This window comes from Thamnophis elegans, chromosome 13 (assembly GCF_009769535.1).
Source record: "Thamnophis elegans isolate rThaEle1 chromosome 13, rThaEle1.pri, whole genome shotgun sequence".
NCBI lineage: Eukaryota > Metazoa > Chordata > Lepidosauria > Squamata > Colubridae > Thamnophis > Thamnophis elegans.
The window spans coordinates 450,574-516,719 of record NC_045553.1 but is presented as its reverse complement, the minus strand read 5'-3'; the positions used below and the strand labels follow the sequence as shown (position 1 = coordinate 516,719).

Here is a 66,146-nt window from a genome sequence, read left to right as displayed (position 1 = left end):
CAAAGAGGACGAGCCAGCGAGGAGCTTCCTACCTACTCCGGGTTTGCTAGGGATTTGCTCCAGGGACTTTCCTAGGTGCCCCAACCATTTAGACCAAGATTGGACGAGGGCCTTGGCTGTGAAATGGATCTGCGTGGCGGCACCACTGAAAACATCCTTGCTTGCCAGCAGGGGGAGCCGCTGCTCTTCTGAGGGACCTCTGGTGCCCTCTCTGGTTAGCGGCGGAATTACCCTCTTGTCCCATGATGGGGACGACCAAACTGGGGCAGCCTAGAGGGGAGTTGGTGACGGGGCCCAGGAGGCGGGATGGCTGCACTCCCGTCCCAGAGCCCTGCTGGTTGGGAATGCTGAGAGTTGTAGTCCTGCTGTCTTGGAGGCCCCCCCTGGTTCCCGCCTCCTTTTTTTTAGCGTGTGGATCCTCTAAATTTGGTTGGCATGGCAACGCTGCAGGTGAGTCTCATTAAGCCCCAGCCTGATTGCTCCCCCCTTCAATCCTGGGTAATTACCTGGGGATCGGATCCCCCTCCTCAGAAGCCACTTCCTGACTTGGGGGTCTGCCTCCCCCTCCTTCCCCCCTCCCCCCCCCCACTGCCACTTGTGTGCCCCCGCAGGGCTGGCTTTTGTCTTCTGCCGCGACTCATCCCCATCATTAAGCCGAAGGTTGGTTGCCATGGCAATTAATCACTCAATCCTTCATCAGCAACTTTTGCCAAATGTCACCCTGTTCTTGATCAAATGAGGAGAACAAATTAAGCCCGGCGCCCGCCCCGCACCCTCCTTCCCAGGTGCCTCCCCCAACCTCTTGCAAAGGGGCTGCAGATGGCGGCAGGGGAGGGGGTGGGTCCTGCAGGATGGTGTTTGGGGAGGGGGTTCCCAGAGGTTTGACCCCTTCGCGACCTTCAGGCTCCCTTCCCTGCCCCAGTCCTGCCCCAGGGCCACTTGGGCTCCCAGGCTGGCTCCAGGGAGCAGGGCAGGGCTGGGGTGAGTTGCCCAAGGCTGAACCCTGGATGGGCTCCTGGCCTTGGAGGCGAATCCCACCCCTGACGGGCGCTGAGCAGCCCCAGGAGTTAATGGCAGCAGGTGCTGTGCTGAACGGAAGCCTTCCCCCCCCCTTGCAAACAATTCTACCTAAAACTCATTTCCCTCTTCAACCTGCAATTAGCGGAGTCCTGTGCCGCATGCAAATGCCGGCCTTTAATTGTCAGCTCTAACCTTGAGAAAAGCTGCCCCACCCCTCACCACCCACCCACCCCGCGAGCCTCTTGCCTCCCGCCAACCTTGGCCAAGGACGGCAGGGCCCACAGGGCCCATCTGTCTCCTGGCACAAGGGAGCCACGCCTGGACAGGGGCTTCGGGCTGGGAGGCCCCCCCAGGGCACCTCCAAGGAAGGTTGCTTTGCTGGAGAACCCCCCCCCCAAAACCAGAACTGGGATGTCTCCTCAACGTCACTTAAGTTGATCCAAACCTCCGTCACGTTTATTCGCCCTGGACTGAATCGTTTCTCCGTTGCTCAATTTGGCCTCCTTGCTCCATCGCCGGCCATCCGCTCTTCCCAGGAAGGAACAGTCGGACCCCGAGAGCAAAGGCTGGTCCTGGGGAGCCGAGCAAGAAGGGAGCCGGGAGAAGGGTCTTCGGTTAGGGGACCCCAGGTGACCCCAAGTCCGTAGGTTACACTGGACGTCCAGCAACGCCTGGCCTCTCTTCGGCCGCCAGAAACCTCCCGAGCAGAATTTGCCCCCTTTTCTCTCTCTTTGGCTGCCTGGAATCAGCCACTGGGACAACCAGGGGGAAGGAGGGATCCTGCCCCCCACTTGGGAGCCGATTCTGATCTCTTTAGCCAGCCCAGCAGGAAGATCTCCTGCCTTCAGGGGCTGCCATGGTTCCTCTGTGGGCCACGGTGTGCCTGGACGAGCCAGTCGCAAGGGGGAGCGATCCCCAGGGCGGGGGCTTTGAGAGGCTGGAACAGCCCCCCACCCCCATGGGCAGCTGGGGGAGAGGGAAGACCTCGCCCCTTTCTCTCCCTGGAGACCCTCAACCCAGTTCAGGTAATAAGGAGGCTGAAAGTGAGGAAAGTTATGCAGCGCTTCAATTAGAGGAAATTGAAAAATTGCATTAGGGAAGGTGGCGTTTAAGGGTTGATGCCTTCGGACAATTCGCCCCTTTCTGACTGGGGGAAATTGATTATCCAGCCTGGGGATTTCCTCCTCTCCCAGGCGCTTTCGTTCCCCCCCCCTCCGTGGTCTCTCTGGGAAGGCGGGAATCGGCCCCCACTGGCGCCGAGTTGAGATTTCTCCCTCCCCCCCCGGACATGGGTGGGCCGACTCCTGGCGGCTCCCTTCGGGCGTATCGATCCGGCCTCGGACTCCCGGCAGAGCTCTGCCAGTCAGCCGACACCCCCCCACCCCCCCAGGCAAAGTTCAGGGATGTGGGTTGTGTGTTAACCAGCTCAACAACTCACAGAAGTTGCCTTCGGCTTACAGACGCCCTGATGTTAACAAGAGTCCAGCTGCAGTTTTGGGGACTGGGTGATCCCTTGACGTTTCCCTGGATCCACCATAAGAAACGGCTCCTGTGGGTTTGCCCTGGGCCTCCCCCCCCCCCCAAGGAAGGGGCACCCTGGAGGTTGGCAGGCTTCTTCTGCCGCCTGATCGCAGGGGCAGGCGGGTGTCATGGTGGAATTGACCTCTGCTGTGGTGGCTGAGGATTAATGTCGCTCAGAGTGGGGGGTGCCCCCTTTGCTAGAGCCCAAGCGGGAGGGGGTGTGGCAGGGCTGTGGGAGGGAGGAGCCTTCCCCGGGCCTTTCTGCCCTCCATGCCTGGAGCATCTCCCCACCCCCCTTGTCCAGGTGATGGACAGCTCTCTCTGCTGTCCAGGACTGGGACCAGAGGAGGGTCTCCCGCCTCCCCTCCCCTGAGAAGGGCAGTTCGCATCAGGGGAGCCCTCCACCCATTAGCCATTGGGGGGACAGCCCAACCATGGATGACCCTCACTTGCTGAGAGGAGACAAGGAACCATCTATCAGCTCAGACTAATTGAGGAGTTGCAGGCTGACACTGTGATTTACAGGAGTGATTGACAGACGGTGTCTCTCCATCCCCACCGGGGACCCTGGGAAGACTCCAGGCCTTCTGGTTGGGGACTTGGGATTGGCCAACTTAGAGCTTGTGGGCTGGGGGCCTTCATGTAAGCTCAGCGAGGGGGGTGGGCTGTTAGAAACCTACCCACAGGTGCTGTGCATGTAGAGGAGAGGGGGGGTCCTGTCTTGGGGATGAAAAGTGGGCAGAGCCTGCAGGCCCAGGTTGCTCACCCTGGTTCCCTTTAGGGCCCAAGCCTGCCTCTGGGCCTGGATCCTCCCCACCCAGGGAGGGCGTTTTTTAATGGGCCACCCCCCCTCCCTCGTCCCACCTGCCCCTCCCTCGTCCCACCTGCCGCTCCCGTGCTTGCTCATCAATTCTTGATGTTGGGGCGGCCTTAATCGGTTTCCAGGGCCCACTTAATATTCCCAGGGACATAAAGTGGAGGCTACTCAACTCGTTTAAGCCAGAATGGCCCCCTCCCCATTCCGGCTGCCGTAAAACCCGCCCCGGTGCCTCTGTAATTAAGGCCTCCCTCCCGCGAATCCATTTATAAGGCGAGGTTCCCGCGCGGCCAGGCTTTTAGGCAGCTTCCACTCCAGCGCCAGCCCAGCTCCCCTCTTCAATTAAGCAGCTGTGGATAATGGAGGCTTCCGAGGAGGGGGAGAGAGAGAGAGGCCCACCACTTGCCGTTTCCCAGAAGGGACACGCACAAAAATAGATAGCTCTTTCCCCTTTTTGTGCAAAGCCTGTAAACACACATACACACACTCGGAGAGAGAGACAAATAAAGTTAATTGTACCTCTCGGTTTGCCCAGAATTTCTGCGCTGAAGCTAATAAGAACAGGGGGGGGGACACACTAAAATGGGAAGGGGGGAGGATTCCCACAATCCCCATTGATGCAAGCCAGAGATAAAAGGGGGAAATTGCCGGCCAAGTTAATGACCATAATCAAGCTAATCATAGGCTTGGGGAGGGGAGGGGGCTCCCAGCCCCCTTCCCTTCTCACCTGTAACCAGTCCCAGAGGTTCTCCGGTCAACGATGAGGAGGCCCAACGGGCAGAGAGGGAGAAAGGGGCTTCCCCCCCACCCCACCTTCATCCTGCTGAAAAAGGCAGGCTTTCAGGCAGAGGGGAGCCTTGAAGCCATGTGGGGGAACAGCTCCGAGCCGGGGGGGGGCACAGCGGGGATTGGGGGGGCAACAGAAGGCGGCCGATTGAAGGGACCCAGAGCCCAACCTTCAGCGCGGCCCTCCTGTCCCCCTGCCAGTGAATGGATGCCTACCGCTCTCTGCCAAAGGAATCTTGGAATTTGTGGCTCTGTTGATTTGGCCTCGTTATTCCTGCTCCCTAGAACCGTTTTCTAGAACTGCCAATATTTTTCCCGTTTCCATCTGGGATTTCTGCAGCAAAACACGCTTGTTTGAGAAATGGGCAAGGTCCCAGCGGGAACCCAGCCATGAAGGCTCCCTGCTTCTCTCTCTCTCTTCTCTCTCCTTCCCTCTCCCTCTCTTTCTTCGCTCTCTCTTTCTTTTCTCTCTCCCCCTCTCTCTTCTCTCTCCTTCCCTCTCCCTCTCTTCTCTTTTCTCTCTCTCCTTCTCTCTTCTCTCTCCTTCTCTCTCCCTGTTTCTCTTTTCTCTCTCTTCTCTCTCCTTCCCTCTCCCTCTCTTTCTTCTCTCTCTCTTTCTCTTTCTTTTCTCTCTCCCCCTCTCTCTTCTCTCTCCTTCCCTCTCCCTCTCTTTCTTCTCTTTCTCTCTCTTTCTTTTCTCTCTCTCCCTCTCTTGCCTGCCCTGGCTCTTCCTTTCCACGTCTCTGCAGAAGCCGCGATTCCCACAGCCACACTGTGGCCCTGGCGCGTCCGAAGAGACAGCCCTCCCCACAGTTCCCGATACCTGTTCAGTGGCAGAAGCAGGAGGGAGGATTTTGGGTCAACCAGCCCCGTGAGGAATTCTGCCTTGAGGTGGGCAACAGCCAGTGCATTACTGTAACGTGCTCTACATGGGGCTGCCCTTGAAGAGTGTTCGAAGACTTCAGCTAGTCCAGAACGCAGCCGCGCGAGCGATTGTGGGTGCACCCAGGTACACCCACGTCACACCTATCCTCCGCGAGCTGCACTGGCTACCCATTAGTCTCTGGACCCGCTTCAAGGTGCTGGTCGCTACCTATAAAGCGCTTCATGGCATCGGACCTGGGTACCTGAGAGACCGCCTCCTGCCGATCACCTCCCACAGACCGATCAGATTGCACAGACTAGGCCTTCTCCTGATTCCATCTGCCGGCCAATGTCGGCTGGTGACTCCCCGGGGCAGAGCCTTCTCTGTTGCTGCTCCAGCCCTCTGGAATGAGCTCCCCGTCGAGATCCGGACCCTTACGACCCTCCCGGCCTTCCGCAAAGCCACTAAGTCTTGGCTGCTCTGGCAGGCCGGGGGCTGTTGAAGTATCCAGCCCCACGGTAACTATGAATGTTGTGTATTTTAAATTGTTGTTTGGTCTATTTATCCCCTTCCCCTGTTATTGTAAGCCGCCCGGAGTCCTTCGGGAGAGGGCGGCATACAAGACCAATAAACTGAACTGAACTGGCTCCCTGTGCCTGGCACACCTGCTCGGCTGCTTCTCCCCGCTCTTCCATGGGGCAGCTGTTGGTCTTTCACCAAGGGGGCCTTTGGCTACACAACTGAAGGGTGACTGTTCCCCCATTCCCTTCCCCCCCCTTCTTGCCATGGGGGCCAGCCTGAAAAACTTTGTGCTTCTCTTTCTGTGAAAAGGCTCCAAGGGCATTTTTTACCTTCCCCATTCGGGACACTCTCTCCTTGGCGAGTGAACGGGGAGGGGGGGGGAGTGTGTCTCGAGGCATCCTTGTGTGAAGGTGGTGTGACTTTTGTGGGGCAAGCCTGGCACTTCCCTGCCCCCGCCCTTCTGAAAACACCATCAAAGACTGCAATTTCCCCTTCTTTATTGGCGGAGACTTCCAAAGCATCCCTCCCACCCCCACCGCCTCCCTTTGCAGTCAAAGAGCATGGGATGTCCTTGCAGGATGCCCCCCCCCCCACAATTAAAGATCAAAGTCTTTCAGGAGTCCCTGATTCCGGAGGTGCCAACCAGTTGCTGCAGGAAGCAATAAGCACAATGGGGGCCCTTTTCGCCCCTCTGCTGAATGGCTCTGCCTGTCAAATGGCCGCCCTTTGATTCCATCAGTCTGCAATGGGGGGGTGGGGGTGGGGGGGTGGGCTTGTCTTGCCAGAATGTTTTCTAACAATGTAGCCCTTCCGGATCTCCTGGGGGCTCCTGCCCGAGGCCAGTTTGGGCCTCTTTTAGCCAGGCTGCACCTCTGTCAGGTGAGAAGTTGGACCAGCAGCAGCCTTGCCTGGTGGAAGAGGCCAGCCAACCCAGTCTGCCCATCGCTGCCTAATTGCCCCCAGACTGGCCTAGTGGGAATTGGGGGGGGGTCCCTGGGGGATCAAGGCAGATGCTGCGCTCCAAAATGGAAACACTCGAATGGCGTTTAAAGTGTTTTTCAGGCAGAGTTTAACTGGGACCCTCCCCTGGGCCACTGAGCTTGTGTGGAAAGAATCCCACCGGCACTTCGGGCCCTCTTCCAGAGCTCACTTCCTCTCCCAAACCTTTCATCACTGCCGCCCTGCAGTCTTCGAGCCACAGAGAAAAGGTGGTACAAGAATCGGAGCAGGTGGGATGTTGGTGTCGGAAGACAGGATAGCAATAGCAGTTATATACCGCTTCATAGGGCTTTCAGCCCTCTCTAAGCGGTTTACAGAGTCAGCATATCGCCCTCAACAACAATCCGGGTCCTCATTTCACCCACCACGGAAGGATGGAAGGCTGAGTCAACCCTGAGCCGGTGAGATTTGAACCGCCGAACTGCAGCTAACAGTCAGCTGAAGTGGCCTGCAGTGCTGCACCCTAACCACTGCGTCATCTCTCTCCTCGCACTGGGCTTTGGGCCCACCTGGGATGGAGAGGAACCAGCGGGGTTTTCTCTCCCCCCCTCCAGAAGCTTCGGATGCGTGAAATTGCCCCTGAATCGGGAAATGGTCGGCCTCTTTCAGCAAACAGGAAATACACCCCCTTTATGGGCCCAATTGCAAAAAGTGCCCCCCCTCCCCGGAAAGGAGACTCGGGAGGGGGGCCCTTTAGTAGAGACCCCCCCCAGCCCTCTTTCACAAGGGAGATTACCTTTATGCTGCATTTCCCTTGCTGCCCCTTAGATCTCTCCTGGCTGCCCTGTCTGTGCTGAGCTCCCCGTTGCTCCTGTCTGCTCAAAGGCCGAGGGTTTGGAGCGGATGGCCTTCGGATCCTCTTCTCGGGTGAGCCTGGCTGAGATTTCAGGGGGCTTATTTGAAGTTTTGCCCCTTGGGGTGGGCGGGCTTGGACTCTCTAGCTTCTCTCCCATTCAGGCAGGTGGGAGGAATTGGTTCCTTCTTTGGGCTGGGAAGCGGCTGGTTTCCCACCTGAAGAAGAAAAAGCTTCCCCTGAAACCTTCCCAGGAGGCCAGAGAAACCCTTCTGATCCCAACTGGGCAGAGCGAAGAGACCCACAAAGAGGTCTCATTTTCCTGACCCAGACAAAGTGGCCGCCTCTCTAAATTCAGGGCTGGTTTGCCTTTGGTTGGTTGCAACTTTAAAGGTCTGAAATATTGGGTGGGATCGAGGGCTGCTGAAGAAAGGGCTTGGGGAGGACCCCTTCTCCAGGGGGGGGGGGGGATTGCTTTCAGCTTGCAAGTCTGGCACTGGTGGCTGGTGCAGAAAATGGTTATGAATTCAGCTGAGCTGCAGCAGAGAGAGAGAGAGGAAGGGGCAACTATTAATTAAACGCTGACATCTGGAAAGGCAGATTCTGAGGTGGTCTCCCTCTCTCTCTCTCTCTCTCTCTCCCACCCTCTTGTCTTTCCGCCCTCTCTTCCAGCCTGTCCTTCAGCCCTTCACCCGTGCCGGAAGGTTCCACAGAGGCCTAGAAGGCCGGATCCCCACCTATTGACGGCCCAGCCAATCAATGCTATCTCCTCTCCCCATGCCTGCGTGTCCATTGATTTTTGTTGTTGTTGTTACCTCTCTGTTTATGTAATGCCTGAACTTTGCACAACTCAACCGTTTAATGTGCAGGAAAGGAGGCCCGTTGCCATGAAAACACGGCTCCCGGTGACAGCGTAATGGGGAGGGAGCCCTCTTTGCTTGGACTGCGCCGAGCGCATTTTAACCTTGATAAGTCAATAACTTTGTGGGAAAGAAAGCCGGGCCTGATGCTGCTTCCAAGGCGTTGGAGACGGAGGAGGAGGAGGGGGAAAGGCCGGGCTTTTTAATTCCCAGGAAATCTCTCCTCCGGAGGCTGCCCTTGTCGTTGTGGCTGTGATGTGTGTGTTCTCTAAACCAGTGTTTCTCAACCTTGGCAACTTGAAGATGTCCGGACTTCAACTCCCAGAATTCCCCAGCCAGCATTCGCTGGCTGGGGAATTCTGGGAGTTGAAGTCCAGACATCTTCAAGTTGCCAAGGTTGAGAAACACTGCTCTAAACAGCCAAGCAGAGGGACCGGGATGTGTTTGTGTGTGAAGGTGGTTGGTGCCCCTTCCTTTGGGGCAGGGAAGCCGAGGGGGGCAGGGAGGGTTCTGGGGAGAGGCAGGGGGAAGAGAGGGGGGAAGCTGCCCAGTTCCCAAGAGCCAGAGCTGGTGCTGGCTGGCTGGTGCTGGCTGAGGAGGATGGGGCTTGTAGTGTGTGGACTGGGGAGGGGAGCAACTTGAAGTAGTGAACGGATCGCGTCAAAAAAGCTTCAGAGGTGATCAATACAAAGGGATTGGATCGGTGTTGAGCGGAGACCCTTCCTGGGGCAGGTGGAGTGGGCGGCTACCACGTCCCTTCCCCGGAGCCGGAGCCCGGCCCAACGCGTCGACCAGCCCAGCTGGGGACGATGGGATCCATTCCGCCCAAACCTCGCTCGCAGCCGCCCACTTGGAAAAAAGAGTTGCCCCTGTGCAGCCGCCGCATCCCGGGGCCTCGGTCGTTATTCCTGAGCATATACTGAGCCAAGGTGGCGCAGTGGTTAAATGCAGCACTGCAGGCTGACTGCTAGATCAGCAGTTCAGCGGTTCAAATCTCACCGGCTCAGGGTTGGCTCAGCCTTCCATCCTTCCGAGGTGGGTAAAATGAGGACCCAGATTGTTGGGGGGCAATTTGCTGACTCTGTAAACCGCTTAGAGAGGGCTGAAAGCCCTATGAAGCGGGATATAAGTCTACTGTTATTGCTATTGCTATTGCTATCCTCCGTTGGGGCCGCAGAGGGAACCGCGTGGACTCCCAGGGAACCGAGCGGGCCGAGCGAGGCCACTTTCGAAGCGGCCGCGTGGCTGCCGAGGCCCCGCCCCCTCCGGCGGGGGGGGGGAGGACGCTTCGTGGCGTCGCCCGGGCAACCCCGGCCCGGGGAGGGGGGAGGAGGGGGCGTGGCCCGGCCGCGTGCGCCGCCAGCCGGGAAGAGCGCAGGAGGGGCGCGCGCTCCGTGCCTCTCAGTCGCCGCCGTCGCCGAGGGAGGTCGGGGCCGAAGCTGCCGCTGCCTGGAGCCGGCCGGGCCACATCCAGCAGCAGCCGCCTCCCCCTCGCTAGCCTCGGCCGCCCCGCTCGACGAAAGAAGGCGGCGGAGCGGCGTCCCCGAGGCGGCTGGAGCCCGGCGCCCGCGAGACCCAGCCGCGCTCCGCATCGCTCACGGCCCGCTTCCTCCGCCGGGCTCTGCCGCGCGGCCCCCGGAGTCCCCGCAGCGCTGCCCCCGGCGGTCAGCGGCTGCTCGGGGCCGGCAGCTCGGCGCGGCGGCGGCGGCACACAAAGGGAGCAGCCCCGCCGCCCTCCCCCATGTCGTCTGGGCTGCTCCGGCAACGCCGCGCGCCGCCCCGGCAGGATGTGAGCCCCGCTGGCGGCTGGCCACCCCCGCGGAGCCTCGGCCGGGCCACGCCGCGCCCGCTCGGCCCCTGAGGATCGCGGAGGCGGCGGCGGCGGCGTCTCCTCCTCGGCGAGGCATCGGCGGCACTCCTGGCTCGGCTCCCTTCATGGCCGCGAGGACCCGGCGGCGGCGGCGGCGGTGGTGGAGGCGGAGGCGGCTGCTGCTCGCGCCCGAGGCGCCCTGAAGCCCAAGCGGGGCCGCAGCGAGATGGTAAAGCGGGCGGCCGGGGGGGGAGGGCTGGGCGGGCGGCGGGGGCCGGGGGCCTGGCCGGGGAGGATGGGCAGGGCGGGCTGGGCGTCTGGCTGGGACGGGCCGCCCCGTCCTCGCGCGTCCCTTCCCCGCCCGCCTCCCTCGGCGAGTTGCCCGATGGGCGCGGGTCTCTCGGGGGAGGAGAGCTTCGGGCGGCTGATCAGACACCCTCCGCCCATCAGGAGCGGCGGGACGGGACCCCCGGCCGGTGCTTTGCTCCTGAGGGCCTCTGGCTCCCGCTGGATCGGCGGCTGGTTGGAAGAGGCCCCCGGGGCTCCGCGAGGGGGCGAGGGCGGCCGGGTCCGGGGCTCCGCGTGCTCGGGCCAATCTCTGGCCTGGTGCCGGTGGGATGTCTCCCCTCCGAGCCAAGGGGCGAGTCTGGTCTGAGCCGAGCGGTTGTCTCTGGACTTCCGCGGGGGGCTTTCAAGGGAGGCCCCAACCTCCCCCACCTTTTCGGCCATGCCCTCTTCTCCCACCGGCGCCTCCTGGAGACCCCCACAAGCAGCAAAGCTGGAGAAGCAGCCTTGGAGACCCCGGAGGCCTTTGGGGGGGGGAGGGACCCTATGAGGCTGAGGAAGGGGAATCCCCACCCACTCTCTCAGAAACGGCCCCCTCCCCCCCAAATGGGGATGGGGGCTCCCTGCAAGGGGCTCCGCTCCCCTTCGGGGCACCTGGGTGGCTTTGCAAGGAAATCCGCTGGGTGGGGGAGGGGCTCGCCTTCCTCTTTGCAGCCTCATTGGGCACTTTGGCAGGTGCCCTTGTTTCTCTCCCGGCAGTGGCACCCCCCCCTCCTCGCCAGGCCTTCGCTGGCTGCTGCCCTTGAACGGCCCCGGAGCTCTCAGCTGCCCAGCCAGGCACAAGGCCTGCTTTCTTTCCCGAGCTGGGGGGGAGGGTGCTGCTCGGCCTGATGGATGGGGCTGGCGGGGGCCGGGAGAGGGGCCGGGAAGCCTCGGGGATGACTTATTTACTCCCCCCTGCTGCAAAAGCGGCCCCCTCCCCTCACTGCATCGAAGGGCCAAGTGGGGTCTGTGTTGAGAGGACTTTCAGGGGCCCTTGGAGGCTTTGTCCTTGGAGAAGGCGGTGCGGTGGGGTGTGTGGTGGGGGTGCTGCCCCCCTCCCCAAAGCCTGCTTGAGCGGCCTCCTCCTGTGCATGCATGGGGGGGGCTGTCTGGTTTGAGCCACCTCTGAGCCCAGAGGACAGCCGGACCTCCTCCCGCCCAACGGAAAACCCTGATGGTGAAGCCCTTGTGAAGCCCCTCCGCCCTTCAGACAAGTTGGACCAAAAATTAATCAGGGAGGTTAAATCTCCCCAGGCCACGGGAGTCTTTCTGCCAGCTGTCCCTGGCTCCATGGAAGGGGGCTTCTACTGATCCTGGGCTTTCCCCCCCCCCAACCATCAAATCTATCTGGAACTCCTGCAGGTGAAGTCAGTGCCCCCCCACCCCCTTTGGTTCCCCATCTGCTGTGAGGAGGAGAGTGGGTGGGGTGAAGCCAGAGGCCTTTTTACAATGGAAAAGACGACATTCGGGGTTGGCGTCTGGGCACCAGAGTCCAGGGGTCAAGTGTAGGCTGTTGCTTTGGGACGTCAACGCCTCATTGTGCAAAGTGTGTGAGGCGACGTGCACAGAATAATGCACAGCACTCTCCCCCACCCACCCACCCCCCCTTCTCTCTCTCTTTCACGGCTTGCTTGGGGAAAAAAGTTTTCAAGTTTCAGACTTCCGCGGGGAATTTTGTTGGAGAGAATGAAAAAGGCTCAGAATTTCAGCACCGGAGGAAGGGACCTGCTCTTCAGCCAGGCCTTTCAATTATGATTGGATCCTGTTTGATTTGGCATGGTTTTAATCCTGATGATGATTGTGAATTCCCTGAAATAGGCATTCTGGGCAGGAAGGTTGCCAGATCAGTTGAATAAACTAGCTGGTTTACCTGTTTAGTGCAAAGGTTTTTTTTCCGGGCGGACCAGGATAAAAAAATTATGCCAAATGTTAAAATCTGCACGCTTTTTAATGCCGGCCCACCCAAGTGAAACATTTGAGCTGCGGCACCGGGAGAAAATGCCTGGCTCGGATGCTCCTTTGACTCAAAATTGTGAAACCGGAGCATCATTGAGCCTGTGGGGGGTATAGGAAGAAGTCCTTTCTCTTCTCCCTTTCGGTCAGAGAGAATGGCTGGAATTTTATATTGTCTGCCAGCTGAAGAACTCCGCAGAAGAAGGAAGCTTGCCCAGGTGCTTTGCTGGATCACCTGTAGGTCCCTGGTGTTTTTATCTGGTGGGAGCCTCCTTTGATCTCCCTAGGGGCATTGGCTGGCCTTCATGGGGAGAAGGGGGTGCCGGGAGGGCTTTGTGTCCTTCCTGCCTTTCAAAGGCTCCCAGACGGCCTCTACACTCCCTCTCCTCCGCCTGCAGATCCGCCACTGGCTCGAACAGCTCAATAAATCTCCATTCTGCCGCCTTCCTCTCAGTTTCACGCTGCGAGATATTTCAAGTCTAAAGAGGGAGCCGCATTAAAAATTTAAGCCTCGAAGCCACTGAATCTTCCTCAGTTACCCAAGGCTGCACAGAGAGAGAGGGAGAGGGAGGGAGGGGGAGAGAGAAAGAGGGAGGGAGAAGAGACGAGAGAGAGAGAGAGTCATGCGGGTCCTTCAAATGGCTTCTCCTGGGATGGGGAGGGGGTTTCACTTGGCTTGTGAGAGAGTAGTAGAGGGGCCGGGCCTGTTTTCCTGAGGAGGGGACTCTGATCCCGCAACATTACTCACGCCGGGCAAGGGCCTTTATATTCTGGTCAGTATCTTCAGCCCTGCTCAATTGTTGGGATCCAGTGATGGATGGGATGCCCTTCCCCGCCCACCCCAAATTCCCAGGTCTGAAGCTGTCTGATGCATTTGGCTCAGGACCGTAGGGCGTGTATTATTGTCCATGCTCAGGTTGCTAGTCCATATTGTGGATGTGTGGGAAGATCCAGAGAGCAGCCCCAAAGGTCCACTTTCAAAGTTGTGGATTTCCCCCCTCCTTCCTCCTCCTGTTTCCTAGACCCAGAGGGAAGTCAGGAAAGGGTTTGGGGTCTCTCCTTGAAACTGGAAGCTCAGGGCCCCAGCTGCTTTCTGTGAAAGGCACTTGGGGGGGGGGGAGGGCAGAAGGAAAGGGGCACCCCCTCTCCCCAACAGAAAAAAGGTGACGCTTTAAGGGCGTGTGGCCGATGGCATGGGGGTCTCTTTGCCACAGCCAGGGGGGAGGAACCACTAGGCCTTGGAGAAATGCTGACATTCACGCAGGGTAATTCGATCGAAGGGCGATTCCTCTCTGGCTAATGCCGCACACAAGCCGAAGAGGCTTTATAGCTCCTGCTGGCCGGGGCGGATGCCGAATTCCCCGCCTGGAGTCAGCCGGCTAAAGCTGGCTTTATTACGCTAACCTATTTGCGTGTCAAGAGCTATTGTGCAGCCGCCTATCGCTGCTTGTGCTCGCCTGGCACCACCAGAGAAGGAAAATGGCTGGTCGCTCGGCCACACCAGGGGCACCCGCTCGGTTGCTAAGTGCCTCGCTCCCCTGCGCGCCTTCTCTCCGGAGGAGATGCCCTCCATAATTATCAGCCGGCTGACATTGCCGGTGAGCTGCCTCACACCCTCTCTCCCCTGCCTCCGGGAAAGGCACAGGCTGCAGATGGTGCGGCCTTGGCCAGAGGGAGAGAGATATCTATCCGGCCCACCTTGCTGAGCCCCCGCAGGAGGAGACCTTTCCTCCTTTTGAAAGCTGCCCCTGCTGGGGAGGATGGGACAGTTTGGGGGGGAAGGGCTCCCCCAGAGATGGGAATATGATCCCGGGAACTGGAATTCAAAGTCGGGCGGAGTGCACCTTTAGTAACTTATTGTGGTGGTGGTGGTGGTGATTTTTATTCCCCGTGCCCTCTTAGCAAGTGGGAAGGAAGGGAGGAAGGGTCTTGCACGGGCTGCCCTGTCTCCCCTCCGCCTCGCGCGTCTGCAGTGTGCTTTTGTGTGTTGCCAGAGATGGCAGCTGGCCCCGTGGGGGGGGAGGGGGGGCTGCGCAGAGCAACAGAAGATGCGTGCAGGTGTTTGCTTGGCTGATTCGGTTATTTATTGCCTTTGCAAAGGGCTCTCTGTTTTCTCCGACCAGCACAGCAGCTTCCGGTACTGGAAGGAGAGGAGCAGCATTCCTGCAATTAAAAATCAGAGTTTAAAATTAAACGTTGGAATACAATTAATCACTAAAAGATTTTCCCTATTCCGTATAATTATCTCTAGTATTTCTAGGCATCCTTCCCACATCGGCTCCTTGGTGCTCTCTTGTCAGTTCTGGATGATCAGCCAGCCTCCTTGGGGGGGGGGGGGGAATCTGGTTGGAATTCCCCCTTCTTTGTGGCCAGGCCTAGAATGTTTGAAAGCACCTTGTCCAAATTCCCCATGGACCACTGGAGGCGGCCTCCTTCGGCCTGTCCCATGGAGCCAGGAAGGGCAGCCGCGTCTCCTAACCGCTTCCAGTGCCGGATTTGATCCGAAGGGGAAGTCTTGAGTCCTGGGAGTGGAGGATGGGGTGGGGGCTGTGTGCTCCAGGATGCGGGGGGGAGGGGGGTGCGCAGGGCGTCTGAATTATGCACCGGCATTTCTGGATGCTCGTACTTGGAAAGGGGGGGGTGCCAGCTGCAACCCCTTCTGGTTTTCCCCCCGGCTTGGTTGACTGTGAGTGGTTTCAGCCCCCCCCCCCCGCCACGCTTGAGCCCCCCCCCTCCTTCTCACTCTGGGTTTGAACTTTGCAGAGTCCAGTTCCCCCCCCAGTCGAGTGGATGGATTTGAACAGGCTGGAGATGCTTTTCCTGGTGAGATCAGACCGTCTGAGCCACCGGCATCATCCAATCCAGAGCGACTTGCTGGGAATTGCAACTTGCACAGTTGGAGAGCCCCCTCCCCTTTCGGTGTCTCAGGGCTGCGGCTTTCTTCCCAGCTGCCGCCCGCCCCCCCCCTTTCCCGGGGGTCTCACGGCGGCTCTTTGCTGGAGAGGCACAGAAAGGAATCTATTTATGACTGCTGTAAACAACCTTTCAATAAAAACAGGTTAATGACCTGAAACCGACAAGAGCCTGCTGGGAATTTTTTATTGCCCGGGAAGACAATATTGGCGCTTTTAAGCCCCCTCCCAGGGCCGGCTGCACTTGGCCCCCAGCCTTTCAGCCTCCTGAACTCCACACGCCCCCACAGCCCCCTCCATACACACACACACACACCCGCTGCCCGGGCCAGTCAGCCGGCCAGATGCCGGAGGTCCCTGCAGGGCTGGGGTGAACTTCTGGACTCCCTGGGAGCCAAATGAATTTTGCTCCTCCTTCCTCCCAGGAGAAGCCTTGGGTCGCATGGAAGGAAGGAAGGAAGGGGGGAAAACGCTCCTCGCCCCAAGATTTTAATTGCTTTGCATTTCCCCTCCTGCAGATCAGCGAATTGGCATTTTAATTCCAGAGAAAGGATCCTGAGATGCACAGGTTTCTCCTGGAGTCCAGGCTGGGGAGGGGGAGGGGGCACTTCCTGATTAATCCCCTGCTTTGTGAATCCTCTCCTCCCCCCCCCCACTTCTGTCACCTGCTGGCTGAACTTTTGGGGTGTCAGCTTAAATGCAGCTGAGTAATGGCTTCTTTGTGGTTCCAGTGGAATTAAAAGCATGGCTTTGTATTGGGCACAACGGCTGGATTCCCCCCCCCCACCCCCTCTGGTTTGCATTTTCCCAGATGTAAAGAAAAGGTGAGCAGGTGAAGGGGGGAGATTTGGGACTCACAGGCAGCCTAATATTACTAATGGGGGGCTGTGCTCTGCTCCTTGTCCCTAATCCCAATTCCCCTGGCATTTCCTGCCCCTCGGGGGTCTTCAAGGACCCCTGGAACTCCCTGCCACCCAACAGCCATGGTTGCTGGCTCCCCTCAATGTAGAAAAGAAAGGGGAGAGATCGAAGTGGGATACACACACACACACCCAGCTCCTCACTCCTGCATTGTCTCTGTGAAACCTGGGTCTTGGTGGAAAGAGGGGCTTTGGGCTAGAGAGATGGGGCTTCTCCCTTGGAGGATGAGGGTGCGAAGGACTTGCACACCAACCTGTTTGGCCTGGGATGTGTGTCTCTTAAACTGGTTTTCTGGAGGGGGGGTGGGTTTCATCCCCCCAGCTGCCTGTTCATGATGGACACCTGTATTTTTATAGGCTGCTTTTGGATTGTGCTTGTGGGGGGAGAAGGCTCACCCTGGCCCACCACTCATCAGGCTGCAAGATTTGAGCTTTGGAGGAGGGGGCTTCACGCAGTTTCCATGCTGCAGCCGCCTCCTGTGGGGTCTTGAAACGGGTTGGAGTGGACAATGTCCCCTTTGTAAGAAGAGATCCAAGGTTGTAGTGTAAAGGAAGACTAAGGCATTTATTGATGAAATATCGTGATGCTCTCCGGCCCCTTTCTGAAAGTGGAAATCCTGTGGCTGAGGAATATGGGTGTTGTGGTCCAGCCCGTTTGGAAGACACAGGAGGGGCCTTTCTGAAAAGATGGGCTGGCCGACAGAGAGAAAAGCGGATCTTCTGTCTTTGCCCTGGAAAAGGATGCTGTTTGAGGTCAAAATGGGAGTAGATTTACTCCCATTTTACTCCCATGTAATTAAAGCATCAGCTTGGGATAGAAACTCTTCCGGGTCCTCTTGGCCTGAATGCCGGCAGCCGCTTTGAATCGGAATCTCTGCTGCACGAGGCTTTTGGGAAACGGGGAACGTCTAGCAGAAGTTTCAGGGTCCAGAATAACTTCCGAGGCATCTCCTGCCTTGAAGCTTTCCGTTTTCTCAAAGCGGTCTTGATTTGGGGAGAGTGAGTGGGGGGCTTAAAGGAAAAAAAGATTTCCAGAATGTTCATTCCGAAGGGGAAGGCCTCGTGCCCTTTGCACATGCTCTGCACCCGAAAGTGTCCAGCCAGGCCTGAGGCTCTGGGAAGCCTCAGGGTGCTCAGCTGGACCATTGCCCGATGGGGTCCTCCTGAAAACAGCAGTTGGAGGAGCCCCAACTCTCTGACTTTCCTTCTGCGGGATGGGGGGGTGGGATCGGTTTCAATGGTGCACACACGTGTGTGAATGTGTGTTGCACAGGCAGAAGGGCTGGCTCTCCTGTGCGGCTCTTCCCCCCCCCTCCCTCCCTGCCCGCCTCCCCAGCTGTTCCGGGAGTTATTAATGCGCAGAGCCGATGACGGGCTCCCATTGTAATCATTAAAACTATTAGAAGGGAAATGTTCGCTCGGAGCGAATGCCGGCCTCTCTCGGCGTTTCTGCTTTGCAAATGCTCACAATTAATGCCAATCAGGACTCGGGATGAAGCCAACTTGAAATCACGTCTGTTTGATCTCATTTGTCAGCTGCTGCCGATCCATGTTGTACATTTTCATACAATTGCTATAAACAGAGAAGGAAAGGAAGGAGGGATGGTGGCGGGGTGGGGGTGGGGGGGCGCTCCGTGTGCCTTCTCTCTTCCTCCCCGCCCTGACACCATTTCCCCCGTGTCACACTATTGTTTCATTCCGCTGGTGCATTTCAAGCGCTTGGCATTTCTCTGCCTGCCATCGGGGTCTCGCACAAGGAGGGGGGGGCTTTTTGCAGCCAGCTCCCTGCGTTTGAGAGGGGCCTGGTTTTCTGACCCGATGGCCAAGTGAGGGGGCTGCGCGGGGGGGTTTGCAGTGATCCTTCTGGTGGATTTTGGCTCCGTGACTTTCATTCCCTCCTAGATTCTGCTTAAAAGGCCGACAGAGGAAGCCTCCCTGTCCCAAATTGGCTCTAAATCCGGGGGGGGGGGGGGGGGGCACACAGGGGAAGTAAATACTAAGATTTTGGGAAATGCAAAGACAAACCTTGAATGCTGATTGGCTGGCCTGCATTGGCATCATATGAGGCCGGCTGGAAGGTGGGATGATCCCGGTAGCTGCAGAAGAAAGGAAGGGACTCTGGGAGGCCTCACGGGGCATTCAGAGCACATTGGAGGCATTGGGAGTGTGTGTGTGACCTTCTCCCCGCTTGCCCTTCCGAAGTGGTTCTCAAGGGCATCTTGGCTTAGCAGAGGGAGGAAAGCCTTTTGCACATGCTCAGGAGGTGTCCCGGCTTGGGCCAGCCTGTTTCTAACCCACAAAAGGAATGGCAGCCCCTCCTAATCACCCGCAGAGTTTTTTTAAAGTCATGCCCAGGTGCCCTCAGCATGGATGATGCCCATCCAAGAAGAGGCCGAGTGGGGGGTTTGTCCCAGGATGACCCCCCTCCCCCCAAAAGAGCAGAAAGCGGTACTTCTGTTTCTCAGGGGCTGCCCCAAAGAAGAGGGGCTCAAACTATTCTCCAAGGCACCCGAGGGTAGAACAAGAAGCAATGGGTGGAAACTAATCAAGGAGAGAAGCAACTTAGAACTGAGGAGGAATTTCCTGACAGTGAGAACAATTAACCAGTGGAGGAGCTTTTCTCCAGAAGTTGTGAATGCTCCAACAATGGAAGTCTTTAAGAAGATGTTGGAGAGCCATTTGTCTGAAACGGTGTAGGGTTTCCTGCCTAGGCAGGGGGTTGGACTAGAAGACCTCCAAGGTCCCTTCCAACTCTGTTATTCTAGTCTATTCTGTTCTCTCTTGCTGTTGGGCCTGGGGAGCCTTGTCCCCCCACTTGGTTGAGGTGTGAGATCTTGGCTGGGTCAAGAGCTGTTTGGGGCAGCTGGAGAGACCAAGCAGTGGCCCATGGCCCCCCCGGTTTGATATGCTGGCATCTGAGGTTGCCCTGGAGGGCAGGAGACCCTTTTCTGGCCCGGGGAGGCTGCGTCCTGGGTCCTTGGCTATTTCATTTAAATTCTCTGCCCTCAAGCTGTCTCTCTGCACCTTTTCTTCCCCTTAGCTGGCATTTGAAACAAGCGGGCCTCGCTTTTCTTGCACTAAAGAGATGGAGACCCGGTTGTCTTGGCAGGCCTCGCTCTCCGCCCGGGCCTCCCGCTGACGGCTCCTTATTCCAGCTCCAGCAAGAACAAAACTCTTGTTTCAAGGTCTCTGTTGTTATAACAAGGAAGAGGGGGAGAAAATCCATAAATTGCCGAGCAAACACAATAATGGCACAACAGGGCACTCCGGGTTCTCATAATTCTCCGCTTGTTTGTTTCGAGATAAGAAATTAGCCCAGGCGGCAGAAGCTGATAATTTTCTTATTTATTTACTTCCAATATTTGCAGGCCCTCCTCCAGGCAGACAATGGCCCAGATGCCCGTTTGCCAGCACTTAGGAAATGCAAATGAGCTGTAATTAGGGAAAAGCTTCTTCCGCCTTTGGACTGAGTGGAGCCCAGAGGGTCAGGGAGGACTCTTGGGGGGGGGGGGGGGGCAGCTAACATTAAGGAACCCTTGCTGGAAATCCCCAGAAGCACCACGAGGCACAGGATGTGCCCAAATACAACTTTGGCAAAAGCTTTTTTTGCGGGGGGAGGGAACAGTATACTCCGGGGTCTGTGATTCTCAACCTTGGCAAGTTTTGAGGTGTGGGGTCCCCACATCTCACAACTTGCCAAAGTTGAGAAACACTGATGGTGCATCAGTGCAATTGATGGGGCACCTGCCTGGCCTCTGGGTCTCTCCCTTGATTCCTGGAGAGACCCCCCCCGTCCCTGCCAAGCGAGGGGGGGGGAGAAGGAGGAGCTGGGAGGTAGCCTGTCTTTGGGGGTGACCAGGTGTGCAAAGATTGTGGGGGTGGCACGGAAGGGCCTCAAGAGTCTTGGGCCGCAATCCAAGTTCACGCAAGCTATTCACAAGCTTTAAAACCTGGCAGCCCCCCCCCCCCCAAAAATGTCGTGGCCGGTTCCTCCCTCGCCCGCCGGGTCCCCCCTTTTAATCAGCAGCCTGTGTGGCACGAAGCCACATGAAGCTCTGGCTGATCACACAAGGGGTGAGTGGAAATTACCCTTGACTCTTGCATGCTAATATAATCTTCAACCACATCTTCTGGGCTACAGCTAAAATTGCTTTTTAGATTAACATTTAATTATTAACCGGATGCACTCCTCCGTTCTCCCCTCCGCTGGTTCCCCAGCAGGCTGGGGGCATGCTCGTGATGGGGGGGCGGGCAGCCAGTCAGGGTCTCTTCCTCCCCCCCCCCCCAAATGCATTAGCTGGGTTTCATGGAGACATTTGCGAGCAGGGAAGAGAGGTCACCCCACCCACCCCCAAACCGCCTGCCTGCTGTATTAGGCGCCTTAGGCAAAAAGGTGCGGGTGAAGTTTCCCGTTTGGGGTTTTATTTATTTGCCATAATTTACAGAAAAGTGACCCTTCTCCAGATTAACTCATTCCAGCACCCAAACTGTCGGCTCTGCTAATTGAGTTTTGCAGCCCTTTGGGGTTTTCAAGGTTAAGCATAAATTATTTCCAAGTTTGCCTGAGTAGCAACTGGCAGGAAGGGATGGGGGGGAGGCAGAGCACGGGGGTGGGTGGGTGGGGGTGGAGAGAGGGACGGTGTGCTTCGGAGCATGGGCAGAGTGCCTCTGGGTCTTGGGTGGGAAGAGGAGCTGGTTTAATTTTGCATCCTTTGGGCCCGGAAGGAAGTTAGATGTCACCGTTCAAAGCTTGATGTGTCGTTTGATGGATTAAGCCCACCTTTGCCTCAGGAAGAGCACCTGTGCAGGAGGGTTGGGATGCCCCTAAACCAGCTATGCTGGCTGGGGGATTCTGGGAGTTGAAGTCCACAGGACTTAAAGTCACCAAGGTTGAGAAACAGTGTCCTAAACACCAGCCATACTATTCGGCTCTCTGTCGAGCAATCGGCCTTAAGGCAGGTGAGTGTAAACCCCTGGCAGGCTGGCATGAGAGCAGTGTTGGAATAGGTGTGCCAGGCTTTCGTCCTTCATAACAGCCCTGCCAGGTAGGATGGGGGAGTTCCCAGGTCACTCAGTGATCCGTATGGCTGGGGGGGGGGGGGAGATTTGAAGCTGGTCTTCCTGTGCCCTTCTGAATGCCAGCCTTGCAGAGCTTGTTCCATACGTCAGCTGGTCCCCAGCGTCATCAGAACTCACAGCCACAACGGGAGACAATTCAACAAAACGCCCCCAACGCACAACCCCTCGGAGGCCATCGGTCAAAAGTGGGCAGTTGTCCGAAGGCTTTTTCCAGCCAGAGCAAATAAGGCCCAGGTGGGTGATGACTCCCACTGTGTCCCACCCAGCATGGCCATTGTGCGTGCTGCAGGTGAGCGTGGATGGGGGTTGTAGTCCCGATACTTCTTCTACAAGCCGTCGTGTCATTGGAGGGCTGCAATGATGGCGTGGAAGTTGGAGCCACCTTGGTTTTAAAATTCTCCCTTCTTCCCCCCAGTCTCTCGTTGGGGCTCAAGGCCCCCTTGATCACCAAGGGGCAGTGCGTGGCCTGCAGGGACAGGTGACTTTGGGCGGGGGGGGCGGGGAAGGAGGGTTATTGAAGCCGCAGAGACCTTGGTCTTATAAATAGCCCTGATTTTCACAGCAGGCTTTCAAAATTAGCAGGCGTTAGAGAAAAGGCTGTGAAGGGGGCACTTAGACGTGAGAGGGAGGGGCCGTTAGCATGACTCCCAGAAGGCAGCTATTTTTAAAGGCTCCATCCCGTTCCTGGAGCACGGAGGGGGGAGTGGCAGGAAAGGGCCCCATCCTGCAAGCTCTTTCGAAGGTGAAGAGGGAAGAGGAGGGGGGAGTAGCCAGCTCTCCTCAGCTGGAGATGGACTCGGCAGATGGGCCAAAATGCCGAGTCCGGCCGAGCCCTCCGCGGATCCGGCTTCCGATGGAATCCGGGACGGCTGGGATTTAACTCAAGCGCTGCGGGGGCGAAGTAAGGCAGAACTTTTTTTTTGCTGAGCTCCGTGACATCACGGCAGATTAGCCAATAAGCTGGGGAGATTTGCAGGCGGGTTCAAAAGAGGTGGCGCTTCCAGAGGGCTTTGGAGGAAGAGGCCGAATTGGCTGGCATTTGGCTTCGAGGGGTCGAGGCTTCTGGCAGAAGCGGCTCTCGGAGGAAGGAAGCGTCCGAGGGTGGCTTTTTCCTTCCTCTTTGCCCTTCTGAGTGGCGGAGCGCCTGCCACCTGGCCAGAGTGGGAAGGTGCCTGGCGGTCCTAATCCCTTGGGGGGGGGGTGGATCTGCCTGCAGGATTAACCTCAAGTGTCAGGAGGAGAAGCCGGGGCAGGAAGCTGAGGCTGGAGGCCCAGATGGCCAATCCCTCTTAAGACGGGCAGAGCAGCTGTCACAGCCCTGCACACACCCAGGGGGAGGGGGGCAGACTGGGGGTCGGCTGGTGGGGGTCTCAGCTGTAGTAACCACTGCCATCCCTCCAGCCTCGCAGGCAGCCAGGCACAAGGAGACCCATGAATGCAGAAGATCCCATAAGCCAACCTCTCTCTTGCCCTTCTTGTGACGGGGGGGGGGGGGCTTGCAAAGGGGAGGGGGGGTCTTAGCCTCTTCCTTGCTCAGAACCAACACCAAAGTGGAGGATGCGATGGTGAAGGGCTCTGGGCCCTTTTGGGTGGGGTGGGGGGGGAGGCTGGGCTTTCGACCCCTCCCCTTAATGAAACGGCTAGAGAGGAAATGGACAACACCCCCACCCCCCAAATCGCCTCTTGCATGGACGGGTAATTGGGGGGGGGGCGTTTTGCTTGCCTCTCTTTTCTCTTCCAGACAGTAATAGGGGAAAATTGGCTGCGAGACGGAATAAAAGTCCTTTTCAGAGTAAAAATCGCTCCTTTCGAGGTGCAAAATAAAATAGCTGGTAATGATGAAAAATGCCTGAGACTTCGGTTTTCTTTTCTTCTGCCCCCCCCCCACTTTAGAGAAAGGCTGGTGCAGATCGGGGGGGGGGGGAGAACCTAGATTGAGATAATTATGTAGTAACGAACTCTTGTTGTGAAATTAGCATCTTAAGAAAGACACTGAAAGCGGCTTTTATTCCTGAATGCTTCATTAGTAGCAGGAAAAGGAGCTTGGCAGCTCCAGGCGCATGTTCAACAGGAGCAGCCGCAGCGGATGTTTTGGGCTCCTCCGGGCGCCGCCCCCCCCCACTCCCGGCCTGCCTCCTCCCCCCCCCCCCCCCGTGTGGGGTGCAAACCCTGTGCAGCCAGATCTGCTCCCCTGGGAAGGCATCAGGGCCTCTGATGCCGGCTTCTTCCCTCTGGCTGGGAAATGGGGAAGTTTTCCCTGCTTCCTCCAGAGGTCCAGGCAGATCCTTTGCTCCGATGGGGGGGGAGCCACGTCCGTCGTTTTCAGATTTCTGGCCAAGGCAGCAGCTTCTGGAGCTCCAGGAAAGGGCCTCCTGGGGCCCCTCCCTGGCACAAGATGCCCCTCCTGGGCGAGAGGCAGGAAGGAGCCGCTTGCTGGTGTCCCCTTTGCTCATTTAGCAGCCGGGGGGGGGGGGCTTCAAGCCACCTCCCCCCCCCTGTGCTGTCCATTGTGTGCAGGGAGAAGGACACGGGGCGAAATCACTCTGACAGAACCATTAAACAGTTCACTCCAGTGCGAGGCGACAGAGTGGATGCCCCCATCCTGATTGGGAATGAAGGGAGAAGATGCCCGGCGGGCAGAAATCTGGTAGCAGCCGAGAGAGAGAGAGAGAGAGAGAGAGGGAAGGAGGGAAGGAAGGAGAGGAGAGAGAGGGAGAGAATCTCCTGTCCGTTGTTTTTTCTCTACCATGTCTCCGTTTTTTAATGTCACCTGCAAACAGTAGGGGCATGCCCCTGCTGAGTGTCTCACCTGGCCAGGTGTGGGGGCTCTTGCTGAGCTGCTCTTGAACCCAGTCCCTGCCCTAATGTTGCCTCCATTCAGCCGCTGGCCAAGGGCCAGCGCTCCCTGCCAGTTCCTCCTGGCACCTGGGTGCCCGCTGCCCTTAAGGGAAGCTGGTGGCCTGGCTTTGCCACGCCGGCTGGGGAACTCTGGGAGTTGAAGTCCACCCGTGTGAAAGTAAAGAACCCTCTTGTGTGAAACTCCGGCCTTGGAGATGTTGATGGTCAATAGAAGCTTCACTTGTCTGGAGTTGGGACCCTGCATGAAACTTTCCCCCCTGGCAGTTTGTGATGCCGTCGGAGGGTTTCCGGCTGAAAGACTGACCCCCGTTGCTCTTCTCTGGGATTCCTTGCAGGGTCTTCTGGAGTGATGCCACCAGAGTCGCCTCGCCCTCTCTTCCGCCATGTTGGCCTGCCTGCAGAGGACCCAGAACCCCCCCAGGCAGCCTCTGGGTTGTCCGAATAAGGCCCTGGAGCCACGCAAGGGTGAGTCGCTCTGGGCTGGTGGCTGCAGCCAGGAGGGCAAAGGAGCCCCCTCCCTCTTGTCTTGGAGTGGTGGTCCCTGGCGGAGGAAGGGGCTCTTGGCATGAGTGCCACGGGGGGGGGCACCGTTAGGCCATCTACCCTGTTGCAGTTCCCCTCCCCTCCCTTCTAATTCCCACTCAAGCCCAGAAGTCTTTCGGCGGCCGTGGCTGAGAGGAGCCGGCCCTTTGCAGAAGCCGTAAAGGAGTTACCTTAAAGTAGGTCCCCAAAGGTCACCTGGCACCTGTTCCTGGCCTCCTTTGCCTCTCAATCCAAAGCTATGATTACATGTACATTTAATGAGCCCGGTTTAGGCAGGAAGCGTTGACCTCTTTGGCTATTAAGAGGCACATTAAGGTTCTCAAGTCAGGATTGTGTGTTTTGAACAGGAGGGTGGGGTTTTTGTGTGTGTGTGATTATCCTCCCTTATGCCAGCGTTTCCTATCTGCAAGGACACAGCCTGGGGTGGGCTGCGGTGGCGTTAGGCCCCCTTTCCCCTTCCTTCCATGGCTGAGCAATTCTGCCATTTAAGATGGGCGAGGAATCAGGAGCGGCTGCAGATCAGGCTGCCCTCTTTCTTGAGACCTTTTAGAAAACGGCCTTCCGTGGCCCCGGCCAGCTCTGATCCTCTGCGGAGGATGTGCTGGCCCAGCCTCCCCTCCGCCTGGCACCCCGGAGGGTCAGGCTAGGATTTTCCAAGGGAAACGTTACCGGTTGTCCTTCTGCCTGTTTTCATTTGTTTAATGCTGGAGAGGAGGAATGGAATGGAATATTTTACTTGGCTAGATGGTGATTAGATGCACAAGGAATTTGTCTCCGATGCAGAAACTCTCGGGATACGTGCAAAGCAATCAGAATAATGACAATCATCATCTTCATCCTACCAATAAACTATCAGGATTCCAATTTTATTTAGCTTTTAGTTCTAACTGGGCACAGACTGAGATGGTTCGGGCCTCCCTCGGCCTGGGTGGGTTTGCTTAGCAAGAGGGAAATCGCATCTCTCTCTCAGCCTCCCCTCGCTTGGCTACCCCCCCCCCCAATGAATTAAGGGCCCCCACCCTGGGCATCTCCTTGCCAAGGCAGCTGTTCCCCTTAGCTGTCCCTTCCACCCACAGAGGAGAAGGGGCACATAGGGGGCCAGTGGGGGAAGTGGGTGGAGGTCTTTGCCTTGGCCTGGGGAAAGGGAAGGGGGTCTCTGTTTTTGTCCTGTCCTCCTTCCAGATGGCTCTCTCAGTAATCGGGAACGATGGCACTTCTTAAAACTAGACATGATTTAGAGGCGCCTCTGATTACTTAATTTGCTCCCAAGTATCTCAGTAATTATCTTTATGGGCTTTATTTCATCTCCTCTGGCTTCCTTTCCGTCAGCATGAAATAAGTCGGCCGCCCAGCACGGGCTGCCAGGGGCTGCCGAATCCTATTACGCACCCAGGACGTTGATTAATTTCGGTATTAATTTTGCATCAAAGGTGTGCCTGCTAATATTTGCCCTCCTGCCTGTGCTGGAGCTACAGAAGAGAGCGACGTTTCTCCCAGCCTCTCCCTCCCACTCCCTCCAGGCTTTTCCAGCCCCCTCCCCTCATTTCCTGGCACACCTGGCTTTGCACAGAGCAACCAGGCTGGCATGGCTGCTTAGCGGGTTGGTGAGTAAACGGGTGCCCTCCAGCGGGCACTCTTCACCCACTGCCCGTGCCATGGCTGGCAGAGACAGGGGAGGGGTGCAGAGAAGGGAGGGGGAGGCCAGCAGCTTATTCCCCCTGCCAGTCCTGAGAACTGGAGCCCCCCCAAACTCAGGGAAAACTGGGGGGGATTTTGAGACCTGGCTGCAAAAATGAAAAGTGTTTAAGGAGAACGCCAGGAATTGTCCTGGCAGCTGTGGGGTGAGCAGAGCATCAATGCTCTGTGCATGCAGATCGGCCTTGGCATTCTGCCCAAGATATGCCCACAGGGCATCTTGATGGAGGGGAAACGGAGCTACCTGTGGGCCCTCAAATTCTTACAACCCCAAAGATTGTAATCAAACGGTTGATTGTTCACGGCAGAGAAGAAGGGAAATGCTACTAATCAAATGTTTCCAATAAAGGAGAATATTTCTAGCTCAGGGTAGAAATGGGGGCTCCGTGCTGCTCTCTGAGCTTGGTGGTTTTCTTGCAGACGTTTCGTGACCCAAATAGGTAACACCATCAGTGCTAGGAGAGAGTGGGGTGGGCAGGGAGGAGGAGGAGGAGGAAGAGGGTGCAGTCCTTGGTGCCTTCTGAACGTGGTGGTCTTCTTACAGACTTGGGATGAAGTTACCTAGCTGGGTAATGAAACGTCTGCGAGAAAACCATGATGCAGCCGATTCAGCCGATTCCTTTGACCTTTGACCGTAGACTGGACCTTCCGTTGGGGGGGAAGGGCCCCACTGTGGCTCTCAACATCCCGGGGAAGGGAGGGAGGGAGGGAGGGAGGGAGGGAGGGGGCAGGAGCCGCATAATCCTCCCTAATTGAATTAGCAGGAAAGGACAAGCCTCTTCACCAAAGCACAACTAATTTCTTTGTGGGGAAACAAAGCACAATCTGTCCCATTGTGATGCAAACACACAGCCCTGTTTCTTCCACTTGTCACAGCGCAAACTAAGCCTTTTACTTTTTAGTGGCTCAGAGCGCAGGAGCCTCCCCCCCCCTCCTCCTCCTCCTCCTCCTCCTCCTCCTCCTCCTCGGCTGGGTGAACCCACAGCAAGCCTCGACTAATCAAATCCAGAAGTGCCTGTGTGGCTGCTGAGCTGGGCTGCCTTGGGAGGCGGGTGGGGGGTGGGGGTGGGCTCGCCCTGAGCACCGAGATGGCTGGTGCGTCTGTGGGGGGGGGAGGAGGCGGGCACTGGGCACCAGCTAAGCAGCTGAGATTGTGGCCTCAGGTACAGCATCAGCCTGTCCTCTCTGCTCCTGGCACTAATCGGGGCGGGCGGTAAGAATAAATTGCCCTCTCTTGGAAATTCCCAGGGCCCTGGCTGTTGCAATAAACAGGAGCATCTTTGGGCTACTCAGAAAAGTCCTTCCAGCCGGCGGGGGGCTGGGGGGGACTGTGGACAGGCTGCAGCCTCCTCCTGCCAGGGGTCCCACGCCTCCTGCCTGGGAGTGACATGCAACCATTGCTTATCGCCGGGGGGGGGGGGGGGGGGCGGGGCTCAGCCCTGGGAAGTCAGTGCTTCATGTGCCACGCCTGTTCCGGATTTGGTGAAAGGGGCCTGGTATGCAGAGGGGCAACCGACCCATTTGCTTACGTTTAGCAGGGGGGAGTGCAGAGTCCCTAGAGGAGCTGGCTCAGAGTCCCCCAAGTCCCTTCTGCCCCTGCTTCGAAAGCGGGTATCTTGCTAGCCTTCTGCTCATGGCGTCCTCCGGATGCCCCCTTTCAGGTTCTTTAGTCCCTGTGGCGGCCTTTGCCCAGGCGAGACCATCGGCCGTCTAATGCAGTGTTTCTCAACCTTGGCAACTTGAAGATAGTCGCTGGCTGGGGAATTCTGGGAGTTGAAGTCCAGACATCTTCAAGTTGCCAAGGTTGAGAAACACTGGTCTAATGGCTGGCAGCCTTTTAGGCTCGGCATCCGAGAAAGGAAACGGCAACACGCAAGTTTTTCGAAAACCAAACTTTTCCAGGGACGGTGCAAGAGAAGCGGCTCCTTGGAGGCCCTGCGTGCCACTTTGGGTGCTGGAGGGTCACGGAGGGAGGGGGAGAAAGGCCCGGTTCTGAACTGCCCCCTTGATGGGATGTGCAAGGTGAGGAGGGACGCCCCGACCTCCCTGGGAGGAGGAAGCCCCCTTGAGTCAGCCCAGCCTTCCGCCAAGAGAGTCTTCCAGGTGGCTCAAAGCAGCTGAAGCTGAAGCGATGGCAGCGCATTCTTTCCGGGGTTTCAGAAAGTGGTGCCCGGTGCCCCTTCCGGTGGGTCCCTGGCGAGGCAGGAGGGAGGGAGGGAAGCCCGTTTGCCAGATTCTTAGCTTTTATTTATGAGTAAGCACAACTCACTCTGCCTGTCACTTGGGCTGCTATTAAGCAGGGAAGCAGCGAGTAAGTCAACTAAAGGAATAGTAGTGATAAATATTCCCCCGGGGGAGGAAGGGAAGGCTTAGGGGGCTGGGCTGAAAAGCTCCCTGCAGATGGAAGGACCGAAGGGGGCTGCCCTGGGGGCTGAGGGGCTTAGGGTCTTGTGGCCAGCCACCCCCTACATGCTTCCTCCATGTGTGTCCAGGGCCCTTTTGCAGATGGATGGAGAACCACATCCGTGACAGGGACTGGGTCCACGCCGTGTCACTTCCAGGGATGGGCGCCAGGCCACAGGCTGCCTTGTGGGTTGGGCAAGCCGAAGGCCATTTGTTACACAGGACAATTTCTGGGGCATAAAAACCTGTTTTTTTCTGTATTGGCTGGATCCTGGAGCAGGGGCCCTTCCCCTCTTGAAGGGACCTGGGGCCAGGCTGCATCTCCAAAGGAGCTGCGGCTCTTGACACCCTGGACTGTCCCCACTTGGTGCCCGCTTTGCCGAAGGTGCCGCCTGTCCTTTGCCGGCTGAGCAGTGCCAACCTCCATCTCTTCTCTTGCCAGACTTTCTATAAACTCGGCTATACGTTCCGAGCAGCTGAGAGCCTCGTGTGGAGCCGGCCGAGGCGGAGGGTGATTCATCCGAGGGAAGGCGTTCCCCGGGCCTTCTAGGAATCCTTGAAGCGTCTTGGGTAGAAATGCAAGCTTGCTCTCCGTGGGCAGCGTGGCGAAAGGCCTGGCTTTGGCAGAGGCCCTGCTTGGTATTCAGGGCGTATCGGAAAGCCTGTTAATTCGGGAGCCAAAAAAAAAATCCACATTTAATAGCCTCCTCCGTGGAGATTCCTGTCTGTTTCAGCTACTTTGCTCTAAGTTGGTGCCGCTTGGCAGTGGTGCAAATATGAATTTGATTGGCACTTTGCACAGGAGTGAGGGTGGGGGGTCTCCCAGGGAGGGATCGGCAAGGTGGCTTTGCTTTCAAGCAGATTCCCCTCTTCCGTGTTTCAGGAATCCTCCCCTTCCTCTTCCTTGGGGTGGGGAGGGGCTCCTTTGGACCCCCACAAAGCATCTGCCAAAGAGAGGGTGCCTTTTCTCAGACTTTACTCACTTCAGTTTCCTCGCTGTTACATTACATCAGTGGTTCCCAAACTTGGCAACTTTAAGACTTGTGGACTTCAACTCCCAGAATTCTCCAGCCAGCGCTGGCTGGAGAATTCTGGGAGTTGAAGTCCACAAGTCTTAAAGTTGCCAAGTTTGGGAACCACTGCATTACATCTCTGGGCTACGGACAGGATGTTCACCTGTTGGAAAAGGTGAAAGAGAAAGGTGGAGAATTTGGCCAGCTCTGTCCTCCTTTGGCCAGGTTCACTTCTCTCACACCTAACTGGAGGTGCACGGCCGATGGAAGGACTGTAGCAGGCCAGGGCAGCAAGTGAGTGTGCAGTAGGCCAGGATAAGTGTTCCTGCTGGTGGAAATTTGCACGGCCTTCGGCACTCTTGATTCTGCAGAGGGTCGTTTAGAGAGTGTTCTCAGAGTGGACCACCCAGCAGCATCCTGGTCAAATGTCTGTCTGATCTTTGGCAGCCCTCCAGGGATGGAGCCATGGCTGCAGCTTCCGGCTGCTCCGTCCTTTGCAATTGTTACGCCAAGGAACAATCGGTCTGCAGGCTTTGGGGAGGGTCCAGCCAGCCCCTCCCTCCAGTCCAGAACAATTTCCCCCCATCCCTTGGCCAATTTGGGTGAGCGGAAAGTCCTTCTGTTTCAGAGCTAATCTCATCATCCGCTCGTCTCAGCGTCCCGGATGTGCTCCCAGCTCCGAATATTATCAAAAGCCATCAGATGATTTACCCAAGGCCCTGCATTTTTTCCATTTTACTGTAATAAAATACTGAAGAAACAAAACAATTTAAAATTCTAATAAAATTCAGTGCCTATCTTCGGCAGCCGGGATGATTCAATTATTTAGCTGTTATTGAATGCAAAGTCGGGGAAATTGAACAGCTTGCAAGACGGAGAGAGAGGAAATTTTTGTTCCTGGTGGGGGATTTGGGGGTCTTTTTTTCCCCTTCCTCCCACCCTGAAAAATGCCAGGAGAGGAGATGGAGACAAATGAAAGGCCTGCCTTCGCCTCCGATATTCTCCCAGGGAGCTCCGGCTTCCTAGGAAAGAAATACAGATTATAAATATATATATTGTTTCTCTTGCCTTTTCCTTGTTGAAGGTCTCAAAGCAGTTGACGGAAAGAAAAGGCAAATTGACCGAATAAGATACTTCGGTGGGAACAAAAGACAGGAGGATTCTGGGTGGTTTTGAGCTCTGCACTGCAGGTCACTTCAATGTGCTTTTAAAATAGGTCTCGCTTTAATTAGAATGGATTAAATTGGGTCTTAAGTTTTTTCTAGGTTAATGGGCTTATGAAATGACTCTTCTTTTTTCTCCTAAAAAAGAAGTGTTTAATCTTTAAAGGTGCAGATAGACCTGCTTCCTCCCCATTCCACACAAGCCTACGTACTTGTTCATGAAAGACATTAAAAACATTTAAAATTAAATATAGATCGGAGACCAGCCTCGCCCCTTCCCTTAATACCTACTGAGGATTTGGAAAGGTGGTTTTTTTTTCCTGACGATTCTTCACACCTGTTTGGGCCCTGGAGGCTTTTCAGGTTCAGCTACTGAAACTCCTCTGGCTCTGTTTGAAAGGCTGGGCAAAACCGGGTCATTAACATGCCAGCTTTCTCACGTGGCATCAGCAGAATCAGAAGAGGGTTTGGTTTTGAAAAACGGAGTAATAATTCTATTCAAAAAAAAGTTGGTTGGGGGCTTTGGGGAGGGGGCTGGAGGCTGAACTCTGGCCACCGGTGCCCCGCCCGCCTCTTCTGGAAACCCCCAGACCCAGCCTGGAGGGCAGGGGAGAGCAGACAGGGAGAGCCACCCCACCCCACCCTGGGCCAGGGAGCAGCCCTGTTGGTGGCTGCCTGGCGTGGCAGAGGGCGAGGAACGGGCCAGTGGCATCGTGTCAAGGCAAGTGTGCGTGTGTGGTGGCACAGTGGCGAGGGTGCCGTGAAGGAAAGCAATTACGGCCCGCTCGAAAGCAGTAATTACTGTGGGGAGGGAGGGACGCTTGCCAGCCGAGCTCCAAAGCGCCCCAGGAGCCCCACGGAAATTGGTTCCTCCATCATTTTCACAGCAGGGAGCCCAGCATCCCCCCACAAGAGGTGACAATGTGGGGAATTTGCGGCTTGTCATATCCAGTCCCTGCTGGTGCTTGGCAATGATAGAGTCTGTCTCCTTCCTCCTCCTCCTCCTCCTCCTCCTCCTCCTCCTCCTCCTCCTCCTCCTCCTATCTGCCCTCCGGAAGCCAAAGGCGGCCAGGGGAAGCTGGGGGCCAACCTGCACTGGGATTTTGAGGACACAAACGGGGGGGGGAGTTGGGCAGATGGACACTGCAGGATGGCTGGGGCCTCTTTCCACGTGGGCTGCTGCTTCCCCTCCTCCTCACCCTCATGCCAGGAGCCGTGGCATTAGGAATGCCATCGTGTCAGTGGCTCATTAGTGCCCCTGTTCCTAGAATGCTGGCAGGGATCACCCCCTTCTCTCCCCCCACCCCAGGACTCCAGGGAGCACAGAAGTGCCTGCCTGGGTGGGAGAGGATTTCAGAAGCCCCTCGGTTGCTCCTTCTGGGTCCTGGCTGCTCCCCCTTCTTCAAGCATTGCCCTTGGCGCACACCCACGCCCCAGGGCACCAGGCTTGGCCTCCACCGCAGTGGGGGCATCGGCTGTGAATGGTGCCCCCTCCGCTTCACTTGCCTGGAGTGGGGAAGGGAAGTCTGGCTGGGCCTTCACGGGTGCCCCCTTTCTGCCAGAAAAGGGTGTGGTGGCAGACAGGCAGCTGAGTGCCCCCCCCTTAATCGCGTGTTTCCATTAAACCAGCAGCCATTGGAAAGCTCCACTGGCCAGGCAGCCCCCCTTCCATTACGCTGGGGGCTTTTTACAGGTGCCTGGAACAAGCGTCGTTATTAACTAGGCTATGAAGTCAATTAAAACCTCGTCCCCCTTCCAGCTGCGTTTAATGCAGCCGTTGGCAGAGAAGGGAAGGGAGACTGGTAGCTTTGCTGCCCACAGCACCAGCGGGCAGTGCCTTGGCACCCAAAGGGGGTGGGCCTGCGGAAGGGGCTCCAAGACCTGGCAAGCGCAGGTGTCCTCCTCACGCCCCAACTCTTTCCAAGGCACCTGTATTCGCCAGGGCCCTCACACGGCATCCCCCCCCCATAGCTTTTGGCCTGCAGAGTGGCAGGGCTGGCATCTGGAGGCTCCCCTCCCTCCCTCCCTCGCCAGAGAAATTGCCACCTTGGAGAAATGCAGATTTTACACCTCTGGCATTTCAGGGCTGGCTCAGTTCTTGCTATCTTTTATTTCCTTGGACTCTCTGCAAATTCTTTGGACATTTTCTCTTTAATGATGGCAAACCGCCTCTGAGCAGGTCTCTGCCGCCCCTCCTTGAAACCTGGAAGGGATTCAGAAAGTGGCAGACGGGCTATTCTGAACTTGCTTTCCGAACGTGGGATTCTCACGGATCAAAAATAGGATCTTGGATCCACACCTTTTCTTCGGCTGCCGCCTTTCCCAACGGAGTTTGGGGTGACAGACTGGGAGGGGGAGGGGGGGTTGTTGGTCCAGGCCTGTGATTCTCCCTCATTCTTTGCCTCCTCCCCAAAACCCTTCCCCTCTTCCCAGGAAGACCCCCTTTCCCCACCTCTCTTCCAGAGGCAGCCTCTACAGACACCTAATTTATTCAATCTATTAGATAGATTTTGTAGATTTAATCATTTTCACAGTTGGTGGCTCATTGGATACTCAAGATAAACTCCAAATGAAAGCATAATGGAAACAACAAATGGGTTTTCACACCAGAAACTAGCTCAAGGAAGGAGTTTCAGAGAGGCAGAATCCATATAATCTTCCTCTCTCTCTCCCTCCGTTCCTCCTCCTCCTCGCAGCCGCCTTCTGCTGACTGCAGTTACCACAGTTAATTTCACCAGTTTTGTTCATCTGTAAAATTGCATAAAAGTGACATTTTTGTGCTCATTATAAGAAGTGCTGATTTATAGCTGGTAAATGGATTTTTTTTTCCCCGAACGGGGCGCTCATAGTGCCACAAAGCATCCATGAAATTGCTTGTATAATATGGTTTAAATCCAATCTTTCAGAGCCGTGCTCCCTCCCTGCTCCCACCTTCCTGTAAAGAGACATTTCCACTCTTCTTCCCATAGAGCAGTGTTTCTCAACCTTGGCCACTTGAAGATGTCCGGACGTCAACTCCCAGAATTCCCCAGCCAGCATCCGCTGGCTGGGGAATTCTGGGAGTTGAAGTCCGGACATCTTCAAGTGGCCAAGGTTGAGAAACACTGCCATAGAGAATTGCTGCCCCCCCCCCTCCTATAGACAACCTTGGAAGTCCCAAGATGATCTTTGAGGACATGGAATCTATTCGGAAGGACGAAGGCAAATTGGCTCCCTTGAGAAATCATCAAACAAACTTTAAGGAGGGAACCCGGTGTTAGTTGGGTGGCTTTGAGTGACTCTGCTGCTCAGCAGAGCCTCCAGAAACTGGAGAAGGAAAGAGCGGGGGGGGGACCCATCCTTAATGGCTGGATTCCTAGCATGGGTTTGCTGGAGAGGCAGTGGAGAGATTGATGCTATTGGATGAGAGTTGGGGCCGTCCCCGAATTCTGTGGTTGTGCTGCTCTGTGTCCTCGGCTGAGCCCAGCCAAGGGAAATAGGTCTGGGACTTCCCCTCCCTTCTCCCAGCACTGGGGAAGGGAAGGGGTTTAAGCCAAATGGGCTGGTTTTGCTTCCCCAGGGGCCCTTTGCCTGCAGAAAACGCCCCCCCCCGATTGCCCACTCTGTGTTTCTCACCCTTGGCAGGCATGGGGGGACTCCAGCGCCCAGAATTCCTCAGCCAGCCACAAAGCCCATCCTCCTTAGAGTTGCCTTGGGGCGGGGGGGGGGCTGTTTAACCAAGCATCAGCTTCAGTGGTGCAGTGGGCTCTCTAGTGACCTCTAGGGCTGACTACGGGCATTACAGCATGTCACATTTCTTCCTGCTCTCTCCCCCCAGGTGACGCCATGGCTCCCATCCGTTCCCCGCGATACCCCAGCCCGGCTGAGCTTGACGCTTATGCCCAGAAGGTGGCAAACAACCCTCTCACCATCAAGATCTTCCCCACCAACATCAGGGTCCCCCAGCACAAGCACCTTAACCGGACGGTGAACGGGTACGACACGATGGGCCAGCGCTACAGCCCCTACCCTCTGCACACCAGCAGCTACCAGGGGCTCCTGGCCGTTGTGAAGGCATCCGCTGGGAAAGGGGTCGTGAAGAGCGCCGAGGGCAAGCGGACCAAGATGCCCCCTGCTGTAGCCCCCTACTCAGTGGCAAGCACTTTAGCAGCCGGGCCCTCCTGCGTGGCCCAGCTCGGCTACCCTGGCGGCCAGAAGCAGATGGAGGCGCCCGTCCCGCCCAACGTCACGGTGGCCGCCTCGGTCGTCCCGCACGCCGGCCGGAGCTTGGTGCTGCCCCAGGCCAACCTGCCCTCCATCCAGAACATCATTTTTCAGATCAATCAGCAGTGCCAGGCTCAGGCCGGGCAGCAGATGTGCCAGGGGGTGGTGGTGGCCAACCCCAGCCCGGCCAAGCACGGCACCGCAGGTGGCTTCACAACCATGGCTACAGTGGGAGCGGCAGTGGCCTACACGGGGGCCGTGTTGCCGGATTGTCGGAAGGGCGCTGAGCTGGTGACCGGCTCCAACCCGGGCAGTGGCCTGGCGGGACCCAAGCCGGGCCTTTACCCGGACGGCATGGATTATCTGCTGTGGCAGCAGAAGCAGCAGCCGCTGCGGATGTACAGCGCAGGCAGCGGGGGGGGCCGTCAGCAAGTCGCCCGAGGTGTGTGCCGGGCTCTTGCGTGCCTACCCCATGAGTGGTGCCAGCGCCGCGGACAAAGTGCCCTCCTCGCCCTTGAACTGCGTGGGCGTGCACGGGAATTTCTCGGTGGGCCAGTACTTCGCCCCCGCGTGGAACAGCGTCTTGGTGACGCCCAACAGCAGCGACTGCTACAATGCCCAGGAGCTGCCCACCGGGCCCCGGGACCTGGGCCTGCCCCCCTCGGAGGGGCTCCCCAGCCTTGCCAGCAAGGCGGCTTGCAACACCTCCATCCTCAGCAGCAGCCTGCAGTCGCTGGAGTACCTGATCAACGACATCCACCCGCCCTGCATCAAGGAGCAGATGCTGGGCAAGGGCTACGAGACGGTCTCCGTGCCCCGCCTCCTGGACCACCAGCACGCCCACATCCGCCTGCCTGTCTACAGATAAGGGCAGTGGCGCCCCCGGGCCAGGCTGCCCAAGGTGGGGGCACAGGAATGGGTCATACGGATGCTAAGGATGTGAACAGGGAGATTTTGCTGCTATTCTGGGGGGTGCCCTGAAAACGGGTGTGTGCCTGCCTGCGGGCATTGCCAGCCGGACTGCCTGGGAAGGCGCCCCGCCCCCTCCGCTATCCTCTTTCTGCCCAGGGTGACACCTGGGGGCATTTGAAATGCATTGTGACCCGGGGGGGGTTAGGGCAAGGAAGGGTACAGACTCCCCCCCCGACCCCTCCCATTAATCCAGGGCGCTTAGCGATTCTGCCTCCTTTCTAGATGAAGTCTGTAACTTGCACTGTTTCGATTTAAAGCTAATAATTGGGGTGGGGGCGAAGGTCTGGAGGCTGCCTACAGAAGGGGGGAAAAACACTTGAAAACTTGAAGTGAAAACTTTTTTTAGTTTGAACCTGCTGTACAGTTTTTGGCTGCTATAAGATGGATATTCCCACCCCTCCATCACATCAGCATAACCCCAGATTTCTGAATTAAAACATTATTATTATTATTATTTTCATTTTTAAATAGCAGTATTTCATTTCATGACTTGTCTGCGTGAGAAAACCAGGAAGACCAGAGCTGGGCAGGGAGGGGCGTTGGCGGAAGAGAAAAGGGGGAGGGTCTTCTGTAGCATCTGGCTGCAGATGCCTGGGTCAAGGAGGCCCCTGGGGTGGGGTGGGCAACAAAATCTTCTTAAGGGTCAAGGGTCACTCCCTTGGGTCCCCCACAATTCCCAGCTGGGATCAGGCCGAAGTGATGTAGGTGGGCTGCCAGAAAACGGGGAAGGGAAGCTGTGTGTGTATGTGTGTGTGTGTGTGTGTTGGCCATTCCAGCCCCTGGGAGAGGGTCTCCCCTCGTCCCCCTCTCCCTGCCCAGACTAGAAACCGCTGGGTGAGGGGGGGGCTCTTCTACAGGAGACTGCCCCAGTCAGGAGCCCCCCCCCTGTGCCTGGCGGTGTCTTCAGCTGCAGCCTGTCTTAAGGGGGGGGTGGAGGGTCCAGGCTCTTAGCCGTTTGGCATCCTTTAATTTCCACCTTTAAGAGAGAGAGAAAGGGGGCTTCTGAAAAAGCCCCCCCCCCTTCTCTCCCCAGTTGCCCTGCTGGAACGAGGGGCTGATGATGATGGCGGGTGACTGGCCTGGCAGTCATTTCAGATTTTCCCCCTTAGAGAGAGGGGGGGCTCCGAATGCAGAGCTACTGTGTCCTTCACCACCTTCTCCAGCACTAAGTGCATTTACAAATAAACTGAGAATGTGTTTTTATACGGAAAAAGCAACCATTATATTCTACTGTGAGAAGTGCCCTCGGCACTGTTATTGTTTTGAAAACGAGAGATAACAAAAAAGCTTGGAAAAAAAACCCACCACTTTTGTCTCCGAATGTCTGTCTTTTTTCTCTTCCCCCCCACCCAAAAGACATTAAATCTAGGCTTTCACTGGATCCGTGTCCTGGATCGTCTTTGCGTGCTGCTCTCACCCCATGGACCCCCAGAGCAGGGGGGGGGGCCTTGGAGGCGCCCTGCCCGGGGCCAAGGAGGTTCTTCCTACAACCAGCCACGTGGAAAGGGGGAGCCAGAGGGAGCAAGTCAGAACCCTTTGAAAACGGGGGCGAGCCCCATGGAGAATGTGGTGGGGCAGTTGGGTGTGGGGGCAGAGCAGGCCTCCTTCCTCTTTTGGGGTGGGTGGGCTTCCCTCCACGGTGGCTGTGCCAGCTGTGAAATGGGGCCTCCTGTGTTGGGGATGGAGCCTCCCCTTCCAAGGGGCTTTCTGGCCATCGCCCCCCCCCCTTTTGTCTTCCTCTGGCCAAGCCAAGTGTCCGGTGGTGTCTGGAGAGGAGGGGGCTTTGGCCCTGAAAGCAGCTGAGCCTTCAGAAGGGGCTTTTCAGGATTGAGGGGGGCATTGGAGCCCGTAATAGGAGGGGGCAGCATCTCCGCCCCTTCCCACTTCTTGGCTGGCAAAAGTGGAGGCCAGAGAGACGCCCTGCCAAGTGGGGTCTCCTTGTCGGCCCCGGTGGCTGTTTTAGGGCGCAGGCTGCAGATTCCCTTTATAAAAAGGGGGAGGGGTTTCAGCTGAATTCCAGCCAGGTCCAGCCATCCGCTACACCCGGTGATGCCCCACCTGTTGAACGGCTGCCTGTCCCCAACCTTGGGAGAGGAGCAGGACTTCAGGCCATCCGTTGGGGTTTGCTGCCCTCTTGTGGCCCAGGTCCCAACCTGCAGGGAGGAAAGACGGAGGCCAATGCGGTGGGAGGCATTCAACCTCTTCTGAAATCACTCAAGACCACCGAGGGGCATTGCAACCCTCCCCCCCTCAAAAGCATAGAGCACAATAGAGATGCTTTGGATTTTATTACTAAATAAATAATTCAATAAAACCTTGTGCAAAATACCGTATTTTTCAGAGTATAAGACGCACCCTTTTCCCTCAAAAACGAGAAAATCTGGGTGTGTCTTATACACTGAATGCAGCATTTTTGGCCTCCCAACCCCCCCCCTTTGCAAAAATGGCCATGCAGAGCCTTTAGGAGGCTTCCAGAGAGCTCCTGGGGGCTGGGGAGGGCAGAAATGAGCAAAAAACAGGCTTTTTTTTGCTCGTTATTGCCCCCCAGCCCCCAGGAGCACTCTATAAGGCTCCTAAAAGCTCTGCACTGACATTTTTTTGGCAAAAAATGGGTCCGTTTTGGGGAGTTCTGCAGAGTGCAAAAACCTTTTTAAAAAATTTGCCTCTTCAAAATCTTGGGGCCTCTTACACTCTGGAAAACACAGTACTACTATCAGAGGAGACTCACAATCCCCAGGCAGCACACCCCGAGCCTCCCTGCGTGTTTTCAGCCAGCAGGAAATTCACGCAAAACTCGGCCCGTGGCACCTTCAAAGGAGCCACGTTGGAGGATCACTTGATGCCTTTGGAATCGTGGCCCTTGTGGCATCGTCCTTCGGCGTTTGGAGCCTCCGGTAAGGACAAAATCCTCAGATCCTGAGCCTCAATCCTCAATCTCTGGGCGGTGTTGCCCTTGGGATGCAATGCGGCAACCTAAAACCAGGTTTCCAGTTTATCTCCTTAGGAGTATTTTTAAAAGCCACGTTTTGTTCCAGATGCAAGAGGCTCGACCCTTCTTCTCCCATTCAGGTTCCTGGAAGGCTGGCTGGGACGCAGAAGGCAGCTCCATCAAGATCCCCGTTCGAGGGGCTCCCGTGAGGCCACAAAGGCTGTCCCGGAGTGTAGAGGTTGCTTGGCCCTTAGATCTGAGCGTCTTCCTTCCTCCAGCTGTGAGGGTAGCTGGGCTTGTGCGCGTTTGCTCCCGCTGGGCGCAGGCTGTCCAGGGGCACCACCACCTCGTCTGGCTGGGAATTCTTGTTCAGCTCCACCACACGAGGCACCACCGTTGACCAGCGATCTGCACCCCACCCGAGAGAGAAGGGGGTGTCAGCAGCAGAGTCCGCAGCCCCGGCATTTCCGTGGGGAGCAGGAGCCACCCAACCGCCCCCCTCACCTCTGCGCAGGCGCCCCACGGTGTGGGAGAAGCCGTAATACTGGTAGGTGTCGTTCTTGCCGGGGTCCTCGTTGATGATACCCAGGTTCTGGTTCCAGTGAGACCAGTTCACCTCATCCACTCTGCCAAGTTTCAATGCCAGAAGGGGGGGGAGGATCAGAAGGACCAAAGAGGGCCAGCCTTTCTCCCCCAAGCTGAACCTCTTGGCTCAGGGGGTACTTTCAATGGCATCGGCTTGCCCAGGGCCTACCCAGAACCCCCCAATCAATGCCTGTTTTGGGAACTCTTTGCTGGGGCTCAAGCTGGGGTCCCTACACCCTTCCACAATTTAGACAAAGGCTCAATGGGTGCAGCCAGCCCCTTCCTGAGCCCCACAACCCCACAGCCCTCCCAGATCAGGAGAGAAAGGGGGAAGGGGCTTTCAGGAGAGCAGCTGGGTGGTCTTCGGATGTGGAGGGGGGTTCAGGGAGGCTTCCATGACCACCTGCAGTGCCTCCAAACATTGGGGGGAATCAATAAGAATAAAGAAGGGCTGATTCTGCACAGCCGGACCAGGCCCCCAGTTCTCTATTCCTCCTCCTCCCGTGGAGCCAAACCTCGGGGGCGTCTCTACCTGAAGCACCACCTCCGGTCGGGGGCCCCATCCAGAGACTTCCCCACGGTGACCATCTCTCCCGAGCGGAAGGCCCTCCGGACGAACACGGGGAAGGAGCGCTCGATGTCCAGGATGGTGGTGGCCCACTAGGGATGGAGAAGACGCGGGAGCCTCAGCCGCACTTCCCCTTCGCCCGCCTGAAGGGCTCCCTCACTCGCCCGCCTGCGCCCGCCTACCTGCAGCTTCCAGATCTTCTTGCTCTCCTTGGAGACCTGCCCCACCGTCTCCCCCATGAGGGCGATCAGCATGTTGAGCAGGAGGACGAAAGTGAGGATGATGTAGGTGACCAGGAGGATGACAAAGACCCCCGGGTACTTGGCGTTCTCGATCATCTCCAGGTCCCCCATGCCGATGGTCAGCTTGAAGAGGTCCAGCAGGAAGGTGCTGAAGGTCTTGCTGTCCCGGCAGGAGGGGTAGGCAGGCGCCGTGCAGTTGGAGCGCTCCCCGCGACAGGACTCGGCACTGGGGCAGGGGTTCAGCAGGGAGACCAGGGCTGCCGGAGAGGGGGGAGCCTTTAGCCGGGTCCCTTGGCGCCTTCCCTACTGGCACAGGGGGAGCCACAGGCCCCCCACCTGGCTCTGCAGGGCGAGGGGGGCTTACCAGAGGCGTAGCCGATCATGAAGAGGACGTAAACCAGGAGGAAGCGGAAAAGGTCCTTGAACAGGATCTGCAGAGGAAAGAGGGCACCGGGACCTCAGCTGTGCTGGGATATAGGCAGTCCTCGGCTTACGACCACGCGGGACCAGAATTCTGATCCAGGGATCGTGGTGATGCTGGGTTTTGTGGGTCACTTATTCCGCCCCCGCGATCACTTCGAAGGGTCCCTAAAGCAGCGGTTGTGAGTCGTGGGTCAGCTGCGTCCGCCCACCGCGCACGGCAGAGGAAGGGCGCCTCGCTCCCCCTCACCTTCTGGATCATGATGCTGTAGGTGCCCGTCAGCTTGAGGCCGCGGGTGAAGTAGAGGGCGTTAATCCAGCCCAGCACCAGCGCGAAGACCATGACCGCCAGGTAGGCCTCGATGCCAGCCAGGTAGAGAGCAGCGGCCACCAGGACCAGGACGGAGTAGATGAAGCTGCAGGGGACGGGAGGGCAGGTTGGCACGGGGACCCATTCGCGAGGCCACAGTGTCCCCTTTAGAAGATCCTGAAGGGGAGGCAACTTCTCCAGCCGGCCAAGTTGGAGGGTTTATGGCTTTTTGGGGGGGGGCACTATTAAACCCCCCTCCCCCAAACACACACAGAGCTGACGTTCCACCTTCCACTCACTAGAGTAGCTGAAAGGAGCCATCAATGAAGAAGGAATTGACGCCTGGGCATTTCTTCATGAACAGATCCTTGACCTGGGGGCAGGGGGGGGGAAGGAAAGAAGATCCCCTTTGAGCCACAAATGAGGCTGCAGCCAAATTCTCCGGACAGCAGCTGCAAAGTCTGGGCAGGCTCAGAAGCAGGGAGGATTTGGGGGATGGGGAGAGGAAAGGAGAGGGAGGGTCACCACCTTCCAGTATGCAGGGGAAGCACGGAGGGGTGTGAAGGGGGCTGGGGAAAGACGGGGGACCCCTCCCTAGGCAAGAAGACCCCCGTCTGCACTTACGTTGGTGAAGAAAAAGAGGACTCCTGTGAAGAGGGTGACGATTTCCCCAGCCAGGCGGAGGTAGTCCGGGGTGGTCGTGTAGGGGTACGGGGGCTGGGGGAGGAAGGAGGGGAAGCACGCTGAGGGCTGCCCCAGTCTTGGAGGAGGAAAGCAGAGCCTCTGGAGGGTGGGGGGCTCCGGTTGCACCGGGCTGGCCCTCTGTTGGGGCGCCTCAGAGCTGCAGTTCCTGCCTGCCTCCTCTCAGGCTTCTTGCCATCGGACAAGGGGTGTGTGTACTCACTGTGCCCTCCAGGGGGCGGTAGTAGGCCACCAAGGTGAAGATCACCATGGCGCACAGGTAGGAGACCACGCTGATGTAGAAGGAGACGGCCCCAAATTTGCGCCACTTGTCTCGCAGCAGCTCATTGATGGGCTCCACGGCCAGCATCTCATGGCGGTTCTGGGCAGGAGATGACAAGCGCCCCGTGAAGAGCCGGCAGCCAGAGCCTCCCCACGGAGGGTGCCCCTTTTGGGTCTCCTGCCAGCCTCACCTCAATCTTGCTGTTGTAGACCAAGATCTCCAACACGGATACCTCCTCTCCGCAGGTGTCCAAGGAGGACAAGTCGTAGAGGGAGGAGTAGACGGGCCCGTAGGCCCAGTCTCTGAACTTGCGGGAGAGGTGCCGCGCCTCCTCGTCCTTCACCTCCCGGCGGATGATGTGCTGGAACATCTGCAGGCGGGGAGGGGGGAAACAGCTCGGATGAACTGAGGCGGGGGACCTGGATTGGTCAAAGCCACCGAGGAATCGGGCAAACGGGACCCCTGGAGTCGCTCTGCCAACCTGATTTAGACTCTCGAGTGAGTCCTCAACGTGGTGCCCCCCACTGGCCCTGGCTCACCCCTATCTTCCCGGTCTTGGCTGCCATCATGAGGGGTGAGAGGCCGTCGTTGTTCAGCAGGGCTTCCAGGTTGGTGTCCGGGAATAGTTTGGCACATTTAATGAGCAGCAGGTCGTACATCTTGGTGACGAACTTGGTGTTCTCGCGGGTGTTGTCCGCAATGGCCACCAGGGCGTGGAGCACCGTGTTGCCCCGCGAGTCCTGCCGCCGGAGGTCAGCCTGCTTGTGGGCATTCTCCGTCAGGTACTGGACAATGTGGGGCTGGTTAGTGCAGGCGGCCAGAGAGAGAGGCAGCTCCCCTGTGCAGAAGTGGAGAAGTGGGCAGGTGCCAAGTCTCATCCACGACACCCCAAACCAGCTTGGAAATGCGCAGTGGATGTGCAGAACATCCGAGGGTCTTCCAGTGTTGTGGGGTCCAATTTCACCCTTTCTGTCCCTTGTAGGACCTGAAGTCCCTTCTGTGACTTGACCCCTCAATTTCCCATCCCTTCAGAAGCTCCCTGCCGGGTAAGGCAACCCCTTGGCCCTCCTCCTCTCCCCCCACGGACTCCCTCTCCCCTTCGTGGTCATCCTGGCCCACAGGTGGACTGTAAGCTCCCTGCAGAATGAGACCCACCACGGCCAATCTCAAAGAGAAGGAGGTCCTGCAGGAGAGAGTCTGGGAACGTTACTCACCGAAGTAGAAGTAGCCGCCTTCGTCTTTGGGCTGGAAGAAACGGCCCCGCGCCTGGGCATGCACGTCGGCCCCCTTCTCCACCAGCAGCTCCACGTAGTGCTTGCACCGCCGCTCGATTGCAATGTGCAGGGCGGTCTGGCCTGAAGAAGCACAACCATTTGCTGCTTCGAGCGCTCCCTGACCTCCCTCGAGGCCCCCAAGGCTGTGACCCTCTGAGCATTTCCTGCCAGCTTCCACAGGCCTGAAAGAAGCACTGGCTGGGATGTGGCTCAGCGTAGCGAGACCTCGGATTTCCATGCCGTCAACTCACCCAACCTGGTGCTCCTGAGACTAAGGCTCAAATGGGCATCGGATCGCGTCCCCCGGTCCTGACTAATGAAGGTCCAACTCCACACCCCCCAGGCGTTGGCCTTAGATGGTCCCTGCCCCACAGAGGATGGGGCTCAAAATGACGGTGCCGTTTATTCTGGGATTGTGAGGGGGGGCAAGTAAAGAGAGGAGAGCCCAGGGGAGGGAGGGAGGACTGACTGAGCCTCCTTCGCTGGGGACCCCCCGAGACGGACCCTCACCTCGGTAGTAGACATCTCGGAAAGGTGCGTTGATGAATTCCCGCATGTTCCCCGTTTTCTCAGCAATGTCCAGCAGGAGAGGGATGGTGTCATTCCGGCCCCCGTTGAGGTTGAGCAGGGCCTTGGGCAGACACGTCTTCCCAGTGGAGAGCTCTGGAGCCAGGCAAAATCGGCACCTCGGTTACGGCAATGCCCCCCCTTCCTTCCTTCCTTCCTTCCTGGGGGCCTGAGACTCCCCCTTTTGTCCTCACAACAGCGGAGGCCATCTTAACATCGGCGATAGTGCCTCCCCTCCCATCTGGGCCCCCAGGCTGCCTTTGCCCCACCGCGGGCTGGCAACTGCGAAGGTCACGGCCATCATGCCCCACCCACCCCTTTGCTCCCCCAGCCACGGCATCTGGTGGCATCCAGCTGTGGCACCCCTCCCCCTGGAACTTCAGGACTGTGGAGCAGGCCCTGGCCTCTGCGACTGGAGTAGCCACTTGGTAACTTTTCTGTGAACAGCTGGCTCAGGTTTCTGAGGAGGCGGGAGCAACTTTTCTCACTTGGCAGAGAGAGGGGCAAGGGGGCATCTCCCCGGGGGGGTCCCATTTCCTGTCTTAGATCCAGCAGGGGGTGGGTTTCCTTGAGCCCCCAAACCTGGGATGAATAGGGCTACAGCGGTGCTTGGTGGCATCTACAGATCTCTTGGCCAAGACGGGCTCCTCTCTGCCCCACAGACCTGCATCTCCCCCCCAAGTACCCATCCCCACAGCCCCCCCCCGCCTCACTCACCTCTGAACTCCTCATCGGTCAGTCGCTTCTTGTGGCCCAGCAGGAAAGGCAAGAGGCCGTCCAGCCCGTCCAGGGACCCCCGGGAGACGATGTCGAAGAGGATGGGCCGGTTGAAGATCTTGAGGATGGGTGGGGGGTTGGGGGCCGGCCCCTTGGCGCTGGGACGCTTCTTCCTGGGGGAGGGGCCAGGGGGAGAAGGCAGCTCAGCACCGGTGGGGAGAGGCGGGAGCCCCCAACTAAGCAGCAGGGAGATCCGCCTCCCACCCCTACTCACTCCAGGGCCCTCTTCCGCCGGCGCTTGTTGTCGCTGGGGAGGTGGCGGTAGGTGCCGTAGTCGAAGAGGGAGTCCATGGGGGCTTTCTTGGGCCCCGGCACCACCGAGGACTCGTAGATGGTGGACTCCAGCAGCTCCATGGGGTTGGGGACCCCCTTCCGGAAGGCTCCGTGGAACTTCATCCGCAGGTTCTGCTTGCCGTCCCCTGAGCCGGGGGGGCTGCGGGGGGCCTCGCCAGGCCCAGAGCCCTCCTCGCCCTCAAAGAGGTTGGCCAGGGAGGAGAGCGGGAAGGCCTCGCCCTGCGGGGAGGACTCCTCAGCCGGGGCCTCGGGGGCTTCAGCGGGGCTGGCCACGGGGGTGTCCTCCGGGTCGGCCATCGTGGCTCTGGTGGAGGAAAGGAGGTCAGAAGCCAGGCAGGGGGCGGAGGTGCCCGTGGCACACGTGGCCTTACAACTCTCATCCCCTGCTGCTGGTCACTCTGTCGGCTTTGCCTGGGGATGACCTCCTTTGACCATGGTGGAAACCCAGAGAAACCCCCCCTCCACCTCCCCCCTCTCTCTCACACACACACGGAACTCCCCAGTTAGCAGCCATGGAAATCCTGAAGTTTTGGAACTTTCTGTCTGTCAGAAAAGGGTCACAAACCCTAAGCTGCAGGGGCTTCGGGGGGGAGGAGAGACCGTCCCTGTCTGGTCATCTTTCAAATTCTCTTTCCAAACCTTTCATCCAGCGGAGGAAAGGCCGGGAAGCTGGGCTGACTCTGAGCCCTTCCCAAGCTGCCCCAGAGCAAAGGGGGCTGGAGTTTCCTTTCCCAAGAGACGCTGAGGACTCGGAGCTCCTGCTCGCCCCACTGCCTCCCACCCCCCACACATTAGGGCCCCGAGACCACCCACCTCTGCTCTCTGTGGAAGCCGGATCAAGGCTGTGTGGCTGGGCTGGAGGTGCAGCTGCACACACTGTTCCCAGATGCGGCTGTCCTGGCTGGGGGCTGCCCTGCCTGACCCACCCGGCCCCTCCCTCCCTCCCATGGGGCACAGCCTGCTTGCTACTCAGAGAGGCCTTTGAGAGACTGGCCACCAGCCCGCAGCTCACTTCAGGCCCGGCCCAGCAAGGAACAAGGAGTGCTTTCACCGCTCCTGGAAACTTCAGCCGGACCCCACCCAAAATCCAGACAGCGGAGGGGGGGAGGGAAGATGCAGCACTCCTGCAGGGGCTGCCAGCAGCCGTCCTGGGCTCCACCACGGCTGGGTAGAGGCGGCCACGGGCCCCCACCGACTTTCCCGAAAGCCTCTTTCTGGAACCATCCAGGGCCCTTCATTGGGGGGGGGGTGGCTGGGGAGGGTTGCAATCTCTTGGAGGGCAGTGGGAGCTGTGCTGGAGCAGAAAGATTGAGATGCTCAGAGGCCAGGAGGTCCACCCCCCTCCCCCCAATGCTTTGGAGGCCTACATGGAAGCGGCATTTCTCCATCCGCCCCTGGAGCTGTCAGTCCGGATCCTGAGAATTTTCCCAGGCTGAAGCAGGGGAAGGAGAGGAAGGAGCTCTCCTCTGGAAGAGCCTGACGTGGAGAGGTGGTGACATGTGCAGAAGGGCCGGCCAATGAACCCCAGGCTCCCCTTAATCCTTGTGGCTGAACCCCGGTGGATGTATGGGGCTGCAGCCCTTCCTTGGCCCAGGGAGGGATCCCAGCCCCCTGCCCTTCGCCCTCAGGAGGCAACCCCCGCCCCACTTTCCCAGGTACAGAAGCTGGGACTACGGAGCACCCTGGATTGGGGCGAGACCCAGCGTCCTTAAGCAGGGAGGAGGCTGGCTGGCCCTGTGCCCGTGGGGCCTGGGCGTAGCACCCAGTGAGGTTGGGCACGAAAAGACTCCTATTGTGCTTTACAGCCATGGGCTTCCGGCCTCTTCCACCTTTTCCTAATTCCCAGAGCCAAGACTGTAGGGAGCCTTGGTGCTCGGGAAAAGCCGCAGGGACCTCAGCCCTTTGGAGGAACAAATTAGGAACTGGGAGGAAGTGGGTGGGGGGAGAGGGAGACTGGGAGGAGAGGAAGCCAAGCCATAGCAGGCTGGGTGGGTGGGTGGGAGGTGGGGAGGTCCCGGTTCCCATGCAGCTGCTTGTTGGGGTGATCAGGAAATCCTTTGAGAACCTGGATGGCAGAAGCTTCACCCAACTTCTTCCTTGGGGGTCCAAATCACAAGACCAGCAAGGCAGCCCGAATGGTGCAAATCTTTGCGGGGAACAAAGCTTGTGCAAAGTCATGAGAACTTCAGGCAAATCAACACCCCCCCATCTCCCCCCCCCCAGGGAAGATGACCAGCCCCTCACTGCCCAGTAAGTCCAGGATTGAACCAAGCTCATCAGAGCAGGAATTTGCTGGGTGGGAGGGGGAGCTCTCCTCCTCCAAGATCAAAGGACTACAAATCAGTAGTTGGGCAAACAAGGGGGAAGGTGGCCCCCTCCTGCAGGCAGCCCCTCCCTCTCTGGCCGTCTTCGCCCGGCGGCTCCTTCACTGGCGACAGAATTAAACGGTGCAAATCTTCAACCACAAGATGTGGCAATTGTTGGGAGGGGGGGAGATGGGATCAATTCAGGGAAGAGAAGCCCCCCCCTGGTTAAATGCCAACCTCCCCCTCCTGCCTTGGATTCCGGCCCCCAAGGAGCCCCCACGGGAGACAAATTTTCTCCTGTCCCTTTTGAGAGCTTTAAAGGAATCCCCCCCCCCCTGTTCATCCTGAACCTTTACAGCTCCCCCCAAAAGCAGCAGTGTGCAAGAGAGGCCCTCCCCTCCCCCAGGCCTATTTTGGGAACCGATGGAGCTGCCCCACCACAGCTTTCCAAGCCTCCCTTTGCAGCATCCCAAGGCGCTTCCTTGCCAGCCCCAATGGGAGGGAGGGAGGGAGGGCTCGTTCAGAGGGGAGGGGAGCCTCCCCTTCCAAAACAGGGGGTTTTTTTTTGCTGCGTTGGGAGCCTGGGGTGGGGAGGGGGCTCCAGGTGGGAGCCCCTGTCTCCCCAGGCAGAGGGAGGCGTGATGCAGCCTGGCTCCTCCTGCAGCGCCAGAGGCAACTGGGGACAGCCAAGCTGGGACAGAGAGAAGCTGCGTGTTTCTGGGCTTTGGCCGGAAGGCAGTTGGTCTCCTCTGATGTGGTTGGGCCACTGGCAGCGCTGGGTCTCCACCCTGCCAGAGTCCTCAGAGCACAGGACTCTGCTCCAAAGTGTGTCTTCTCTGGGGGGGGGGGGGGGGGCTGGGGGCCGGAGGCTATGCATGCCCAACCCCCCCCCCTCCCCAGCTGTCCTGCAGCTCAAGTGTTTGGAGAATTTCATAGCTCAAAGGATTAACCAACGTGCCCAAACAGCCCCCCCCCGGGATCTTGGAGAGGGGGGGGGAGAGCCCCTCCCCCCAGGCCAAAGGGCTGGAGAGCAGCAGAGCCCAAAGCCTGCCCCCCTTCTCTTTCTGGAGGGGGGATGGGAAGACACGGGCTTTAAAGGAGATGCCTCAGAAGAGAGTCGGCCGCTGCACCCCTGCGTGAATCTGGGCACCTCCCAGGGCGGGGCTGTTCAAGGAAAATACCTGCAAAATTGCATCATTCTGTCCCACCCAAAAACGGAGCCGCGACTGCGGGAGTTCAACTCCATAAAACACGGGGAGTGAACTCCGATCCAAAAGCGCCCCCGCAGGGCCCCCTTTCCTCCTGCGATTCCTCTGCCCCGAGCGGAGTGGAAGGGACCCCGAAGGGCAGAGCAAAAATCCCCGAGTGGGGCAGAGTCGGGGGCTCGCCTGCATCGGAGCTGGAGCTGGACAGGGATCGGACTTACGTCCTTCAGCGCCGACGGTCGCTAGGCAGGAAGGAAGCACATTTCCAAGCCGACCAGATTCCCAGGGGGCGGACTCGCCGAGCCCCCTTCAGCCCCGGGATTATGATGTTGGGGGGGGGGGCGCCCAGAGGAGGCTCTGTAACCCACGTTGCCCGTTTGAGGGGCGGCGGCGGCTCTTCAATCTCTGCAACGGACGGTTCTCGCCGGGAAAGGCACCGCAAGAAGGTGAATCCCAGCTCCCCAAAGTCCGGCACTGGCCTCTGAGGCAGGCCCGGATAGGTGGCCTCACCAGGACCCAAAGCTGCGCCTTGCTGAACGGCCCTGTCTCAGCTCCCTTCTTCCGAGACAGGCAGCGGGGAGCCCAGCTCAGCGCCTCCCTTGGTCGGGCTCCGGAGAGAAACCGCCTCGGGTCCTTCGGACTCCTTTAGCTGCCCTGGCTGCGGATTATGGGCGCTCGAGTCCCGGAGACCTGGAGGGAGAGTTCAGGGCCTGAGAGTCAGAAGCAGCAGCCAAACGGCCCTTCTGGAGCCGTCTTCCCTGGACGTGTCCAGAGAGAGCCGGGGCCCCCAGCCACGCCCCGACCCCAGCCCAGCCCCTTCCACTCCCGCCGGACGCGCCTTGCTCACCTTAGCGCCGGGTCTCCAGATTCCCCCGGCGCCGCAGGGGCTTCAGCTGCCCCCCACCCCGCGAGTGGAGCTTTTTCTCCTGCTCCGCGCAGAGGAAGCGCAACTGCAGAGCGCAAGAGAAACGACCCCCCCCCTCAAGAGACGGCACCGCGGCTCCTACCCCCCCCCCCGAAGGAGTTCTGGCGCCCCCGAGCTGGCCAGGCTGTCCTTGCGGAGACGTCGCTCGTCAGATCCCCCCCCCCCCGGGTCTGTCCTGGGGGATCAACACTTTCGCTGGAACGCTCCAGGTCTTCTCGAGAGCAAACCGAGAGGCAGCTGAGGGTCTCCCCTCTGGGGGGTGCAGGAAGGAATTCCGCTCCCCGAAACCCAACCCAATTCTTGCTCAGAAAGGCTCGCCTGCAGGTGGGGAGGGGAGGGGGGGATGAGGCTGCCTTCCTCTTCCTGTAAATGTTTGGGAAAGTTTTGTGCACACGCCCTGCTCTTAACTGCCTGTGAAACCTGGCAAAATCTCTTTATTGCCAAGGTGGAGCCCAGGTGGGACTAGAAAGTGCCTTTTAATAGCTTTACGCGTTTTCTCTCCAGTCACCGTGAGAGGCACAACAGAGTGGATTTCTTCCCCCTTTCCTTCCTGCAAGCAGGTGGGCAGAAAACTGGCAAGGGATTGTGAAGAACCCCCAGGGAGTAAGAGTTGCAACACTGAAGGAGGGAGACAGAGGGGGGGGGGTCTTTTAAAACCATCCTCTGTGGGGAGGAAAGGATTCTGGCAGGCCGAGATTGTTGTGGGAGAACTGCAACCCCTCCCCCTTCTTCCTCTGGGCCGCTTGGGTGAAGGGCCACCTTCCCTCCCTGACTGTCTCACCCCTCCCTCCCTCCCTCCCTCCGGCTGGGCTACTGGCTTTAGACGGAGCAGCCAAGGGCTTAGAGTTATGCTGGACTTAGGAATTTTTCCGGCCAGCCTGAACAGGCCTGGGTTACACCCCTGACCCAGGGACGACAGGAGTGCCAAGGAGCTGATGGGGAAGAGGGAGGGGGGCAGAGGCTGGAGTTCAGTGGGGTGGAGATCCTGCAGTGGGGAGAGGAATATGACTGAGGACTGTTCTGAGTCCCCAGGACTCAGCCTCCCCCCCCCCCACACATGGCCCACTCATCCCCAAAGGGATCCTCCCCTCCCTTATAAACTTTCTCCTTCTGCAAACTTGGGAGGGCTGTATCTACTGACCCCTCCCTCCCTCCCTCCCTCCCTCCCTGGCCTTCCCACCTCCACCAAGTCTCTGCTGGTTCATCTGTGAGGAAAGGCTGCCCCCTGCTGGTGTGATGCAGCAAATGCCAGTTTCTGAAAAATCCCAGCTGCGAGTCCAGTGGCCCTGGTAAGTGAGCGTGGTGGGCAAACCCCCCCTGACCCATCCCAAGATGCCCACCGTCTACTGGGTGTAACAGGACCAGCCGAGAAGGTCCTTCTCCCTTCAGGAGTTCCAAATAAGGACATGGGCTACCAGGCTGCCCTAAAAGGTCTTTTCAAAATAGTTTGGGTGCATTAATTAAAGCAGTATGCCCCCACATATGCCCCCACACTCAACCTCCATAATCCCCAGCCAGTGTGGCTCACTGCCCCTCCCACTGAGTCTTCTTTGGGAAAACCAAAATAAATTGCGCGTCTCTCTCATAAAATTTTAATTCAACTCACGAGTTTCCTAAAACCATCCACACGGAAGGCATCAAGCAGAAGCAACACCATGAAGGCATAATTTTTATGCCCCCAGAAAATGACAGCAGGTTTTAAGCCGGAGTCGGTTCCCGGAAGAAATCCCTTGTGCAAAGAGGCCTTGTGGATGTTCACCCCAAGAGCCACCCCGAAAAGTCCCTGAGCTCCGGTCGCTCTTGTCAGGTGAGGCAGGGGAGTTAAAGGGCCACCCAGGAGGAGGCAAGGGAAGCCCACCATGGCCCCAATGCCAGTAAGTTGCCTCCTGAGGGGTGAAGCTCCCCTGCTTTGCATGCCCTCCTGGCACGGCTTGTGGGCTGTTGGGGCACTAGCCAGTCCTGGGGCGCAACTGGGGTCCATGGGGTGCTGCCCAAAGCTCAGAGGAAGACGGGTTCCCCCTGGCAGGCAGCCCCAGGGAGCAGGGCAGGGCTGCTGCCTCCCCCCTTGTGTCCCTAGAAGGAGAAAGGCCACTAGAGAAAGGCCACAAAAGAGCACCAAAGCCCATCAGCCTGGGCCAGTCTTCGGTCTAGGCAGAGGGCTGGAGGGCTGGAAGGCACTTGCTGGGCTGCAGAGCGGAGGGAGGGAGGGAGGGGAGGCAAAGGAGGGGCCCAGGCTGGCAGAGGAGGGGAGGGCCTGGTCAAGCTTTGTAGCTCAGCTCCGCGTTCATTTTGGCGTACATCTCGTAGATGGTGTCCAGGATGGGTGTCGCTTTGGACAAGAACTGGTGGATCTTCTCAAAGGTCTCTTCCTCCTTGACCTCCTTGCCTTTCTCCAGCGCCTTCAGCAGGTCCGACTTGTAGGGGAGGGCGTAGACGGAGCCCTGGGGGGGGGGGGGAAGCCGGTCAGTCTCTGCCTTGCAAAGGCCCCACCCGCAGGGCCAGAGCTGGCATCGTCCAGTCCTAAAGGCCCCCAAAGCCTTGGAAGGAGGGGGAGGGAGTCTGGGGTCTTGCCTCCCTCCCCCAGGTTCCCCCAGCCTCCCCCCCGGCCCCTTCCCACTTGGGGGCTCACCAGGAAGAGCTTCTGCAACAGCCAGCCGTGGTACTTCCTCAGGGCCACCTCGTAGGCCTTGAGGGCGTTCACACGGATGAGGTTGGGGTTCTCCTTGTCCTGCTCCCCATCGCAAAGGCTCTGCAGGAGGGTCTGCATGAACCTCAGTCCCCTGGGAGGGGGAGAAAAGCTTCTGAGAGGCTGCCAGTGCCCTCCCCCCTGGAGCTGGGGCCCCGTGGGGCCCTCCAGCCGCCCCTCGGGAGCAGAGGCAGCTTTGCGGTCACCCCCCTCACCTCTTCAGCCACATGAGGGCCAAGGTGGCCCCCACTTTCGGCCAGGCTGACCCGTGCATTTCCTTCTCCGCTTCCAAGATGTTCTGAAGGGTTTTGAACTTGGTTGGGTTTGATTCATAAACCGCCCGTATTTTCTGAAAGTGACGCAAAAGAGAATCGGACATTGGACCCGGCTGGTGGGGGAGGGTGTGTAATTAGCAGCCCCCCTGATCCTGCTTCTTATGGGGCTGAAGCTCCGTGCTTGGCAAAGGGCTGCCTCATGAGCTGGGCCACAAACAATCCAGGGTGGGTGGATGCCAGCCGGGGCCTGATCCCAGCTCAACCCCAGCGGCCCCTTTCCTCAGAGCCTCGGGGGGGCCCTCGCTGCCCTTCCCTACCTTAATGTTCCCGGAGAGGTCCGCCTTCACTGGGGCGTAGACAAGCGGGGTGCCCAGGCAGTCTGCAGAGGAGAGAGAGCAAAGGTGTTGTAATATAGTTGCAGAGCCACGCTGAACCACACAGGAGAAAACAAACTCCTAAAACATCCTGATAGTGCATAACATAACATCCTGAGATGTGCCCCACCAATGACGCCCAGGATTTGACCATATATAGACAGAACTTCCCTGAGCAGCAGATTAGAAATTGTACTTTTACAGGCAGTTTTTAACCACATGCTATTGCTCCTCCTGCCTTTGTCCTATCTCAATAAAAGGGGCTACCAGACCCCCAATCTGGGTCGCTCCATCCCGAGAAAGGTCGTGTCCTGTCTTTTCTCAACATTGGCCTCATGGGCGAACCACGGGAACGTTACACAAAGGTCTGGATTCAGCAGCAGTGGGGCCCCCATCTGGCCTGCCAAGGGGTGCCCAGGAGTGGGGGTGCCACTTCAAACAGAAAAAGGGCAGGAGGGAGGAGGAACTGCCCCACCCACCCCCTGGAATGCTCCGGGGCCAAGGAACCTCTTCAGAAGACGGCCAGGGATGAAATCTGGATGCTGGGAGGATTTAATTCAGCTGCGGGAAGGCATCTCACCACAGCTGGGCAGGCATCCTCCGGGCGAAACTGGGGAAGCGGTGTTTGGGCAGCCAGAGCTGGGGGTGGGCTAGATGGCCTTTCAGAGCTCACCCCTCCCTCTTGCACTCCCCTAGGCTTAACCTACACTGCAAGGATGTTGTGAGAAACAGGATGGAGCCACACGAAGGAAGGCCTCTGGGCCAGAACGTGCGTTGAGGAAGAGGCTTGAGATGGGTTACTTTGGAGACAGTTTATCAGGCACACAAACATTGTATCATTCATGCAAGTTGACAGATTTCAGAGGACGGTTTGCAACAGCACAAGTTGTGGCTTTGGTGGATTCATTGTCGCCGTGTTGCCATGCAGGAGCCACACAATGGATGGAATGAAACGGAAGAACTTCCCAGGCCAACCCTCGGCTTCAGCAGACGGAGAGTCCCAAGGAGACACCGCTCAAAGTTTGCTTCATGGAAGGCGATGGAAGCAGGGGATGTGTGTGTGTGTGTGTGTGTGTGTGTGTTGGGGGGCATCGCTTCCCGAATGCCAAGCGAACCAGCAAGAAGCCAGGAGATTTTCAGAGCTGGTTTTGGGGGGCATGGAGAAGAACGTTGCGGCTGCAATCTCTGGAGGGAGGGAGGGAGGGAGCTCTGGGGACGGCTGTTTCACCACACGGCCCCAGGGCCACGGCTGCCTCTTCCTCCAGATCCCACAGCAGCCCAGTTGTTCCTGTTCTTCTTGTTCCCCCTGGCTTTCTGGAATGGCTCAGCACCGCCTCCTTCCCACACCCGGTGCCCCCCCCCCCGTCTGGGGGCTGGGACCTCAGCCATCAAGCTCATCCGGAGGCTCCGGGCTGGCCTGAACCAGAGAGCGGCCCTGCGCAGCAGCGCGAAGGCGTCCGAGTGACGCAATCCGCCCCCCTGAGGATTCCACAAGGGAGAAGGGAGAGGCTGGCACACCCAGCAGGCCCTGCGCGCTTTTCCCACTGGGGGTGTGTGGGGGGGAGATGAGCAGCCAGCGAGTCTGGCCTGGGGAAGCAGCAGGCGGAGCAGCCGACATTCGTCTCCAGCCGTCCCCAGCAGAAAAGGCTGCTTTCAAGATCGCTCAGCCGTTATCGGGGGTGGCAAAGCCCCCCAGTGGGCACCCAGGTTTCAAGTCCAAGGGAGCAACCTTCACTGGGGCAGCTTTGTGGGAGGAGGGCTCTACCTGACAAGCCCAAAAGGGATGAGGGGCAGCTTGCTAGGCAGAGTCACTCACCCGTTATGCCCAGGGGAACAAGAAGAACGGGAACAACTGGGCTGCTGTGGGATCTGGGGGAACAGCCAAATCCTTGGCTCCACACAAACTCCTTGCTGTCTTGTGGGGCCACTGGAGCCCCCAGAAAAGCCTTAAAGGGGCCCCTAGTGAAGGGGCTCAATCTAAGGTGGCCCGGAATGACCAGCATTGTGTAATCTCAGTGCCCAGTCTTCCCTAGTAGGCTGCCCCTATCCATGGAGGGGCCATTTTTCCATGGGGGGCCGTTGCAGGGAAGGGAGAAATCCACCGTCTCCCTTCGCTTCCCCCACAGGATCCTCAGAGCACCCTGCCCCCCCCCCCGAGTTCCAGGTACTTTGTCCCTCTAAGGAAGAGTTATATCTCCCCCTGAACTAAGGTAAACCTGCCAAAGGCTCAGTTGACCCCCTTGGGCGCCATAAGTCCACCAAGACCCCCAGCTGGTGTTTTGAGGTGAAGAGCCCCTTCCCCCCTCCCCCCCAGGCCATCTTGGAAGGCGTCCCGAGTGAAAGTGCTTCATCTGGCCTTTGCAGACCGTGGTTGTGTGGAAAGCAGAGAAGGACAGCAGGAGAGCTGGCAGAATTTCTCCAGGTGTCAGTTACCTCCCTTATGAAAGCTGCTCCTTAGCCGACAGCCAGGAGATCTCTTTTCCACAAGCCTCTTGGCTGCCTCCCCCTTGCTTTGGGGTTCAGCTCTGCCAGGGAGCAAGATGCCCCTTGGAGGGGGGGGCTGATGTTGGGGAAAGAGATGGGGGAAAGACCTAACCCAGGGGCCCCTGAGCCTCGGGGGCAGGGGAGACCGTGTTAAATTTGAATTTCCTTTATTTGTATGCCGCCCTTTTCCCTGGGGGGACTCAGGGCGGCTCACAATTCAAAAAGGGAGGGGGGGCAACCAAGGGCCCTCTGCACATGCCCCAAAGCCCAGACCTTCATGAAAAACGGGGCTTAATTTGACTTTTATATCTATGCAGCCACAGCAGAGAGTAAAAGAGGGGTAAAAGAAAGGAAAAACTGAATGGGGGGAGGGGACTCAGCCCTTCCGCTTATTTGAGAATTAAAGTCTCAGGTTCACATTGTCTGCCAAGGCTGCGTCTCCCTTCAGCCCAGCTGGCAGCTTCTGCCCCCTTTTGGCCCGCGGGCCCACCTGGAAAGAGCCGCCGCTTTGCCTCTGCCGGGGAAAGCGAGCGGGGATGGGGACTTGCGACTCCGAGGGGGACCCGGGGACGGAGGGGTTCAAAGGGCGCTTGGAAAGTGGTCCTCTCCTGGCCCCCCGAGGGGCTCCAGCTTGGCAGGGGCTCAGCGCCTGGACTGCAAAACCAATCATGCGCGGCCCTCTGGAACAGGAGCGCAGAGACCCCGGGGTGGCCGAACCGGTGTCGGGAGGCTGATCCCCTCCTCTCCCGGCCCCCCGTCGCCCCCCGCCCGCAGCCGCGACCTCTCCCCTGCAGGGCTGTTGTGGGGACTTGACAGGCGCCCCTCCCTCCCTCCCTCCCTCCCTTCTTCCCTTCTCCGTTCGGAGCCCGCTAAGCCGGCCGGCCGGGGCGCCTCCCTGCCGGGACTGCGGGGCGGCCACTCACCGAAGAAGGGCGGCAGGTGCGTGACGGCCTCCAGGAAGGGCTCCGTGTCGATCTGCTTGTCGGCCGGCAGCGTCCGGAACTCGTACTCCAGCAGCAGCGCCATGGCGACAGCTCAGCCGTCCCACCGGGCCAGGCGGCAGGACTCCCGGCGTCGGGGTGGAGCCGGACATCGCCGCCCTCGAGGGAGGCGGGCCGCCGCCGCTCAGCCTCCTCCCGCAGAGGGCAGGCGAGCCGCCCGGCACAGGGCCAGCCTACCGGCAAGGGCGCGCGCGGGCGGGCAGCAGCGGCGGAGGGGAGCTTCGGTCCGCCCAGGGCGCCGCCTCGCCCGCCCTCGGCTCGCTTGACGCTCCCCCGGTGACCGGGGCGGGCGAGGCGGGCTGGGCTCCCCTTGGGCGAAAAGCGGGGCGCCAGGATCCCCCGGAGAGCCCGGCTTCCTCTGACCACGTGCAGAGCGCTCTTGCGCTGCCCGCGCCTCTACGGCTCAGGGGAAGGTCCGGAGCGGCGGCCAAAGCTTCGGGGTCCCCCAGCCCAGCTGCGGAGGATGGGTGCGGCAGTTCGGTTCGCCGCTCCGAAGCTCCGCCGGGAAGGAGGAGGGGCGCCTCTGCCTCTTGCAGGTGCCCCCGCGGCGGAGGCTCCGGCCGAAGAGAAGCGCCTCGGGGCCCGCGGGCATCGCTCCTTCCACACCGTCCAGCCCCCCGGTCGGATTTGCAGCCGCTCCCCATGCAGGATCCGCGGCAGTGACCTCGGGGTGCCCCGGGCCCAAAGGCCGGCCTGGGCTGCCCTGCAAGGCTGTTGTGAAGCTTTGCCCGGGAGTTCCAAAAGGGAACGGAAGCCCCTGGCTGCGAGAGGGTCCCGCCGGGCGCTGCTGCTTCCCCTCCGCCGCCTCCTCCTCCTCCTCCTCCTCGGCGGCGTCTCCGTCGATCCAGGGAAGATGCGGTTGGTTCCGAAGAACGTGCCCGGAAGCCGCCTGCGATGAGACCCGGAGGCCCCCTCTCTATTTTCTTAGCTCTTTAAGCCACCAGCTCGGCTCCGCCTCCTTGCGCGATACGGGGCCTCTTGTCCCTGGGCGGCTCCTGTAGAGGGACAGGAAGTGCTGCCATGGAGACGCCTGGCGGCACCGGAAGGAGCTGGACCGTTAGGCGTTCGCTCGCAGGCGGCGGCGGGGCTCGCATCGAAGGCGGCGAGCGCGGAGGCTTCGGAGCGCCGGAACTGCCCCGTGGCGGGTGACGTCAGGACGCGCGACCGGGCCTCGGGGTGACCTCACCGCGCCCCCTATCCCCCCGCCATGGCCGTGCCCGCCGCCCCGCCGTTCTGGGGCAGCCGCCGCCGCCGCTTCGGCCCGGAGCAGCAGCTGGTGCGGCGGCGAGAGCAGGAGGCCCGCCTGCGCCAGCAGTGGGAGCTGCACAGCCGCGCCTTCCAGCAGTCCGGGCTGCTCAGCCGCAAACAGGCCGAGTGGAGCTCCCGCCGCTCCTTCCAGCAGAGGTCAGCCGGGGGTCGGGGGTGTCTTTGGGGAGGGGGGCCCGAGAGGCCTCGGGGGGCGCCAGGAGGACCCCCTCCCTCCCTTCTCTCCCTCCCTTCTCTCCCTCTCCGCCCGCAGCATGGAGGCGCACGGCCGGGAGCGGCTGGCGGCGGAGGCGGCGGAGAGCCTGGAGCGGCGGCGGCTGCGGTTGCGGGAGCTGCTGCGGCGGGAGCGCGAGGGCCTGGCGGCCGAGCTGCGCGGGTTGCGGATCGGCGGGGAGGCCGAGCTGGAGGAGAAGCGGCAGCGGAGCCAGGAGCTGCGCTCGGCCAGGGAAGAGCGGCGGAAGCAGGTCCGGCCTCCTTGTGGGGGGGGGACGACGGGGTGGCTCTCTTGGGCAGCCCCCCAGGTGGGCGACGGGGCCCTGACTGGCGTTTCTTCCCGGTTGCAGGTGGCGGAGGACCGTCTCTACGACTGCTGGAGGAAGAGCAGCGCCAAGCTCCGCCAGGTGGGAAGCCTTCGGGCTGGGGGACGGGGGAGAGAAAGGAAGGGTCCCTCCGAGGGCAGAGTGGGAGCCCATCGGGGGGGGGGGCCTGAGCCTGATGCGGTGTCTCTGCTGCACTCCAGGTGGGCTCGGAGCTGCACAGGAAGCAGGTGGTGGAGGCCTGGGGGGACCAGCTGGCGCTGAAGCAACAGGTAGGCGCACCTGCCACGCCCTCCTCTCCTGCCCAGAAGGCGGCCGGACGGAGCTTCACGCTTGCCTTGCTTTCCTCCCCATTGAGCGAGAAGCGGCGGACCGGGAAGAGAAAGCCCGCTCCGAGAACCAGTACGAGAGAGCCCGCAGGGAGGCCCTGGAGCGGCTGAAGCAGGAGCAGCAGCGCAGGAAGCGGGAGGAGGAGAAGCAGGCTGAGATGCTGCGGCAGCAGATGGCGGAGCTCCAGCTGAGGGACGTGGAGGTGCGCGAAGGGCGGGTCCTCTGCGAGCCCGTCAAGGGGGAGGCCCGCCTGCAGATGACGTTTCTGTTAGGATTCGCTTGCCCTCCTTCGGCCCCTTCTGGCTTTTGGGGGGGATGGGGAGGAGTGGGAAGTCAAGAGGGTCAGAGAGAATTCCCCTTGTCAGGCCACCAAGCTGAGGGAGGAGGAAGAGAGCCTGCTGAAGCAGCATTGGGAGCTGCAAGCCCTGGAAGCCGAGCGAAAGCTGAAGGAGGAACAGCGGAAGAAGGTGGAGCTTGGGTAGGTCATGATGGGGTGGGGGGAGCTTCTCTCCAGATGCTCTGGGAGGGGGGGGAGGATTCCATTGTCCAGCTGTGGGATTTCCCTGCCCAGACGTGGAGTTTCCGGGAGATGCATTGAGGGCTTGTCTAAGACAGTGTTTCTCAACCTTGGCAACTTGAAGATGTCCGGACTTCAACTCCCAGAATTCCCCAGCCAGCGAATGCTGGCTGGGGAATTCTGGGAGTTGAAGTCCGGACATCTTCAAGTTGCCAAGGTTGAGAAACACTGGTCTAGGAGGCTGCACTGAGAACACGAGGGGGTTAATTGGGAGAGGGAGCCACTCACCCCCCCCCACTCCGTCCTTTCAGAGTTCCATTACGATCTTTGTTCCGTTGTCGGAGCTGCTGCTGGGCCCAGCTGGCTGTGCTGTTTGCAGAGTCTTGGGGGCTCCTCTCAGTTCTTAGGGTTGCCTATTTTGTGCCCCCGTCTTTCCCCAGGCGCTTCCTGAAGCACCAGGTCCAGGCCCAGCTGAGGAAACGGGCTCAGCAGGTCCAGCAGGAGTTGGTAAGCTTCTCTCCCAGAGCAGGAGGGGGTCTGGAAGGGTCCTGCCTGCAGGAGTCGTTCCCCCCCCCCCACCCAAAGATGTGGGATGCAGTGGCCATTCCCTGTGGGGCACAAGCCGCGGTGGCTTCCTGTGGCTCTGTGATTCCAGGAGGAGGACAGGCGGATCCTCCTGGCCCTGTCCGAGAAGCACGAGGAGGACCAGCGCCTGCAATCCGCCCGGCGGGAAGAAGCCGTGGCTGCAGTGGCCTGGATGAAGGAGGTCATCGAAGAGCAGCTGCAGCTGGAAAGGGAACGAGAGGCGGAGCTGGAGACCATCTTCAGGTGAGGGAGGGCAGAGGCGGAAGGGTCAAGCGGGCAACCAGCATCCTCACCTCCGAGGCCTCTGGGGTTGGGCGAAATGTGTATGTGGGGGAGGGGGGCAGAGGCAGTGGGTCTCATGCGCAGGAGTGCCTTTGGCTGCAGGGAAGGCTCTGGTGGGGATGGGCGCTGCCTGTTGCTGGGCAGTGGGCATCTCCCTTCTCCTTTCTTTCCCTCGCAGGGAGGAAGCCAGGCAGGTTTGGGAGAAGCGAGAGGAAGAGTGGGGGAGAGAGCGGAAGGCCCGGGACAGGCTCATGGCAGAGGTGAGAGCAGGACCTCCCGGAGGGGGGGGGGGAAGCAAGGAGGGGGGGGTCTCTTGCTCAGTCGTCCCTCCTGTGGCTCCCAACAGGTCCTGGCTGAGAGGGAGCAGCAGATCCAGCAGAAGGTGGAGCGCAACAGGCACGCCCAGCAGGAGTCCGTCAGGTGCCGGGAGCAGCTGATCCAGCGCCTGGAAGAGGCCAGGCAGCTGACCCAGCGGGAACAGGAGGCGGCGCTAGAGCGGAAAACTGCCCGCAAGGAGGAGCTGCAGGCCCAGGTGGGGCTTCCTTGCCCGGGGGGGGGGGGGGGCTGGCTGGGGGGGGTGGGGGTTGAGAGGTGCCCCGTCCCATGCTGACCTTCTCCTCCTTCAGCTCACGGAGCGGCAGCGGCAGCAACAGGAGGAGCTCCAGCACCAGCAGGAGGCGGCCACAGAGGCCCGGGCGCGAGAGGAGCAGCACCAGCAGCTGGAGGAGCTGGAGGCCAGGCGCATGGTGGAGGCTGGATACCGGAACAAGGTGGGAGCTGCTGCCTAGAGGGCACCAGGGCTGGCCAAGGGCTGCAGGCCAGATGGCCCTGAATGGCGCTGCTCTGCGAAGACATGTCTCAGGGCTGCCCTTCCGGGGTGGACACCCCCCCCCCCAGTAGTCTTCCCCAGGGGGAGGGATCTGATTTGACCGCTGACGGGTCAGACCTGACTGTTGACTGGCATCCTCCCTCTGCCCTCCTTCTAGTGCCACAGCTACCGCAAAGCTGCCTGGAGCTAAAGAAGATTCTGGGTGGCCGAGAACCTCTTTGCCAGCTGCTTCCTGCTCTACTGACCGTCTGCTTGGAGCTGGCAGGGATGCTAGGAGACTGAGAGGGGTGGGCTGGCTCCCCAGAGTGGTCCTCTCGCCTCCCCCCTCCCACCCCTCCCCAGGGTGCAGCTGCTACCCGGAGGCCGTTGGCCAAGGCAGGAGGGAAGATGATGGTGCTTGGAGGGTCAGTAAAGTGCTTTTTTTTTCCAATTGGTTTTCTCTGGCCTGGTGCTGACCGGAAAGGCTGATCAAAGATGGTTCTGGTTCTGTTCCACACGACCCCTCCCCCAAATAGCACAACGTCTTTGAAAAAGGGAGCTGCAATGAAACACCGGCATTCAAAATCGGATGGCACTTGGTTTTTATACACGTGAGATTTACATATGCACACTAGCAGGATATTTTATACACACACACATACACACACACACACACCACGGACTCTTCACTTAGTTGTGGCTTTAAAATGGAGGTGGGGAATCTGTCTCTACAGCCGCAAAGCAGCTGGTGCCCCCGTTCTCGCAGGGGGTCCTGAGCAAGCCAGGCCCGGGACAGCTGCTCTCTGGCTGCAGGAGAGTCCTCAGCCCATGAAATGGATGGGGAAGGCCAGGCGTCGTCTCGTCCTCCGGGGCTGATGGGCAGCCTTTGGCCAAGCATCTGCCTCCACCCGGAAGCTTCCAACTAGGCCCAGGGGGGTTGGCCAGTAGGGAAGCCACCCCCCCAACCTTCCAACCCTTTACTTTCTCCCCCCCATAAAAAAAACACTTTTTGCATGGATCGGCCATTGTGCCTTGGCCGTGTGCTTTCTTCATACTTCGCACAGAGGCCTCCTGGGCTGTAACAGACGGGGATGGGGGGGCCACGAGAGGCCGAGGGCCTGGGGGAGGTCAGCACGAGGAGCTGCCTGAACAGCTGCCCCTCCCAACCACACGCAGCTGACCACATCCAGTGCAGGCTCCCCTGGCCAGGCCTTCCGCGTGCACTAAAGACCCTCATGCGTCCGTATGGGTAAAGGCAGGGAATCCCCAATGAAAGTGAAAAAGGCGAAAGAGCAGATAAGGAGAGCTTTCCATATTGGGGAAGGCACAAGGCCTCCCAAGGCATAGTTATTTTGCAAAAGCACTTTCCGGAAAGGCCAGCAGGAGGAGCCACTGGGGTGGGGGAGAGGAAACCTGCCTGGCTCTTCCTCAAATGTTGGCCTATGGAGACGAGGGGCTGCCCCTCGGAGGGAGGGGGGGGGCTGCTCCTCCCCCTCCCAAGTGGAGCCCCAGAAGGTCCTTGGGACCATTCCCTGTATCTCGAGAGGTCGCCCTCTAGTGGTTCAATGGTGCCAAGCAACCGCCCAGCCGGATTATGGGGCAGGTCCCTGAATTCTGCTCTGGGCGTCCCGATTTCCCAGCGGGTTACTAAAAAAGAGCGCAGGATTCGCACTCCCCTCCTCGCCACAGCAAAAAAAGTCCCGCAAGCTGGTGATGGGAGGGTTGACTCGAGAAGACTTCCAGCACGCGCGCACTCAATGCCGGCAAACACGGAGCACCAAATAAGGCAGTGGATTTGGCAATCCTGGGGAAAAAGTCTTCTTAGAAAAACAACATGCAAAAAAGTTAATACTGAGTTTCCTTTAAAAAAAAAATGGCAACGCACCGCTTTAAATATTCCTGTAGAAAAGAGCTTCCCCTGGAAACCGGAGCCCGGTTTCCAAGGCGGCAGCAAAGGCTGCTCAGTTGGCGTTCTCTTTGGTGGTGATGGTGACCAGCTGCTTGGCAGCCTTGGCAATGTCGTAGGCGCACTGGATGACCTGCTGGGTGACCAGCTGGACGTCGGCTGTGGAGCAGGATTCGGGCGGGAGGGCCTTCACGCACTCGGAGTGCAGGCGGAAGGCGCTGGAGGTCAGCAGCCGCAGCGGGGTGCGCACCAGCTCCGACGGCGGCTTCTGGAACACAGCGAGGAAGGCGGGACGTTTTGGCCAACCCGGTTTCCCGTTTACGGGCCTCCCTTCTTGCCAGAGGAGCCTTACTCACTTTGGGGAAGAGGGCTGCCATCTCCGTGACGGCCAGATGGATCCTCTCCGAGCAGGGGATGTAGCTGCAGAGGGCAGAGGAGGCAGGTGAGGGGAAAGGCCCTTCCTGTTCCCAGCCGCCCCAAAGCGCAGGCCGCCAGGGCTCACCTCTCGTGCTTGCTCTCCTGGGCCGCCCTCAGCAGCTCCTGGATGTTCTTGGTGATCTGCTCCGTCTTCCGGATCACGTCCTCGGTGCTGGGGAAGCTGGGGTGGGACTCAGGGTCCTTGCCCTCTGGCCCAAGGACGCTCCGCTGCCTGGCCCTCCTGATGAGCCTGTCAAAAGACACGTGCTGCAGCCCCAGACTGGCTTCCCCCCACCCCACCCTGAATGACAGAGAAACCCCGGCTCTCTCTGGCTCAAGCCGGCACGTGAAGACCACAAGGGAGTCCTTCAGGTGCAGCCCAGAAACTGCCGAGGGTCCCGGACATTCAAGCGTCGGCCCTTACCCCGTCTCGTCCAGCTCCAGAGCAGGGCCAGTGTTGTCGTAATCCCCCTCGGGCAAGCTGCTCTGTTTCTCCAGCCGGGACATCTGGAAGGGAGAAGATGGAGGAGTCGCCACCCGCAGCCTCTTTCTGCCCTCACAGGCTCTTCCCCCAGAGGGACATGGCAGCCAGGTCCTGCCTCTTACCAAGCGTTCTCAAGGAGGCTGGGAAAACACCCGCCCCACGCCCACCAGAGAATCCCCAGATTTTGTGGCCTCGGGGAGGCTGGGGCCCAGACTCGGCAGGGGGCCTGGGAGCTGCCTGGGCTGGGGCAGCAAGGAAGAGAATGAGGCGGCTTTTCTACACAGAGAGCCCCCCAGCCCTGAATGGGGAAAGGAAACGCAGGTAGGGCCGTGCGTGAAGGAGCTTCAGTGGTTGCTGGAGAGAAAACAGGAGGCAGCCGGCAGGGCAGCTGTGTGACTCACATGGAAGAGCTGGAGCCGGGGCACGATGTGCTCCTCGGGGTAGGAGGCTTCGGTTAGCGGCAGGTAGGGCTTCTGGGTGGAGCCCGTCTCGTACATCGACATTGGCCGGCTGCTGCGCAAGGAGGGGCGCCGAATGGAAGGCACGTCTGCGTACTCGGAGCCAGCCGAAGCTGGGTGGGTGTTGGGGGTGGCCTGCCGCCGGAGGCTCGTGTTTTCGCTCTGCAGGCTCTGAAGCTGGAAGGAAACGTGGAATCGTCCCACCCGCTCGGTTTCTCAAGAGGGCCCCAGTCAGGACTCCCAGCCGAAGAGGGTGGGGGAGCCTGGCAGCCCCCTAGTCAGGATCCCAGCCAAAGAGGGGGGGAGCCTGGCAGCCGCCTTCCCAGGACCGGGCGGGGCCAAGCAGCTCCCACGAGGTCTCCGAGAGACGGTGGCTTGAGCAACACGTCTTGAGCTCGGGTGGAAGAGTCAGGGGCCGGCTGCAAGCCGGGAGGGGAAGTGTGGAAATGCCGAAGCCACAGCCAGGGCGGGAGAGGAAGCGAGACAGAGCAACTGGCCAAAGCTCAGCAGCAGAAGGAACCTGGCCCACCACAGCCCCTTTCCCGGCAGGCCTTCAAGCGGAAGGGCCCAGGCAGGGAGGCCAGTGACTGGAGCTCCCAGCTGCCAAGAGGGCCCTGCTCTGCCCGTCCCTTTCACACACACATCGTGACGAAGGCTTCATATCCTTCAAAGAAACTGCCCTGGCAGAGGCGCCTTCCCACCAACACAACAGGAGGAATGGAAGCAACCCTGCCAAGGACGGAGGCGGGGAGCTCGGTCGCATTTCTTCCCCTCCCGAAGGGACGACAGGATCCTCTTTCCCAAGGCGCAGATTCTTCCGTGGGTGTGGAATTGCAACTTGGGTGGGATTCTCAGTCCTGCTCCCCCCCTCAACCCCCTCTCTGGATCTGAAATACATAAAACTACCCTCTAAAGCCAAGGTGGGCCATGCTTGCCTTCCCCCTGGCAAAGAGGATGGGGAGGCCTGCCAGGGGGCAGAGAGGAGGGCCTGAGGAAAGGGCCCAAAGGACCTCCCTGAAGTTCCCCATCTCAACGTTGGCCTTCCAGGGGAGGGGACCGGAGGGAGTACGGAGAGGCCGAGGAGGAGGGGAAGAGCAGAGACGACTGTGGTACCAAAGGCAGGGGGAATCTGAACTCACATCCAGTTCCAAGCTAAATCACTCGCCAGCCCCCTGAACCTCGCCCTCTAGGTGGGTGGCCTTTCCTTCCCCATCGTCCCCAGCCCGTAGAGCTCGGGACTGCGCCCGCAAGGGGGGGGGTCCGGCCTGGAGGCAGCAGGGGGAAACCGCTGCCCTGGGTGGGCCGTCCTTGTCCCTGCACCGGAAAAAGACCCCCTGGGACTCTGCTCAAGCGGCCTGTGGCCGGACAGGCGCAACCCTGCAGAGCAGGCCGGGTGTGGAGTGCAGGGCTACCTTCTTCTGCATGGTCCTCAGCTCATCGCTCAAGTTGACGTTCACCTTCAAAAGCTGCTGGATTTTCGCCTCCGAAGCCACCAGGGCGTTTTTCACCTGCAGGTATTCCTGGGCAGTGATGGGGCTGTCAGACAGGTCGGAGTCCAGGCTCTGGAAGGAGGCCCCCCCACCCACTTTTACAAGGGGGCACGCTTTCTCTAGCAGCGACCCCTCCCCCCTGCTTAGAGGGAGGTGCCCCAACTGAGCCAAGGTTGCGTTCAGGAGGGTCAGAGACCTCAGGAAAAGAGGGCTGACCCTCAGGATCCCTTGAGAGACGGCCTCGGTCTTCTCCCTCCGAGTCCTTCCAGGCCCATAGCAAAAGGAAGCCCCCCCCGAAGGCCTGGCCTCCACCCACCTTCTGCCGAGAGGCCTTCCCTGAACTGCTGTCCAGGTCGGCTTCGTCGTCGGAGGCAACACTGTCGTAGTCAGGCTGGTCGGCCTCGTGACCCCCAGGGCCAGGCTGGCTGTTGACCGCCTTGAGGATCAGCTCCACGTTTTCTGAGAGCAGAGAGAGAGAGATGCGTGCAGGGGGGGGGGGGGCTGGGAAAGCAGGAGGCCTTGGCAGAGGGAGCCATTCTGCCCTGGAGGCCTTTGGGGTTTTTTTCTCTCTCTCCTCCAGAACTGCCCCCGTGACTCCCGCCATCCCCCTCCCACGCAGCCTTCACTACTCTGTCGTCCCCGTCCCCCCCGCTCCAGGCCATCGCGTTGGCCTCACCGTCTCCAAACCCATCGCGGGAGGGGGGCCCACCTGCCACCTACTGGAGAGCCATCGCAAGAGCTGGGCTCACCTGTGGCACTTGGGACAGGGTTTCCCTGCTGCCTTCGCTTGGCATCCCCCAGGATGTCGATGACGAGCGTGGCGAACTCATGGGCATTGAAGCGGGC

The 66,146-nt window shown here is 59.1% G+C and overlaps 5 protein-coding genes across 7 annotated transcripts in view; 2 read left to right on the top strand and 3 right to left on the bottom strand.

Annotated features, from left to right (window-relative positions):
* Positions 1–9,574: 9,574 nt before the first annotated feature.
* FAM222A (family with sequence similarity 222 member A) lies at positions 9,575–36,020 on the top strand. The gene is given in 4 exon segments (XM_032229047.1): positions 9,575–10,222; positions 24,379–24,508; positions 34,678–35,485; positions 35,487–36,020. Coding segments are annotated over 3 exon segments (1,335 nt in total). The 5' UTR covers positions 9,575–10,222; positions 24,379–24,426; the 3' UTR covers positions 35,932–36,020.
* Positions 36,021–38,616: 2,596 nt separating this feature from the next.
* On the bottom strand, positions 38,617–46,639 carry TRPV4 (transient receptor potential cation channel subfamily V member 4). Its single transcript, XM_032228806.1, has 15 exons — positions 44,886–46,639; positions 44,612–44,784; positions 43,838–43,990; positions 43,268–43,408; positions 42,593–42,891; positions 42,244–42,423; positions 41,994–42,152; positions 41,714–41,806; positions 41,389–41,462; positions 41,030–41,195; positions 40,724–40,790; positions 40,300–40,616; positions 40,082–40,209; positions 39,469–39,590; positions 38,617–39,372 (listed from the first exon to the last, which is right to left on the bottom strand). Exons 1-15 carry the CDS (start codon positions 45,260–45,262, stop codon positions 39,215–39,217), a joined length of 2,607 nt encoding a protein of 868 aa, XP_032084697.1. The 5' UTR covers positions 45,263–46,639; the 3' UTR covers positions 38,617–39,214.
* A 4,338-nt stretch (positions 46,640–50,977) lies between these two features.
* Positions 50,978–56,317, bottom strand: GLTP (glycolipid transfer protein). The gene is made up of 5 exons (XM_032228834.1): positions 56,144–56,317; positions 52,680–52,741; positions 52,303–52,436; positions 52,031–52,181; positions 50,978–51,842 (listed from the first exon to the last, which is right to left on the bottom strand). Exons 1-5 carry the CDS (start codon positions 56,244–56,246, stop codon positions 51,660–51,662), a joined length of 633 nt encoding a protein of 210 aa, XP_032084725.1. The 5' UTR covers positions 56,247–56,317; the 3' UTR covers positions 50,978–51,659.
* A 174-nt stretch (positions 56,318–56,491) lies between these two features.
* On the top strand, positions 56,492–60,992 carry TCHP (trichoplein keratin filament binding). Its single transcript, XM_032228832.1, has 12 exons — positions 56,492–57,625; positions 57,741–57,951; positions 58,051–58,107; positions 58,227–58,295; positions 58,382–58,555; positions 58,719–58,831; positions 59,311–59,377; positions 59,526–59,698; positions 59,916–59,997; positions 60,084–60,269; positions 60,364–60,507; positions 60,724–60,992. Exons 1-12 carry the CDS (start codon positions 57,429–57,431, stop codon positions 60,754–60,756), a joined length of 1,506 nt encoding a protein of 501 aa, XP_032084723.1. The 5' UTR covers positions 56,492–57,428; the 3' UTR covers positions 60,757–60,992.
* A 1,357-nt stretch (positions 60,993–62,349) lies between these two features.
* GIT2 (GIT ArfGAP 2) overlaps positions 62,350–66,146 on the bottom strand; it is a 7,762-nt gene continuing 3,965 nt past the window's right edge. For 2 of the 3 annotated variants that reach the window (XM_032228830.1, XM_032228829.1), the window contains exons 12-19: positions 66,050–66,146; positions 65,617–65,759; positions 65,223–65,372; positions 63,754–63,987; positions 63,293–63,375; positions 62,954–63,118; positions 62,808–62,871; positions 62,350–62,719 (exon numbers count right to left, since the gene is read on the bottom strand). The exon at positions 66,050–66,146 is cut by the window's right edge and continues 15 nt beyond it. In XM_032228830.1, the coding sequence (XP_032084721.1) occupies positions 62,507–62,719; positions 62,808–62,871; positions 62,954–63,118; positions 63,293–63,375; positions 63,754–63,987; positions 65,223–65,372; positions 65,617–65,759; positions 66,050–66,146 (1,149 nt within the window). In that variant the 3' untranslated portion in view covers positions 62,350–62,506. The remainder of the gene's footprint in view (positions 62,720–62,807; positions 62,872–62,953; positions 63,119–63,292; positions 63,376–63,753; positions 63,988–65,222; positions 65,373–65,616; positions 65,760–66,049) is intronic. The other variant, XM_032228831.1, reaches the window with a different exon arrangement.

Bases quoted from the DNA above. Each gene is read 5' to 3' on its own strand.
- TRPV4 (XM_032228806.1), bottom strand. From the start codon at position 45,262: ATGGCCGACCCGGAGGACACCCCCGTGGCCAGCCCCGCTGAAGCCCCC. The intron at 41,463-41,713 runs GTAAGTGCAGAC...CCCTGCCCCCAG, and splicing joins TCCTCTTTTTCTTCACCAAC to GTCAAGGATCTGTTCATGAA. The intron at 40,791-41,029 runs GTGAGGGGGAGC...TTTCCTCTGCAG, and splicing joins ACAGCATCATGATCCAGAAG to ATCCTGTTCAAGGACCTTTT.
- GLTP (XM_032228834.1), bottom strand. From the start codon at position 56,246: ATGGCGCTGCTGCTGGAGTACGAGTTCCGGACGCTGCCGGCCGACAAG. The intron at 52,742-56,143 runs GTGAGTGGCCGC...TCTCCTCTGCAG, and splicing joins GCACCTGCCGCCCTTCTTCG to ACTGCCTGGGCACCCCGCTT. The intron at 52,437-52,679 runs GTAGGGAAGGGC...CGTCACTTTCAG, and splicing joins ACCTCTCCGGGAACATTAAG to AAAATACGGGCGGTTTATGA.
- TCHP (XM_032228832.1), top strand. From the start codon at position 57,429: ATGGCCGTGCCCGCCGCCCCGCCGTTCTGGGGCAGCCGCCGCCGCCGC. The intron at 57,952-58,050 runs GTCCGGCCTCCT...TCCCGGTTGCAG, and splicing joins GGGAAGAGCGGCGGAAGCAG to GTGGCGGAGGACCGTCTCTA. The intron at 59,378-59,525 runs GTAAGCTTCTCT...CTGTGATTCCAG, and splicing joins AGCAGGTCCAGCAGGAGTTG to GAGGAGGACAGGCGGATCCT.